The sequence below is a fragment of the Setaria viridis genome, chromosome 1 (genome assembly GCF_005286985.2).
Source record: "Setaria viridis chromosome 1, Setaria_viridis_v4.0, whole genome shotgun sequence".
Classification (NCBI taxonomy): Eukaryota; Viridiplantae; Streptophyta; class Magnoliopsida; order Poales; family Poaceae; genus Setaria; species Setaria viridis.
In genome coordinates, this window is record NC_048263.2 from 24,887,450 (window position 1) to 24,959,538 (window position 72,089).

Here is a 72,089-nt window from a genome sequence, read left to right on the forward strand (position 1 = left end):
ATGTGTTGTCACTTTATTGTAATTAATGGTCTGCGTACCAATCTGTGATGATCCAAGCAACTATGTAATCTTCATTACTAGATTCTTTACTAGCTATTAGGCGTAATAGCATGGTCTAGTTATTGGAGGACTCATCACCAGGAGGATGGCGCACATGGAACATGGAGATGGAGATCACCATGGTGAACAGGTTCAATGGAGATGGAGATCACCATAAGAAAAACGGGCCATACTGTGTCACAACTGTGTGAATGCTATTCTGTTTATGTTTTACTTTCTGCATGCTGTGATGTTAGAAGTAGAACGATCCCTCACAAAGTTTAAGTTAGTATGCCCTCCCAACTAAAACTTGCACCGTCCCATGTCTTGTACAATTAGTGGTGGGTCTATGAAATTAGGGTGCCACTAGTTTTCCTTGACTAGACGGGTCTGTGTCGGACACTTACACGCCTAAGGGTTGGTTTACTTAACGAGGTCATCTTAACGGTTAAGGACCTTGGGGCATAAAGGTTGGGCGCCGAGACATAGAGATGTCACCCAACAACAGGAGTCATATGTGATATGATTGCAAAAGTTGCTTACCGATCTACCTCGTTTGCTAGCGGTGATGCTAAAGCTCACTAGTGGACTTGTTAGTTGTGGATCCTGAATCACTAAGTTTCAATAGAGGGATATTGATTTTAGTGGGAGTAGATTCTTTTAAAATAGTTTAATGTAATTTGCTCTATCATGGATACGTTTGTCTTAGTGTATTTTGCATTACTTTTGTTGTAGATTAAATGGCACCTAGCAACACCACCACATCGTTTGCTTTGCGTTCGGTCCTTGAGAAGGACAAGTTAAATGGAACAAACTACTCGGATTGGATCCGTAACCTGAGAATTGTTCTCAGGGCTGAGAAAAAGGAAGATGTTCTAGACAACCCACTACCAGAAGAACCTGCTGAGGATGCACCCGCTGCTGCTAAGAATGCTTACAAGAAAGCATGTGATGCTAACCTCGAAGTAAGCTGCCTTATGCTTGCTTGCATGGAACCCGAGCTGCAGATGCAGTTCGAAACAAACCATGAGGCGCACGATATGATCGTGGCGCTTAGAGACATGTTCCAAACACAGGCCAGGACTGAAAGGTTCAATGTATCTAAGGCCTTTGTTGAGAGCAAGCTAGCAGAAGGCGCAGCAGTAGGACCACACGTAATCAAGATGGTTGGTTACACTCAACGGTTGGAGAAGCTAGGCTTCCCACTGGGCCAAGAGTTGGCCACTGATTTCATTCTTTCGTCTCTTCCTCCTAGCTATGGGAACTTCATCTCGAACTACCATATGCATGGGACGGAGAAGGGTCTGAATGAGCTGTGTGGCATGCTTAAAACAGCAGAGGCTGACATAAAGAAAAGCGCTAGTACCAGCCATGTGATGGCGATACAGAACAAGCCCAGCTTTAAGAAGAAGGGCAATTCTTGGAAGAAGAAGGGCAAGGCTGGAACGTCCAAGCCAAACCCACCGCCCAAGGTTAAAGCTGGACCTGGACCTGCTCCAGATAAAGAGTGCTTTTACTGTCATGAACTTGGTCACTGGAAGAGAAACTGCAAGCAGTACCTAGCTTCGTTGAAGAACGGCGGAAGTAAGAGTACTTCTACCTCAGGTACGCTTGTTGTTTATGTTATAGACAACATATTTCTCGCTGATACAGTTATTAATTCTTGGGTATTTGATACCGGATCGGTTGCTCATATTTGCAATTCGATGCAGGGAATGATAAGAAGTAGAAGCGTGGAAAGAGGAGAAGTTGATTTCCGCGTGGGCAATAATGCAAGAGTTGCTGCTTTGACCGTCGGGACGATGCAACTCCACCTCCCGTCAGGATTTATTATGGAGTTGAATAATTGTTATTTTGTTCCTAGTTTAAGTCGAAACATTTTATCTCCTTCATGTTTGATGAAGGATGGTTATTCATTTGCGAGTGAAAACAATGGTTGTGTGATCTCTAAGAATAATATGTTTATGGCTTTTGCACCCATTGTGAATGGATTATTTGTTTTAAATCTTGATGGTTCACCTATCTGTAATGTAAGTGCTAAAAGGCCTCGGCCTAATGATTTGAGTCCTACCTACTTGTGGCATTGTCGTTTGGGTCATATAAGTGAAAAGCGCATGAAGAAGCTCCATTCTGATGGACTTCTAACTTCGTTTGATTTTGAATCATACGAGACATGCGAGGCTTGCTTGCTAGGCAAGATGACCAAGACGCCTTTCACAGGATTTCCTGAGAGAGCAGTAGACTTGTTGGAACTCGTACATAGTGATGTATGCGGACCAATGAGCACGACGGCTAGAGGAGGATTCCAATACTTCATAACTTTCACTGATGATTTTAGTAGATATGGCTATGTCTACTTGATGAGGCACAAGTCTGAAACCTTTGAAAAGTTCAAGGAATTTCAGAATGAAGTTGAAAATCAGCGTGGCAAGAAAATTAAGGCCTTACGATCTGATCGTGGAGGCGAGTATTTGAGCCACGAGTTTAGCAATCATCTAAAGAGTTGCGGAATTGTTCCACAACTTACGCCGCCTGGAACACCTCAGAGAAACGGTGTGTCCGAGCGACGTAATCGAACTTTGTTAGACATGGTTCGATCAATGATGAGCCAGTCGGACCTACCGTTGTCATTTTGGGGATACGCTCTAGAAACAGCAACTTTCACACTAAATAGGGTACCATCTAAATCCGTAGTTAAGACACCATATGAGATATGGACTGGAAAGGTTCCTAGTCTGTCTTTTCTAAAGATTTGGGGATGTGAAGTGTTTGTCAAGCGACTTCAGTCGGACAAGATCACACCCAAGTCGGATAAGTGCATTTTCGTGGGATATCCAAAGGAAACTTTGGGATATTATTTCTACAACCGATCAGAAGGCAAAGTGTTTGTCGCTCGGAACGGGGTTTTCCTAGAGAAAGAGTTTCTCAAAGGAGAAAAGAGTGGAAAGACAGTGCATCTTGAAGAAGTTCAAGATGAGCCAATCGGGCAAGAATCAATGAGTGATGCTAACGTAGCAGAACAAGTTGAGATACCCATGGCAAGAGAAGCACCGCCACAACCACGAAGGTCAGCAAGGCTCCGCGAAATGCGAGAAATATTATTGTTGGACAATGATGAGCCTGCGACATATGCAGAAGCAATGATGGACCCAGACTCCGAAAAATGGCAGAGTGCCATGCAATCCGAAATAGAGTCCATGGGAGACAATCAAGTTTGGAACTTGGTTGACCCGCCTGATGGTGTTAAAGCCATAGAGTGCAAGTGGATCTATAAGAAGAAAAAGGACATGGATGGAAATGTTCACATCTATAAAGCACGACTTGTCGCAAAAGGTTTTCGACAAGTTCAAGGAGTTGACTACGACGAGACCTTCTCGCCCGTAGTGATGCTTAAGTCCATTCGGATTATTCTAGCTATAGCTGCATATTTCGATTATGAGATATGGCAGATGGATGTCAAGACAGCTTTCCTGAATGGAAACCTAGCTGAGGACGTGTATATGATACAGCCCGAGGGTTTTGTCGATCCGAAAAATGCTGGAAAGGTATGCAAGCTTCAGAGATCCATTTATGGATTGAAGCAAGCATCTAGGAGTTGGAACATTCGTTTTGATGAAGTAGTCAAAGGGTTTGACTTCACCAAGAACGAAGAAGAGTCTTGTGTTTACAAGAAGGTTAGTGGGAGCTCTGTAGTATTTCTAATCTTATATGTGGATGACATATTACTGATTGGAAATAACATTCCTATGCTTGAGTCCGTAAAGACTTCACTGAAAAATAGTTTTTCGATGAAGGACTTAGGGGAAGCGGCATATATTCTGGGCATTAAGATCTATAGAGATAGATCGAGAAGGCTTATAGGTTTGAGCCAAGATACTTATATTGACAAAGTGTTGAAGCGGTTCAGCATGGAAGAGGCAAAGAAAGGGTTCTTGCCTATGTCACATGGCATACATCTCAGCAAGACTCAGTGTCCTTCGACTGCTGATGAGCGGGATCGCATGAGTAGAGTGCCATATGCCTCGGCTATTGGATCTATCATGTATGCAATGATAAGTACTCGCCCAGATGTTTCATATGCGCTAAGCATGACAAGCAGACACCAATCTGATCCAGGTGAGAGTCACTGGACAGCGGTGAAAAACATTCTTAAGTACTTGAGAAGGACTAAAGATATGTTCCTCGTCTATGGAGGTCAGGAGGAGCTCGTTGTAACAGGTTACACCGATGCTAGTTTCCAAACCGACAGAGATGATTCAAAGTCACAATCAGGATTTGTGTTCACGCTAAATGGTGGTGCTGTTAGTTGGAAGAGTTCCAAGCAGGAGACGGTGGCCGATTCTACGACAGAAGCCGAGTACATCGCGGCTTCGGAAGCCGCGAAGGAAGGTGTTTGGATAAGGAATTTCCTCATTGAGCTTGGTGTGTTCCCGGATGCGTCCAGCCCATTGAATCTCTACTGTGATAATAATGGGGCAATTGCGCAAGCAAAGGAGCCAAGGAACCACCAGAAGAACAAACACGTAATGCGGCGATTTCATCTCATTCGAGACTTTGTTAACCGGGGTGAGATCAAGATATGCAAAATACACACGGATCTGAACATTTCTGATCCGTTGACAAAACCACTCCCGCAGGCTAAGCATGATGCGCATGTAAGAGCTATGGGTATTAGGTACCTTCTAGATTGACTCTAGTGCAAGTGGGAGACTGTTGGAGGTATGCCCTAGAGGCAATCATAGAGATGATGATATTCCACTTGTATCCATGATTTGTATATTGTGTTCATTGAATATCCATTAAAGGCTACTTGAATTGATTTGCAATTATGTGAATTGTCTGTGAAACTCTTTACTTGTATGGTTATTCTAAAGTTGTCCCTAGTCGGAGTTCATGTGAGGACACACATGAATATTAGACTAGCACATATATTAGTTGATGACTATGTTTCACAAGTCATGGACATGGAGATGTTGAACTAATAATGTGGACACATGTGGAGACATGTGTTAGGACTGACCCAACACGAGAAGTAGTCCTCTCTTTAAACAACATATACGCTTTGTCCTTAGACCTGAGATTGTCGCATGTATTCTAGATGTGGATCGACCTACTTAGGGGCTATCAAACGCTACGCCGTAACAGGGTAGTTATAAAGGTAGCTTTCGGGTTTGTCAAGAAGCATGCTATGAGACATGGTCAATCAAGAAGGGATTTGCCCCTCTCTGATTGAGAGTGATATCTCTGGGCCCCTCGAGTGATCGGATCCGGAAATGCATGGCCATGCTACGTACGGTTAAGAGTTAACCTACAAAGGGATTCCGAATCACAGGATCGAGAAAGAGCGGTCGGCTTGAAGCTAGACCAAATATCGTGAGGCAAAGGGAATGGCATGTATATTATGTTGTGATGGTTCGTCTGATATGATCTTCGTGTGCGTATAGGAGTTGGCACGTCTTGCTAGAGGCCGCTACCGACTATTGGGCCGAGTAGGAGTACTCGAGCCATGTCTATACGTATCCGAACCCATAGGGTCACACACTTAAGGGGCTGGAAGCCCAATTCGGATCTGATCCGAGTTGGATTAGGTTTAGGAGTACTAATGGGCCTCGGATCCAGAGGCCCATCAGGAACCTCTATAAATAGAGGGGTGGGGGCGCCCTAGGGTTGACACCTTTTGGCTGAACACACTTGCCGTGCCTCCCACGCCCTCGCCTGTTGCAACTCGCGGATCTAGCAATCCGGCTTGCGACGCTTCCTCCCTGCACGTGTGGATACCTTGGAGGTGTTGCGCCTGCAGCACTTGGACGAGCCGCCGACGAGCCACGACGAGCCGACGACGAGCCGCGGTACCGGAGGCGATCTTGCTGTGCACGTGGACGAGCTGCTCAGGAGCTGCTGCACGTGATCGACTACGTACGACTACGTGATTGTCTTCACTGCACCGACGCATATCTACATCTTCCGCACCAGTAGTGCGTCGAGTGGTAATCCCGTGATCCTTATACGGCAGTTCTTCCTGGTTATACGCGGTAGAAAATTTTGATTTGCGCTAGTGTAGCCTACCTCGTATCCCAACAGACTGTGCCATGTCACATGACGTCTTATAAAAATAAACGGAGCGAGTATAATACAAAGATTCAACCCAAATCTTGGTTCAACCCTGTACATAAATATCCACAGAAACATCACGTTCATTTGACGTGTTACACACGAAATATGTGTACCTTTAACAACCTCCTTCAATCTTAACTAGGTTTCTAACTCTAAGGTTGAGATTACTTTTGAACTTTTCAAACTCTCGAACTAGTAAGAGATTTTGTAAAGCCATCTGCCAGCTGATCCTTAGTTGATATAAACTGAATTAGCAATTGCTTTCCTACTATCCTTTTCTCTTATAAAGTGAAAATCAATCTCTTATAAAGTGAAAATCAATCTTGATATATTTAGCTTTTGCATGAAAGAATATGCAGGTTGTTGAATACAATATGTGGCGGTCATGGTCACGTATAGGATGACTACCGGTGATGGTAGGCGGCTAAGCAGGTGAGGGGGAGCACGTTGGCTCTTCTTATTCAATCGGCCCTGCTAGCATGTGTTTGAATCCGACATATATATTATATCTTCTTGTTTGGATCTAGTGTTGCATCTTCTCCAAACCGTTGTAACCTAAGATTGGCAGGCCTTCTATCCCTAGAACGCATGAAAAATATGATATTTAATCCGGTTAATCTCGATTATATATATAGCTAGAGCCGACACTTGCATGCATCGAGTCTATTTCGGAGATGACCCGTGGCATGGCATGGTAAACTTTAGGTTATGTAGCATGACATGAATGCGAGGCGAGGATCGTGTTTCATGTGCCTAGGATCTCAGCATGGATGGCGGCATGGCACAGCCCATATATCTTGAGCCGGCGTGGTACGCAAATGATCCATCAGCATGTAGCATCCTACTGTTGAAAATATATCTCATACATGATGCTTTTCATATGGCCACAACTGCGATAAAGAAACACATGAAATCTCCTTCCATTAGACCACAAGAACAAAAAAATAGCATTCACCTACATGCTACTATGCCTATATAACCACATCGTTGCTGCCTTACGTTATCATCATCAAAGTCACAAAATAATGTTCCACAGTAGTGGTAGTAAGAAAAACCAATAAGTGGGGAGTCAATACATGGATGCTCTTCTCCGTGCAGTTCCTGTTGACGGCTGTTAGCGTGCCAGTTTGAACCGCAAGTGCACTGATCAGTTGTAACATTTCCCACAAGGTTTATCGATCCGTGGAAACAAGGTCACACGATCTACACTAACCAAGCTTCAGGAAACATGATTCTAGTTGCAAGATGATTGTGAATAGATATGGGTAGATAAGAAGCATGAGCATATATGAACAAGAGGTAACTCATCTAGAGCAAAACCTAGACTAAGCATATATTGTAGTTCTAGCTAGATGGCAAGCAAACACATGGTTCTCATACAAAGCATCTTTAAACCACCACCACCGGTCTGACTCCCGAAACCCCCCACCTTACATGGTATTAGACCCTATCACGATCCTACCTATCAACACAGGAAGTCTAAGGGTATGAACATAAAGCACACGTCTAGCTGTTATGATAGATCAGGCATGCACTTCTAGTCACCATGACTACAAGAACACCCTATGCAATCTACTACGTAAATAGATTGGAATAAACAAACTCATAACATGAGAAATCACAAAATTAAAGGAGGCATATGGATCACTATTGAATCAAAACCGATCTATTACTTCACCATGAATGATTATTCATCACAAGATCTCAACCGAGGCCACACCTGTGAGTTGTTAATCCTAGCTCCAGAACTCCGGCATAGATCTTCCTTGCAGGGTGATCACGCTGGCCAGAGCCTAGCCTAAGCTAGCCTCCAGACAACTGCATGGTCCTCAGCTCTCTATAGATGGTTGTCCCTCGAGTCCCTCGGCTCCTTCTGCTTTGAATCTGAATTCCACCCCTCGTGCCGATGGAGAAAGGGGGTATTTATACCCTGGAGAGGTTGTCGTCCAAAAGGGAAGCTGAACGGGAGAAGGAAAGGCCTAGGCCGATCGGCCTAGGTGGAGTCCAAGTTGATCGGCCTGGCCCTTCCTTTTGCCCCCTCACGTCCAACTTCGTCTCCAAGTCTCAAGATAAGGATTGGTATTGATATCTTTCCAAAGTGCTGCTTGCTTTCATCTTGATCCCAAAGTCAACTAGCCATATCTTGTGAAACCTAGCCCCTAAGTATTCTTGGAGGAGTCCTTGCTGAAGATGAGCATGAATGGGTCCTGGGGACCCTAGGCCGATCAGCCTGAGCTCCATAGGTCGACTGGCCTAGGCCCTTTTCGAGGCCTCTGGCCATCATTTTTCTCTGGATCGTCGTTTGTCCCGAGCGTCATCCAATTATTCTCCAATTTAGTCCAATTTCCGGCAAAAATAGAATGTCCTCCAAAATACAATGCCTATGCGAAAATGGCCCGATTATTGAGTATGATCGATAGTTATGATATCATTTATATGCCAATATTGAAGATAAATAGGGGTAAAAAGGTGTCAATAACGAGCGTCAACAATCCCCCCATGCTTAAACCTTGCTCGTCCTCGAGCAAGTCTTCAATAGAAATTAGCATTGCCCTTCAGTGTTAACTCTGCACTTAATCATACATAGCAAGACATGGCACTCCATTTAGATGTTCAATTAATATTCAAGTTGCAGGTAGCTTATCATTTTGGAGGACAGACATTTTTCAATGATGAACAAGCCACAAAGAATTTAGAATAGTGCTATCAAATTTAAATCAACTCCAGAACTTTTCTTCAATGGAGCACAATTTTCAAAAAGGAGCTAGATCAACATCAGCAACAAAATTCTTGCAATAACTCAATGGAAACTCTCAGCTCATCAAGTCTCTCAAAGCATGTGCTAGAACATTATCAACCTATTCTACTCATATAAATAAGTCGAAGGCTTATATCGAGCTTGGTAGGTACACTACAAGAAATGTGTTAATCTATGATGAAAATTTTATGACACATTTGTTCTCATCATAGATCTATGACATTTCTGGATGAAAACATCATAAAGTTTGACATCCGAGCAAATTTAGTGATAAAGTTACGGAACGTCACAAAATGTGTCACTGTAGCTAAAAAGAAATCGTCACTCGCTATTAAATGGTGGTTTTCTGACGATATAAGGTCCGCGAATATGTCATAAACCAACCAGGATCCCACATGTAAGTTTAAGCTGATAAATAGGGTAGTAAAATAAAAAGGAAAATGTCCTCCTCCCGTGGGTCAAACCTGTTACCGATCAAATGGGAAGTCTTTACCACAACCGGGTCCCACATGTAAGTTTCAGGTGAGTTGGTGGCAGAAGTTGTGGTAAGTTATGTTAGTCTGAGATGAAAAAAGGAAAGGAAAATAAAAAAGGAAATAGTGTCGATACCAAGGCTCGAACCTTTGACCTCTTGAATGTGCTGAGACAGCATTATCACTAAGACATGAACTATGTATGTTTTTTTCGAAAGGACACATTTTATATATTTTGGTTCTAATAAGTGTGGTCCACATGCTAGTTGTAGGCCCAAGCCTGGGGTATATTTCTCATTTATCAACACGGCGTACACTACTGCAAGAGATTCGCTGGCACTGTGCTTCTGTTGGCTATGGCAAAGACTAGAACTAGCGTCGGTGCGCAGATCTGCAACTACCCACGGTAGGAATGGTGAATCCTAGCAGGCCTAGCAGTGAAGGGAGGACGACGAGGAGCTCCGATCAGGTCAGTCCCCTGTTTTGTGTCGCTACTTTCCCCTATCGTCCTAGGGAAGGGGATTTCAAGATTTGGAGATCTTGGTTGATGATACTAGATTCTAATTTCGTTGTACCCTTAGATTTGCATTCCAATTGGTGTTAGAAGTTGATAGGCTATAGTTTATGAAGTGATTCTCCATCCTGATTTTAAGAGTTTATGCTAGAGAATCAAAGAGAATCACTTTTAGTCAATTCTAAGTGGACTGGATGTGCTGGTTCAGCAACTCCTCCATGTCGCTAGTACGCACGGTGAGCTCACTCAGCTGCTGAGCAAGACCAGAGTTGAAACGGACCCGAATCCCCATTTATGAGAATTCAAGCCTACACACCTTGGTGACAGTCCCAGGAAGGCTATCACGTGCGAATCTCTATCTCAGATAGTACAAATCCATACCAACACAAAAACAGAGAGAGAAATAGAGTACAAATACCATAGATAACATGAGTACGAGTACATCTCAGCAGCACATGCTGGTACAAGTCCATCAGGACTGAATTAAGAAAGGTAAAATATCTACACAGCGGAAATAGAAGCTATGGAGAACTCCATCTTCATAGGCAACTCGAGCGAAGAACGGTCCCTTGTCCTCCCATCCATCGTTGTCGAAGTCGTAGTCGGGCTCTGACCCTGAAAAGCCACCATCTACCCAGGAAGCGGGTAGGCCATGTCAACTCCCAAAAGCAGCAAAGCCAAGGAAACGGGAGAATTATACTATATGCATGGGTAAAACCTATATATGGCTGTAGAGGTTTATGCAGTGGTAGCGGCGGCAATCAAGGAAGCAACATTGCAACATCATCTTCAAGGTCAATGCCTCAAACAAGGAAGTCTACACAAATCACCGGATCCTTCACCCAAGGGTCCAGCACCCAAACCCACTAGGTGATGTGAGGGCTCCCTCCCCTCACATCTCAACGACAAGTGTTGGCCTATCTCAAAAAGAGGGAAGGTAGATGAGAGACCAAGTTGGGATGTGCCTTGGTCTATTTGTGATGAGTGATTGACTAGATGATTTGAGGCTTTACCGGTTGATTCAATATTTCATATGTGCGGGATTATGCTAACGGCTAACCGGATGTGTTGTGTGCGTTGTGTTGTGGTGTTTGTGTAAACCATATGTTGTGTGTTGTGTATCTTGGCTTGTGATGTGCAGGTGTAGGATGCGACATGGCGGTCGATGGCATGAGGTGAAAGTCAAGCGAAAGGTTCATGCCGATGTACTAGGGCTGTGAAGGGTGGACACGAGTAGGCTTGGACTGAGGGGGGCGAGTCCGGTGTGGTCGGACGGCATCGAGTCGGAGGACGTATGGCACCATTGCGAAGCTTGCGCGAGGCGAAGCTAAGCCGTGAAGGCACCGGGTCCGTCCGATATACAAGGAAAAAGTTGGACGATTTTACCCCTAGGGGGTATTTGAGTTGTCTGCTTCATGTAAAGGCATTCTGGTGTTTTTTCGAATGCATATATATTTGTGGGAGGGCTGTTGGGGCAGCCATCTCTTTGGGGGTTTTTGGTGGTAGGCTTCTCATTTTGGTTTTGTGAGAGCTTTTGGAGAGAGAGGGGAGAGAGGTGAGGGATATTTGTGTTGATCTTTTTATCATCCTAGCTTTGTTTGTGCTTAGGATTGGCTTGTAACCGAAAATGGTGAAGTAATCCAAAGATCTATTTCGTGCCATCTTGTTCCATCCTCTTTGAATCTGAAATTTATCTTTTTTGTTATTTTTGGAGGTATTTTTAGGGATTTTTTATTCTTCACGAATGGCAGCGATTTGGGTGTTTTCCTTGGAGCAAATCAGTGCTAGGACATGTGCAAGAACATTTAGGATGATCCCCTAGCAAATCCATGCACGAGCACCTCGGATTTTGAGATTTCCCGAAAATCCCCTCTTGTGTTCTTGGACAAATCTGCAAAATCAAGGGTGAAATCGTATCTTCTTGGGAAGATCTTTTGGGTAAAGATTCCCCACATGTATTTGCAGCTATGGCTACGATCTTGTTGGATTTGGACCACGTCTGATTGGTATTTCAAGATTGGATCTTTGAGCTTATTCTTAAGTTCTTCTCTTTTCCTAGCTTCTTCAAAAATCATGAATCTGGTGGTAAATCCATGGGATTTTTGAAGTGATCCTTTGGGAATAGTCTTGGTATGTTGTTGTAAATCTATGGTTTAAATTTCGTAATTTTTGGAGGTCGTTTGATTGAGTTTCGGATTTTTCCGACTGCTTCACGCAGGCTGTGTTTTTGGAGTTGCGGAATATTCTTATTCCAAGAATATTCCAGAAAATTCCGAAGGTGTGGAATTTTCCGAAGAATTTTCCGAAAAATTCCATAGGTGCGGAATATTTCGAAGAATTTTCCAGAAATTCTGTAGGTGCGGTTTCTCCGATGGTTTCTACGGATTTTCCGGAAGTTGCGGAATATTCCGAAGAGTTTTGTGGAGTTTCTGTACTTTTGTGTTGGTTTTTGAATCTCTTCTTCCGATGCTTGTTTGGGTTCTTTCTTACTTCTGCTAGTCTCAAATTTGGTTCCTAGCATCATTTCTAGATCCATTAGCTCTTGCATAGCTAAGGGGACTTGATATTGCTAGAAGAGAGGTTTGTGGATTGGTTGGGACTTTAGCTGAGGTTCATTGAAGAAATTTGAATCGGCTCCCATTCACCCCCCTCTGGTCACCCGTCCCAGTACTTCGGTAGAAGCACAAGAAAAGTCTAGTTAGAAGTAGTGGTAGTCAACAGCACTGTCCATAACCAGTGGACATGGACTATAGCTATAGCTTTATATACTCTGTAGAGGTTGTACAACTGTACCCGCATAGATGGATTGGAGTTGCGGAATATTCCAAGAATATTCTAGAAAATTCCGAAGGTGCGGAATTTTCCGAAGAATTTTCCGGAAAATTCCGTAGGTGCGGAATATTTCGAAGAATTTTCTAGAAATTCTGTAGGTGCGGTTTCTCCGATGGTTTCTGTGGATTTTCCGGAAGTTGCGGAATATTCTGAAGAGTTTTGTGGAGTTTCTGTACTTTTGTGTTGGTTTTTGAATCTCTTCTTCCGATGCTTGTTTGGGTTCTTTCTTACTTCTGCTAGTCTCAAATTTGGTTCCTAGCATCATTTCTAGATCCATTAGCTCTTGCATAGCTAAGGGGACTTGATATTGCTAAAAGAGAGGTTTGTGGATTGGTTGGGACTTTAGCTGAGGTTCATTAAAGAAATTTGAATCGGCTCCCATTCACCCCCCTCTCTGGTCGCCCGTCCCAGTACTTCAGTAGAAGCACAAGAAAAGTCTAGTTAGAAGTAGTGGTAGTCAACAGCACTGTCCATAACCAGTGGACACGGACTATAGCTATAGCTTTATATACTCTGTAGAGGTTGTACAACTGTACCCGCACAGATGGAGCCTGAACGATAGCCAGCCGTCCAACCCCCACCTAACAGTCGGAGCCCTAGTAAGTGCAAAGCTCTCTCCTGTTTCCTCAAGTTTGGAACCATCCTCAGCTGTTGGGCATGCCATCACCAGTGAGGACCTCAAAGCTATGAAAGCTACCCACGCCGGGGTGCAGTCTGGTCAGAGCAGGCCGACGCCTCAAACTCCTTATACGATCCTCCAATCCGCCTACAGGCAGAGCACTATCCACTACTAGTCTCGAACTGAACCCCGCCCATAACATAAGTGAGCGGTAAGTACGAAAAGTAGCTGTTGTGAGTGGTGGTAAACTGACTCGATCCTTAAGTGGCTGAGAGCGAGCAATCTACCAACTAGTATGAGCCAAAGCACCTGCAACGTAGTGTACGCCACCTGCTCCTCAATAACAAACAAGGTACCTGCCACAGGTACGGGGTATAGAGAGGGAGTCCAGAAAGCTCTCTCCCAGCAACTCCACAAAACTATCGTTGCAACGATTATAACACGTTGTGATAAGTACTATTGTGCGTTGCAAAAGAGTCTTAGATATAGCAACAAACACGGTGTTGTTGCAAAAGAAATCTTAGTTATTACAATGAAAATGGTGTTGTTGCAAAAGAAATCTTGGTTATAGCAACGAAAATAGAAAATGTTGCAATTGAGTCTTAGATAGTGCAACGCTAATATGAATTGTTGCAACTAGTATTAGATATAGCAATGAAAATGGTATTGTTGCAAAAGAAATCTTGGTTATAACAACAAACACTCGAATCGTTGCTAGACAGAAGGTGCTATTGCAATAATATATAGTCATTGCAATATAGGGGAACGTATAGTTGCAATAGATGAGTTTGTGGGTGACGCCAGCTTAGTTATGTTGGTGGGCCTTTATTTTGGCCCACACATATGGTAGGCCTTTCTTTCACAAGCTGAGAGGCCTAATCCTGATCTATCTTCTAGCATCGCATCCCCTCCTCCTTCGCACGACTCCTCCCCTTCTTCACGTGATGCTGCCTTCGTCGCGCGATCGTCACTTGTCGTCATCTTCATTCCCTAGCGCGCGAGTTGCCTAGTACCAAGGAAGAGTCCCCTTGTTAGTCCTCCACAATCTCGTCGTATCCCCTCCTTCTTCGCACGACTCCTCACCTTTTTCGCGTGATGCTGCCTTCGTCGTGCAATTGCCTGCCTGCCGTCGTCTTCCCTAGCGCGCGAGTTGCCGAGTGCCAAGGAAGAGTCCCCTTGTTAGTCCTCCACGATCTCTCGACGCGGGACGACACGGGCGTTGTCTGATTCCATCCTCTCAATGCAAGGTATAAAATTGATCCAGACCTATCGCAATTAATGTGCATGCTGATAAATTTGAGTTCTTCAATTAGTATATATAGTCATTCAATTTTTATAATACTTGTTGATAGTAATAATACCGATGGAGGAACCTATATTTTATGCAGGTTATTCAGGAGTTGTATAGTAGTACAAACATGTGCTTAAATTATTAGTTGGGTTTTTTGCAATATGGCACATGATCATGAGGATCATAGTTGGATGGAATTATCACATACAGATGCTGCGTGGCAAAACAGAGTTGCTAAATTCATTGAAGATACCTTTGATGGCACCTTTCCAGGACAGACTGCGCCCTATCCATGTAGAGGATGTCGTCGCATGGCATATCAAAATAAAGAAGTTGTTGAGTTGCACTTGAATACTAGAGGGTTTGATCCGTATTACAAAAAACAACATCATACTGGCAGATCTGCTAAACGTATTGTTGTGATGATCGGGACGTTTGTGAAGGTGAAGAAGGTGATCATGATGATGGCGTCTCATCCACTAAACTGCTTTCATTGCTAATTAGTGGTGCCATACATGGTGAAATTAGAGGTGGTAATATTGAGGAGCCAAATGAGTCAGCAAGAAAAATTTTCAACTTAATGGAAGAAGCTAGGAAAGAACTATACCCAGGTTGCAAGGAGGCTACCCAAATATCTTTTATTGTGAGGCTATATCAGATTAAGTGCATGTTCAGTATTAGCAACAATGCTCTAGAGCAAGTACTGTTATTATTCTGCCATGTGCTTTCCAAGGACCATTGTGTCCCAGATACCCTGGACAAAGTTTGAAAGGTAGTTCGAGACCTTCGCTTGGACTACCAAAAGATTCATGCTTGTGTTAATGACTGTGTGTTATTCCGTGGAGAAGAGTACGAGAAGCTGAACGCATGTCCAAAATGTGGGGAGAGTAGGTGGAAAGATACATATTTAGAGTGTGGTGGTGATGGCACTGGTGGAGTAAAGAAGAAGCTCTTACCTCATAAGATATTGATGTATTTTCCACTTATTCCTCGACTGCAGAGATTATATATGAATGAGACCACATCGGCGCATTTGCGTTGGCACAAGGAAGAATTGGTTGAAGATGGGAAAGTGCGACACCCAGCTAACTCAAAGGCATGGAGGCACGTAGATGCCAAGTATAGTGCATTTGCAAGTGATCCACGTAATGTTAGGGTGGGACTTGCATCGGATGGCTTCAATTCTTTATAACCAGCCTCCTTGATTGTGCTTCAAACAATCCTATTGGATGATGTCGATGCTAATTCCTGGACCTAAATCTCCAGGAATTAACATTGATGTATATTTGCAGCCTCTGATCGATGAGCTTAAAGAGCTATGGGGCAATGGAATTGATACTTGGGATGCGGATAAAAAGGAAAATTTTACTCTGTGTGCAATGCTACTTTGGACAATTAATGATTTTCCTGCATATGCGATGTTGTCTGGTTGCAGCACAAAAGGCAGGTTTGCATGTCCTTATTGTCACAAGGATACTGATTACTTATGGTTAAAATATGGTTCAAAGCATTGCTACATGGGCCATCGTCGTTTCTTGCCTACGAACCACAGGTGGCAGAGGAACAAGGTCAGCTTCAATAACAAGGTAGAAATGAGGGAGACTCCAGTGCCCCTCAGTGGTGCACAAGTAGTGGAGCAGTACAAGAGTTTCGAGCAAGTCACTTTTGGAGCGACTACTTCGAGGAAGAGGAAGCAGCGCGATGAAGATAATAGATGGCACAATTGGAGGAAGAAGAGTATTTTCTTTGACCTTCCTTACTGGGATTATCTGCTTATACGCCATAATCTTGATGTGATGCATATTGAGAAGAATATATGTGAGAGCTTGCTAGGGACTATGCTTCATTTGGCTGGTAAAAGTAAGGACGGTGAGAAGGCTAGACTCAATATACAAGAATTGGGTATAAGGCAGGATCAACATCTATTGTTCGACAATAAAGGAAAATACACTTTGCCACCAGCGTTGTACAAGTTAGGTGATGATCAGAAGGAAATTCTGTGCAATTTTCTTCAAGGTATTAAGATGCCCGATGCTTGTGCCTCAAATATCAATATTTGTGTTGATGTCAATGGTTTTAAGGTTGCTGGACTTAAAAGTCATGACTACCATGTTATATTACAAAAACTTTTACCCTTGGTGGTGCGCCAAATATTGCCTGAAGAAGTAGTGATCCCATTGATCGAGCTCAGCAGGTTTTTTAGTTCGGTATGTTCAAAGAAGCTTGAGGAAACTGAGAGAAAAGAACTTACCAAATCGATTGGAGAGACCCTTTGTCAGCTTGAGATGATATTCCCTCTAGCATTTTTTGATATTATGATGCACTTACCAGTTCATATTGTTTGGGAGGCTGAACTCGGGGGACCTGTTTCCTATAGATGGATCATCTAGTTGAGAGGTACCTACGTACCCTCAAAGGCTATGTGAGGAACAAAGCGTGCCCAGAGGGTTCAATAGCAGAGGGGTACATCTCGGAGGAGTACCTTACATTCTGTTCTCGGTTCTTTGAAGGTGTTAGTACAAAGCTGAATCGGCCAGAGCGTCAAGAAAGGAGCACTGTTAGTGAACCACCTGCTGGTCTAAGTGTATTTGCGAGCATGGACTTCACTAGAAAAAAAAAGTAGTCATAGGCACAATATGGAGATACCTTCTCCTGATGAGTTGCGCAGGATGAGGCACTACATAATATCCAACTGTGATGAGGCTACTCCATGGATAAAGTAAGCTACATGTAATTCTATGTATTTTTTTATTTTGTGTTCACTATCTAACTGACATAAGTTTATTGTTTCATTAGTGAGCACATGGACGAATTGAGGAACACCAACTCGCATAATGTTGATAGAAGGCACAAGGCTGAATTTGTACATTGATTCGAGCGTAAAGTGAATCATATATATTTCTGTTCAATATTATTCATCACACTTGAATATATTTGTTCGTAACATATTTTCCAAACATTTCTAAGTGTAGATTAGGAACCTACATGCAGAGGGAAAAGCAGATGAAATGATTTATTCTCTGTCTCATGGTCTAGAACAAATAGTTAGTGTGAGGAACAAGTGTTCCATCAATGGGTTTTTCTTTCGGACATCAGATGTAGAGAAAAATCTATCAACACAGAATAGTGGTGTTGTCGTCAAGGGAAATGATGGCATGGAATGGTATGGAGTGATTAAAAAAATCATCATCCTTGATTTTCCTAACCACCATGAAGTCACATTGTTCGAGTGTGACTGGTATGATGTTCCTGCACCAACTAAGAGCAAATCCAAAGGGTACAGTAAAGATAAATTTGGGATTATCGATATTAATACCACTCAGTTTTGCTACTCAGATGATCCATACATCCTGGCAACACAAGTGGAGCAAGTGTGTTATGTGAAAGGCGGGAAGAAAGGTACTAAATGGTGTAGTGTCCTCAAAATGAAACCTAGGACCCTGTTTGCCATGCTGGAAGTTGAGGACAGTGTTGGTGATACCAATGTGGACTCGGTTATCACAGGAGTGGAACAAATTAATGTTGAGGACCAGCAGGAGGCTTTGACAAACTGGATTAGGCCAGACGTGCAAGGGTTAACTGGTGATGCATCTGTACTTCAAAAGGTGGTACCCACGCCTGAACCGGATCGTGCGGACATATCAGAAGACGAAGATGATTCTGATGACACCTACATTGGTGATGGAGTTGTTGCTCCAGTCAATATACCTGGAGAAGCCGAAGATATTTTCTTTGTGTAATTTGGAGTTGCAAAGTTTACTTTGTGAACTAATGTGCATTTGATTTCTGAAAAACATTAAGATATTATATATACCATGAACCATGAACTTTTTCAAATGCTAAACCAGACAAGATAGAGCTCCCATACATAAAATTACTTAATTCATACGAACTGCATCTAGTTTGATATAGTAGGTGCATGCCTCTCTTGTTACCAAAATAAAGCAGAGGCATCCATTACCATATTCTGTTTTCCATTCATAGGTGTTCTACATACTTTATTATTGGGAGTCATGTGGATGAATGGACAAGAGTATTTTCATATGTCGAATATTCTATTTTATCATGAATGGTGTGCGTGAATGATGGATTGATTCAATTAATGATATATGTGTGGCATCAATTTTTGTTTTGGATCTTCCGTTGTATTAAAAAATATGGCGATGACATATTTTACGTTGCGATATCCATTGTGCATATAACCACGACCTGTATTGTGTTGCACTACCCTATACGCATATAACCACAACATATTTCGTTGCGATATGGTTGATGCATATAATGACGGCACGTACCTCATTGTGATACCTTGTAAGCATATTACAACGCTTTCTCGTCGTTGCGATATCCATTGAGCGTATAACCATGACCCGTATTGTGTTGCAATATCCTGTACGCATATAACCACGACATATTTCGTTGTGATATGGTTGAAGCATATAACGACGGCACGTACCTTGTTGTGATACCTTGTAAGCATATTACAATGCTTTCTCGTCGTTGCGATATCTGTTGAGCATATAACGATGACCCATATTTCATTGCAATACCCTTTAAGCATGTTGCAACGCCATATTTCGTTGGGATATGGTTGACGCATATAGCCACGACTAGTATTTCGTTGAGACATCATGTTAGCATATTGCAACAGCATAAGTCTCGTATTGCAACAACGTTCTTGCGTTGCATTAACGCTTGTTTCCAATAGCGCAATGTCGTTGCAATAGCCACTATAGCCACGACGCTTGTCGTTGCAATTAATAAAATTGTAACGACAATGGGCGTTGTAATATCCACTTATTACTACGACACACATCGTTGCAACAACTCACCCTTATGCCCATGGCTTCTTGTGTCGTTGTAATACCCTATTACAATGCAAGTTTACGCAACGACATGATTTTTAAGGCAACAACACAAAATCATCGCAATAGCTCGCTATTGCAAAGAAACGACCCCTATTGCAATGATTTCGTGCCGTGACGCTAGTGACAAAACCTTGTAGTGCAACCAACTTCTTGTTGAAATATTGCATCAAGAATTGGTTGATAGAGATGTGGCAAAATCTCTTAGTATGAGGATGAACAAGAGTTTAGCCCTCAATGCTAGCTCTAGTGCCATGATTGAGTCAAGTCCCAAAGCTCTCAAATCAAAGAAGGAAGACTCAAAGGAAGAAGGAAGCACCGATGAGGAGACCGCATTTGCCATAAGAAACTACAAGAAATTTTTGAAGAAGAAGGCGTTCAAGAAAAATGGTGATGATAGAAAGAAGACATCACAAAGAAGATGCTATAAGTGCAAGGAAGTTGGTCACTTCATTGCTGATTGCCCTCACAAGAAAAAGAAAGAAATGAAGGAGAAGAGGTTCAAGGACATGAGCAAGGACTACAAGAAGAAATACCAAGGTCAAGCTTATGTTGGTCAAGAGTGAAATTCTAGTGATAAAGAATCCAACAAGGAGTGTATGGCAACTCTAGCCATACTCAAGCCTGCTACACCAACTAGGCTCTTCAACAACACCTCCGATGATGAAGATGACACTCCTTTTTGCCTCATGGTAAAGGGGACCAAGGTACCAAACATAACATCCTCCTCATCCATCTCCTCCTCTATATCTAGTAATGCCCAAAATGAATTATATGACGAGGAAGAAAAGCTTAAAGCAAATATGATAAAAGAATTTGGTAAGAAAGGCTATAAAGAAATTAAAAAGCTTTTGGAGAAATTGGAGAAAAATAAGGAGTCTCTTAATAGGCAAGAGGTTTGCTCATCCTTGAAAATGAGAGAAACCTTGCCTTAGAGAAGGCTCTAGCTGAAGAAAAAGCTACGGGTGAAAAACTAGCTATTAACTTATCTCTAGCTAATGGTTCACATGAGAGGATGTCAAAGGAGCTTATTTTGGCAAATGAATCTCTAGCTTCTCTAAAGGCCACTCATAGTGAATTTCGAGAAAACTTCTCATGCTTGATAGTCAAATACAAAGACCTTAAAGTTAACTATAGTGTTCTTTGGGAAAGCTCCAAGGCCAATTCCAAGGCAAAGCTTGACTCCAATGCCTCCACTAGTGAAGGTTGCTCAAGATGCTATAAAATTGATGTAAATGCTTGTGTCACTAACATTGCTAAGTTAGAGGAATCAATCAAAGCAAGGGATGCTCAAATAAAGAGATTGAACATGTTAGTGACACAAGGGTATGAAGGCAACACCAAACCCGAGCCTAAGATCAAGTATAAGGACAGGAAGCATCCTAGGTACATGGACGGGCTTGGACACTACAAGGGGAGCAAGGTAAGTGATCGGAAGGTGGTGAATGGTAATAAAGTCATCAAGTTCAATAAGGGTGCAAACCTTGATGACTTGATGGACATGCCACATGGCAAGACAAAGACCAACTCAACTCAAGTCAAGCCAATGACCTATGCAACCACCAAGGTAAATGTCATGGAGAAATCTATGACTAGGTCAAAAGACAAGGTGGTTGCACATGAGCCCTCATCAAACTACACCACTGACTACATAGTTATAATGGACCACAATGGTAAAATAGTAGTCAAATATGTTGGTGCCTACACAAAAAAGGCTATCTTTACGAATGTGTGGGTTCCAAAGGTTTATCCGTCTAACCAACAAGGACCCAAATCTTTTTGGGTACCTACTTCTCCGGTGGAACCTCATGGTTACTCGATAGTGGATGTTCAAATCATATGACTGGGGAGAAGGACATGTTTTCATCCCTAGAGCACTATGACACACCTAAAGAAAGCATTGTCTATGGTGACAATAGCAAAGGGGATCTGATCTTTGGTGACAATAGCATTGTCTATGGTGACAATAGAATGGGTAACATTGCTATCTCAAATGACAACTCTCTCTCTAATGTCTATTTAGTTGAATCTTTGAGATACAATTTGTTATCCGTCTCACAACTTTGTGAGAAGTGCTACAATTGTCTCTTTAATAATGAGGGTGTGACCGTCTTTAAAAGGGAGGATTCCTTTATTGTTTTTATGGGTCGCTTGAAAGGCAAACTCTATCTTGTTGATTTCACAACTAATAGAGTTGAGCCCAAGACTTATTTGTGGCAAAAACTAACTTGGGTTGGCTTTGGCATCGCCGGCTAGCCCATGTTGGGATAAGAAACTTGGCCAAACTTCAAAAAGGCGATCACATCCTAGGACTAACAAATATTGTTTTTTTGAGAAAGATAGGATATGTAGCACATGTTAAGCTGGAAAACAAGTTGGTGCTCCACACCCCGCCAAGAACACCATGACTACGTCAAGACCATTGAAGCTTCTACACATAGATTTATTTGGACCCATTGCTTACGTTAGCATTGGCGGTAACAAATACGGTCTTGTTATTATTGATGATTTTTTCCCTTTCACTTGGGTATTCTTTTTGCAAGATAAAAGTGAAGCCCAAGGAATAGTCAAGAAATTTATTAGAAGAGCTCAAAATGAATATGAGTTGAAGATCAAGAAAATAAGAAGTGACAATGGCTCGAAATTCAACAACACCAATGTAGAAGAGTTTTCTGATGAAGAGGGGATCAAGCATGCATGAGTTCTCTGCTCCATATACACCTCAACAAAATGGCATTGTGGAGAGGAAGAATCAAACTTTGATTGAAGCCGCAAGAACCATGCTTAACGAGTACAAGACCCCGGATATCTTTTGGGTCGAAGCAATCAACACCGCTTGTCATGCCATCAACCGCCTCTACCTCCACAAGTACTTGGGCAAGGCACCCTATGAGATAATCATTGGTAACAAGCCTAAGGTGTGCAACTTTAGAGCTTTTGGGAGCAAATATTTTATTCTAAACAAGAAACCCAAAAGCTCAAAGTTTGCACCAAAGATTGATGAAGGTTTTCTACTTGGTTATGGTACTAACGAACATGCCTATCGTGTTTTCAACAAAACCACCAGTTGTGTTGAGATCACGGTAGATGTAACTTTTGATGAATCCAACGACTCTCAAGTAGAGCAAGTTGATAAAGACCTTGTCGATGATAAAGAACCACCAAGCCAATCAATCATGAGGATGAGTTTGGGTGAAGTGAAACCGCGTGAAGTTGAAGCTCAACCTCCGGAAGAAAATGACAATAATGATCCATCATCATCAACAAGAGTTGAACCGCCAAGCTCTCAACAAAGCCAAGATCAAAGTCAAGATCATGGTGACGACCAAGGTCATAGCATTGATCAAGGGGGAGAACAAGGTGGTCAAACTCAAGAAGATGATCCACAAGTTGAAGATGATGATGATGTTGGACCTATTCAACGACAATCACAAATTCTTTTTCCTAGTGTTCATCAAAGTGTTCAACGTGATCATCCCGTCGACAACATCATTGGAAGTATCCAAAGAGGGGTAACTAATCGTTCACGTTTAGCAACCTTTTGTGGATGTTACTCGTTTGTTTCCTCTTTGGAGCCCTTTAAGGTAGAAGAAGCACTTAATGATCCAGATTGGGTGATGGCCATGCAAGAAGAACTAAACAACTTCACAAGAAATAAGGTATGGGAGTTGATTGAGAGACCAAAACAAAATGTGATCGGCACCAACTGGGTCTTCCGCAACAAGCAAGATGAACATGGTGTGGTTACAAGGAACAAGGCAAGGTTAGTTGCAAAAGGTTTCATCCAAATTGAAGGTTTGGATTTTGGTGAAACCTATGCACCCGTAGCTAGGCTTGAGTCAATTCGTATTTTACTTGCCTATGCTCCTCATCATGGTTTCAAGCTTTATCAAATGGATGTGAAGAGTGCATTTTTGAATGGCCCCCTATCCGAGTTGGTGTATGTTGAACAACCGTCGGGCTTTGAAGACCCAAAGTATCCAAACCATGTGTGCAAGCTCCATAAGGCGCTCTATGGGCTTAAGCAAGCACCTAGAGAATGGTATGAATGCCTTAAGGATTTTCTTCTCAAAAATGACTTTGTGATGGGCACAGCCGATTCTACTCTCTTTATTCACAAAGTTGACAAGGATATATTTGTTTGCCAAATATATGTCAATGACATTATATTTGGTTCGACTAATGAAAAGTTTTGTGAATAATGTCGTAACCTCACCAAGAGGTTTGAAATGTCCATGATGAGTGAATTGAAATTCTTCCTTGGATTTCAAATCAAGCAAATGAAGGAAGGGACGTTCATATCTCAAACACACAAGAGACATGCTTAAGAAGTTTGATATGGCTGACGCCAAACCTATCAAGACACCCACGGCGTTAAATGGACACCTTGATCTCAATGAAGAAGGAAAGCTGGTCGATCAAAAGGTATATCGCTCCATGATTGGCTCTCTACTTTACCTTTGTGCATCTAGGCCCGATATAATGCTTAGTGTGTGCATGTGTGCAAGATTTCAAACCAATTCTAAGGAATGTCATTTAATGCATGTTAAGAGAATCTTTAGATATTTAGTATACACTCTTAACCTTGGCTTGTGGTATCCCAAAGGCTCCACTTTTGATTTACTTGGCTACTCCGATTCGTATTATGCTGGTTGCAAAGTAGATCGAAAGAGTACCACCGGGACTTGCCAATTTCTTGGTAGATCCTTGGTGTCATGGAGTTCTAAGAAGAAAAATTCGATTACTTTATCCACCGCCGAAGCCGAATATGTGGCAGCCAGTGCGTGTTGTGCCCAACTTTTGTGGATGAAGCAAACGTTGAGTGACTTTGGTTGTGAGTTTAGTAAGATCCCACTCTTGTGTGACAACAAGAGTGCCATCAAGCTAGCTAACAATCCGGTGCAACACTCAAGAACAAAGCACATAGATATTAGACATCACTTCTTGAGGGATCATAAGGCTAAGGGAGATATTGCTTTACGTCATGTAAGCACCGAGAGGCAACTTGCCGATATCTTTACTAAGCCTCTAGATGAGCAAAGGTTTTGTGCTTTGAGGAATGAGCTAAATATCTTGGATTCTCGTAACTTGGCTAACTTATTGCATATATTTGTATGTTGCTTAGATAGGAAAAATGGATTTACTTGTGTTGAGTATTATTTCAAAACTTGGATTTTGATCCTCGGATCAAATCTTGACTCAAGTGATCCTTGTTATGTAATGTTGTTTGTTGACTGATCACTTTAGGGTCAAGATATCTTATATGTCCATAAGCCATCTATCTAGAATCTCAATCAATATCCATCTCAAAATCTATCTTTCTGGAGCTGTTTTGCATCTGTCGGAACTTCCAACACAGTATCGGAACTTCCGACACCCACCGGAAGTTTCTGAGAAGTCTCGACAAGGGTTCTCTGGAGGATCTCATCTCCCATCGGAACTTTCGACGGGTACCCTGGGGTTTAAATACCCCGGAGCGATGGCCCCTCAAACCCTAACATCTACTTCTTCAAACCGGCACCCCTCTCTCTCTTTCTCTCCACCACTCGCGGAGATCTCGAGTTTGGACCGTGGAAAGTTGAAGGGATTGCTATATTTGGATTCTCCACTCCTCAGAACCTCCATCCACCCTTTGAATCCTCTGATCCGCGCATGAAATCATCAAGGTAAATCATTTAAAAATCCCATCGTCCGATCTCTCAATACCCTAGGAGTTAGAGGTTTTCCTTTTAGGGATAGACTCTAGGTTCATCTTAGAACTCTTTCCTGTGATATCTTGTGACTTGTGATATCTTGTGAATTGGATGGATAAATCTCAGGTTCCGAGATTTTGGACGAACTCAGGCTTTGTTGGAACTTCCGACGATCGGAAGTTCCAACACGGTGTCGGAAGTTCCGATAAGCTTCTGCAGTTCCTGTCTCTTAATCCGTGTGTGTCATCTCTGATCCATCTCTCATTTTCTTTGCTTATCCTGTCAGATGGTTCATGAGAGGAGGAGCAAGATGTAGGAGGATACACCAGAGATTCAGTCTGACCCCTCCACTTAGTCAGATGATATGCCTATTTCATAGAGGAGGGTCTAAAGGAAAGCTGTCCCCAAAGTGCCTACCCATGCTAGAGGAAGGGGGAAGCCTAGTGCAGCAAGAGCTTCTAGCCAAGCTCGTCGTCCTCGTATGAAGAGTGCATCCACTCCAGGAGCTCATTTGGAAGACAGTGAACCAATCAACTTGGATGCTCTCAAAACCGTCATTCTAAGGATGAAAAAGCCAACTTGTCGAGAGAGACCTGGCTTTACTCAGTGCGTCCAGTGGATTACATGAAGGGGAGATATGATGTTCGTGTGTTGAGATATGATGATCCATCACAATATGAGAAGGAATTCTACGGGGATGTCCGTTTTTAGTTGCGCTTCCATGCGAATTGGTATAAGTCAGTTATCCTCTCCAAGTATCATCTTACTACGGACATGAAGTCCATTGACTGGCCATACTTCAATGAGATTGCTTTGCCAGTCATTGAGCAAGTGTACACAGCCTACAACAACGAACACCTTCTTTCTATCATGGAGTACAATCACGATTGGAATGAAGAGGTGGTGGCCCAATTTTATGCCACACTCTATATTGATAGGGCCACCAAGGTCATGCATTGGTCACTCCAAGGAAGCCATTATCAGTCACATATACAGATTTTGCTGGTATCCTTAGATATGCTGGGGATGATCTTCATAGGCATAAGATTCATGATGAGAATGTTATTGAGGATGGGGAGATGGCCTTCTTGTATGATGCAGCTTATGGACCAATTAAGCATGGCACCACCAAGGGCATGATTCCGTACTATAGATTGATTAATCAATTATTTCGTTATACTCTTTACCCTAAAGGTGAAGATTCCGCCAGAGTGCTCTATCCTGGCCGCCTTCTCTTTATTCTTTTTTCCCAATCGCGGGAGCGAGGCAGCAGGTAAACTATTTTTTAGCTGTAGCGCGGGCTTTTCTACCGCCAAATACCACACTCACCTGAAACTTACCTTACATGTGGGACCCTGTCGCGGTAAAAACTTCCCATTTGATCGGTAACAGGTTCGACCCACGGGAGGAGTACGTTTTCTATTTTATTTTCCTACCCTATTTATCAGCTTAAAGTTACATGTGGGACCCTCGTTGGTTTATGATATTTTTGCGGAGCTTATATCATCACAAAACCACCATGTAACAGCGAGTGATGATTTTTTTTTACTACAGTGGCAACTTTTATGACGTTATGTAGCTTTGTCACTAAATTTGCTCGGATGTCAAACTTTATGATGTTTTCAGCTAGAAACATTATAGATCTATAACAAGAACAAATGTGTCATAAAATTTTTATCATAGATCAACATATTTCTTGTAGTGTAGTGTCAAATTCTCGGAGAAGTTTGCAATAATGTAAAAGCTTGGTGCTTTACTAATCACCCGTAGATGATGTGTGTCGTTACAATTTGTGTAACGCTTAAAAGCCCTAGTTACTTGCATTGCACAAATCATCTATAAATTATAGGTATGCATGATACAATAAACCAAATTACTCCCAATATTCTCTACTGGACACGTTCTAGAAGAACGATAAGACAAATGTCATTAAGACTAAATGTTGTGAGAATTCTGTAGTCTCACATTAAACTATCCTTGCCAATATTTATTGGAAGTTATCATCAGGCGAGTAGACATTGATCACCATTACACCCGGGATTCTAATTGTTATTTGACACCTACAATTGAATATGGGCTTAAATAATTATGGTACTCCATATCCTTACATCATGAGTTCCAGGAGAAAGATATGGTCCGCATCATGAAATGATTTGTTATGTCTATATGCATATATATACTTCCCGCAGAAAGTATTCCAGGATACATTTTGCATGGCTTAGGGGAGTTCTTTCCAAACGTTAGCCCTTTTCATGATTTTAGAGAACGTTGTTTTGAAGATAAATGTTGTACTTTTTTCCTCAGTGAGTTTTTATGAAGTTTCTCACATAAGATTTTTAACAAGGCAACAATGTGCAAATGCATTAAGCGAGAACAATGTACTCTTTCTCCATTTTTTCCAAATGGGTTTTTGGGAGTTTTAACGAGGCATGCGTTGGTCGTGGTATTCGCCCAAGGGAAAAATTCCCCACTATGGATATGAGTGGGCTCATACTTAATATCATGTAGTGTGTAGGCTACTAGATGTGCCTTGAAGGCTACATCTATATACAGGAGCTATATGTGTAATACCATATGACTAATGAGAAGATGCATAACTCCCTCACATACTTATCTCTCGTGTTCCTTCTATGGTGATCATGTGTATTAGGGAGAGAGAAACAAGATCTACCTACTTCTTCACGTCTTGTTCTTGATGGGAATCGGGTAACTGGATCGGAGATCCGATTTATAACACTAAGTACGCGCACAAAATACCCCTTTTCTTTTTTTTCCCGAAAGATAAAATACTCCCTTTTCTCGTGACCGGAAAAGGAAAAGAAACTAACTGTTCTGCCCGACGTACGCAGCCCAAGGCCCAGAAACTACTACTGGGCCAGCTTCCGTGCGGCGTGCGCCCGCTTCCGTCCTCCCTCTGTCTCGCTTCCTTTTCCTCCTCCCCGGCAACACCACACGCGGCCTCCGCGTCTCCTCCCCCTGCCTCGAATCAATCTCCCCCACCAAACCGGAGCACCCGATCCCCCCGGAGGCCGGAGCCGGCGGCGAGCGAACCCAGCCAGCCCAACCGTCCATCCACCATGCTCAGGGTCGCGGGCAGGCGCCTCTCGTCCGCCCTCTCCAGGCGCCCCGCCGCCGCCGCGGCAGCCGGCACCCGGGGTCCCCAAGCCGGCGCCCTCCCCGGCCGCGACGACGACGACACGCGCGACAGCAGGGCGCGATTCGCCATCGACTCCCCCTTCTTTACCGCCGCAAGAGGTATGTGCTGCGGTCGTCCTTCTCACCCTCGCTCCGATCTGCGCTCCCGTGGATTGACGGCTAGATTCGAGCGGGATCCTATCCGGCCCCCTGCTCCTAGGGTTTCCGAGCTCGCGGCACCTGCGCCTGTTCGATTCATGGTATCTGATCTCGGGGTTGGGTTTGCTTCGGTGCTCTTCGGTGCTCGTTGATCTGTGTATTTCATCCCCGCATGCCTGATGTGATATTAGATCGCGCACTAAAACTCCCTGATTAGGATCGTTGGGCCTATGGATGAGGGTTCTTGCGGTTCGATCATTTAGCGTGAACCAGTTTGCTTTGTTTCTTTTCCTCGTAATGTCTGGTGGGACTGGATTGTACATGGAATGGAGGACATGGTGTTTGGATTGCTCAGTCTGGATTATGAAACGTGACTGTTAGGTAATATGTGCCAGAATTTTGCAATTGGTTTCTGCAAGCCAATTGTTGTTCTCTAGTTACTCTTAATTCTAGTAATGATGTTAGTGCTCTTATCTTTATACCTTGACATGCAAATCCTCATTTTGTCCGAACTACTCTTAGATTTTTTCATGTGGATAGAGGATACACGGCAGCATATTGAAATATTGATGTGGTAGTGGATTCCAAATAATAACAAAACTGTAGCCAATGAGCGTTTTTCTTGTGGTATGACATGGTGATAATTCCAATCTTAATTTGGATCTCTTAAGCTAATCTCTAATGCTACTGTTTTATTTGGTTATATCTGTCATGCAAACTGAGGTTCCCTGGCATCTCAAAAATAGTTGAAGAAAATTTATGTTTGTTAAATGTTCTTTGAGTGCTTTAGTTTCTTCTACTGAAATGTTCAGTATAATTTTTAGCTAACATTTTCAGATGAATTCTGTCTGAAAAGTTGCTAGTGATATCTAGTATTCTAATTTAGTATGAATAATACCTAGTTGTCATGTCAGAATTGTGTTATGAAGTAACTGTTTTAAGGCCAGAAGTACCATGACGCTCAAATCTGCCATCAAGGCAAACATGTTCTTTCTTTATTAACTGGTTAATTTCTGTAAATTAATTAAAATTTCATACTTACTCATGTACGATTATCTACTTGGATTATTACTGCTATATCATGGCTGATTTGTTGGTAAACACGTGTGCACTTAAATTTTCCCAGTGTTGTTTCAAATTATCCCATTGCTATACTACTGCATGTTAGATGGTTCTTGTTTGCTGTTATTTGATTCTCTCCACTAGCTGGTATAGATCTTTAACCATCAAAAACATGTTAGCTTTCTTATAAATTGTTGTTTTTGGTTTAGATACTTAAATATTCTTTTGTCTATATGATGGAATTGATAGTTCCAACCTGAGTAGAGTTCTATTAGTTGTGTGATCTGGACAATGGTCCTGAGTAGCCTAACTTGTGAGTTGTGACTTACTGCAAAGAGACGATATTGTCTTTGGATGCTAACGGTAACCTAGGTAGAAGGCATGGCACATTGTTCCTTGTTTGGAATGCTAGATTGACCTGAGGTACAACAAAAAGAAACTGAAGTCAGTCCCATACTTATAAGCATATAGCATGTAGCTAGTGAGTAGTGATAAGAATACAGAATTGGCAACAATAAACATTGAATACTTGCCACTAGAAGACATAGTTAACCCCGCAATGGCTCCATATTCTTTTGTATTTTGCTGTTGTACTGTTCAAATGCATCATCTAGCAGTGGCCTACTCTGCTGCTATGCATAAGTGGCCTGCTGACTAGTGACTAGTTCAATCTCCCATTTATAGTTTTTCATGTTCGACTTTCTAATGTTGTTAAGATGCCATCTTATTCTGACATTATAGCGCTAATGCTATCTTGGCGGTGCTTCTGTTATTCTATTTCTATGCGAGCTAATGGCTCTTATTTACAGGGTTTTCGGCTGAAACTCTTGTTCCAAGAAACCAGGATGTAGGCTTAGCTGAGCTCCCAGCAACTGTGGCAGCTGTGAAGAATCCCAGTGCAAAAATTGTCTATGATGAGTATAACCATGAGCGCTATCCCCCTGGGGACCCCAGCAAGCGTGCATTTGCATACTTTGTGCTGAGTGGTGGGAGATTCATTTATGCTTCCCTGTTGCGTCTGCTCATCTTGAAATTCGTCCTGAGCATGTCAGCAAGTAAGGACGTCCTCGCGCTTGCCTCCCTTGAGGTTGACCTCTCAAGCATTGAGCCAGGCACCACAGTGACTGTTAAGTGGCGAGGCAAGCCAGTCTTCATCAGGCGAAGGACAGAGGATGACATCAAGCTGGCCAACAGTGTCGATGTTGCGTCCCTTCGCCACCCGCAGCAGGATGCGGAGCGTGTCAAGAACCCCGAGTGGCTGGTCGTCATCGGTGTCTGCACCCACCTGGGTTGCATCCCACTCCCCAATGCAGGAGACTTTGGTGGCTGGTTCTGCCCATGCCATGGCTCGCACTATGACATCTCTGGTAGGATCCGCAAGGGCCCAGCACCCTTCAACCTGGAGGTGCCGACGTACAGCTTCTTGGAAGAGAACAAGCTCCTCATCGGCTGAGACTACTGGGCTGTAGTGTTGGCCCTATGGCGCTGTCATTTTGTGTTTGATCGACAATTACCTTTTTTGTTGCCTGGGGTATACCTTTGGTGGACTGTTGTCTATCGGAGTGCAGTGTTGTTGCTAGCACCTGACAGTAATGAATAACCTGCTGCTACTTAAAGGATGCTGTTAATTGTTAAGTTTTTGGGCGCTGTTTCCTGATCTCAAGAGGAAGGGTCTTGATCATGTAATACCTTTAGCTGTTGTAGTCTATTTTATTGGGTTTCGCCTATGTTAGTAACTCTTGCGGTATTACTTGGGGTCCAAAAGGAACGTCTTGTAGCTATCATGGTTTCTGGAATTATGGTGAATAATCATGTGAAAATATGTTATAATGGCTGTAAATCCTTGAAGCTTTGCGATGGAGCTGCTTGATGTTATGTTTCAACTTCTAGAGTAGTACAAGTCTTCACAGCTCTCTTTTTTATCCGCTTTCAAACATCTCCACAGATTATTGAAGCTTTACCAGGCGTTAGATATGTGACGATGCAAATGCTACTTGCACGCCCCCGAAATAACAACTTATCTGAGTGATCCAATGCGAGATCAGAGTGCTCCCTGACTATGAAAGCACATTTGTGGAGCTCTGCAACTTATCTGACCATGAAGTCCTGTTAGCTTGCTTTGTTGTTTATAGTGATGTGTTAAGAGGCACTCACAGATGGTAGCATCGTTTTATAAATAGTGGGTGTTGTACTGTACTTAGGCCAGTAGCCATGGTCCTTTTCTCCTTTGCCCCTGTTGTGGACTAGCGAAACACTCCGGACGTGCGCGCCACACGCACACATCGTTGTGCCCATGCGCGCGCACGACTCACCTGACTGCACCGGTAGGCATTTGCCAAAGAGACCGAGTGCGCATGTCGTTTGGTCTCTGAAGCTCTGCAAGATTGCAACCATGACTTGCCATTTCGTTCTAGAATTTTACCAGTATAACCGGTGCAATTCCCGCAAGAGTTGTACTGAATTCGTGCGTTACAGATGGAGGCATGGAGCATAGAGGGCCACGAGTGGGGCGCATACCTTGATCCTCTATAATCTACCATATCCTTTATTGCCAACGGAGAGTGAAGTTGCCACCACTGCTACACTAGTGAGAGCCGATATCCGCCCACCGCCCACGCGGGACAAGTCTCTTTCGTGTGTTGCCTTTATTTGGACTTTGTTGAGCGACTGCGACTGCGAGAGGGCGACGCTAACCAAGAACCAATGTACGGTACTTGTATATCGAAGTACATGCTGGAAGCAGATTGATGGGCGCTTGCTGACAGGACAGGACACGACACGAACGCATCTGTTGGTACTTGGTAGGTTCCCTGATAGTTGATCAGCTTGGTTGGGAATTGGGATCATGTTGTGCACTCACCTAACACTGCTGATTTAGTTTTTTTTTTCTGATCAATGAAAGGTTTATATGAACCTGATCATTGAGAGCTTATCAGTTATCTCAGAATGCCATTGGGATAGGTAGTGAGGCTAAGAAGGCTTAAGCCACACAATATGGCAAAAGCCCTTCACTGGAACTTCCAGGACCAACCACCAGAAACAAACTCATCACAAATCAAGGTGCTCACCTACCAAAGTACAGTACCAATTGTTTTTACCTTCTCCACACCAAGACTCAAAAATATAAAATATGTTCATATCAAAAAACAGAGCCTTGATTACTACTCATCCTGGTCAATGGTGTTTCCCTGCTTTCTTGCCCTTGAGTGACCCATTCCCGATTTCCAAATTCCCCTCCCTCCTCTCTGCAAGCTTGTCCTCACAAGCAACAAAACCCCTCCCTGTTTGGCTCCTTGTCCCCTTGTCACATACAGCAGCAGATTAATCTCTCACTTCTCCTTCAAACTCCTCTCTGATCACACACTCATTTCTTCAGGTAGCTTCCGCGCGATCCCGCTCTCACTCTTACCTCCCACCATCTCGGCTGAATCTCGTCGCCTAGTTCGTTGGTGGAGGTGGTGACTGGTGACTATGACGGCGGCGAGGGCGAAGGTCCTCCTTGCCGTCTCTTCCCTCTCCTGTCTCCTCCTCTCGTCGCCGGCGGCCTCCGCAGCCGCGGGAGCAGAGGTGGCCGGCGGGGTGGCTCATCGGAACATCGAGCGCATCGCAGGTGATCCCCTTTCTTGCCCTGTCTGATGCTCCTGTCTTCCTCGTTTTCTTGGAGGAATTTCTGGTTATTTGTCTCATCGATTGCTTGCGATTGTGATTAGTGGTAGTACTAATTCAGGTTTGTCTATTGGAATCGTGAGCGATGCCAGCTTTGTGATTTGATGCATTGACTGTTTGAATTCAGTAGCAGTGGATTCATATAAAAGTTTTCTTCTTAATATAATTATTGATACGCTATGTGTTCGAGAAAAAATATAAAAGTTCAAACCTTTTGCGTCCTTCCTTCGAGTCGAGATTGGTGTTTTTATTAGGTTAGGATTTTGATACGATAATATTATTAATGACTCTTTGCTCAACTATTGCCATCGTTCTGTAATTGCTTAGTTGAAATCATCCTCTGTAGCATCTCATAGATCCATCATCGACTGGTGGTTTATTTGACCTGCTTCCTAGAACCTTATTACAGATACTCACTTGCTAGAGGTTCCTGATAGTGTGCAAAATTCGATCTTTGAACTGCATTGACCCCCTTTTTAACGAAGGGATGCTCCGATCAAAGTTTGTGTCCATGGATCAAGTCTGGTATATTTTTTTTAGGCATATAGTCTTGAATAAATCATTGGTGAAAAATATGGAGTTACCATCAGAAAGCTTTTTGCTTCTCCTTTTCCAAGTGCTACAAGGTTGATGGTTGGTAGTTTAGCCAACCATACCGTCCTGCGCGGCTGTGCAGAGTAATGCCATTGACAATGTCTGCTGCAACTACCATGACTTGAGACATTGAAACTAAGCCTAGTGATGCCTGTGCTATTATGTGCCTGCAATTAAGGAGCAGTTGTAGGACAGACAGTTAGCCTATACATTCTGAATGTATCTAAAAGAAATGACCGGATCAGCCAAGGCAAAACATTTTAAAAAAGATGCACGGCACCATGAATTTGGGATAAATCAGTCATGCTCCAGTGACTTGTCAGAAATTTGGACTTTCTAAACCTATGTTGTGCTGATACTTTTCCCCATCTTTAACATGCTAGATATACTTGAGTACCATGTTCGGCTTAGCATAGCTGTATGATTGGCTTACTTTAGGATTTGTTCGTTAGCTTTATGTGTACTTGGTTCATATGGAGAATATTCTTCTATTCATTAGCTGTTACTAAGCCAAGAGTATTAACCTGCAGGAAGTGCTGGTGATGTTCTAGAAGACAACCCTGTTGGAAGGTTGAAGGTTTTCGTCTATGACTTGCCAAGCAAGTACAACAAGAGGATTGTCACCAAGGATCCACGATGCCTCAATCACATGTTTGCAGCTGAGATATTCATGCATCGTTTCTTGCTCTCTAGTGCGGTGCGAACACTCAAACCAGAAGAGGCTGATTGGTTCTACGCACCAGTTTACACTACTTGTGATCTTACTCCAGCTTGACTTCCACTGCCATTCAAGTCCCCAAGAATGATGAGAAGTGCAATCCAATTTATTTCACACAAGTGGCCTTTCTGGAATAAAACTGATGGAGCTGACCACTTCTTTGTTGTTCCGCATGATTTTGGTGCATGCTTTCACTATCAGGTGAGGACATGATATTTTCACTTCTACTTGCTGTACCTCATCACTGCCCACTGCCCCACTACTTCATCCGTTCATTTTTTTTGTAGGTGTATTAGGATTTAACAAGGTCTTTAGATGTATACTTTGACTATCAATTTCTATTACAGTATTCATCAATTGCAATCAATCCAATGTTGTATCAAAGGGTCTTTGAAACACAAATCTATTCATATAACTTCTATACAGTAAGCATCATATAGTTTGACTAACTGTCGGTCAAAATTTATGAAGTTTGACTTTTCAAAATCCTTACGCCTACTAATTCCAAACGGAGGGAGTATTTCAGTTCTCCATGAACTAGGAGTTCTGTTGGTCGCTTTTCAGGAAAGTTCCTGACTTTAGGGCCGTAACTCTGAGGTTTTATCTGTCTTTATAGGAAGAAAAGGCTATTGAACGTGGAATTCTTCCAATGCTCCGTCGTGCTACATTGGTCCAAACATTTGGACAGAAGAACCATGTCTGCCTAAAGGAGGGTTCCATCATTATACCACCATATGCACCTCCGCAGAAAATGCAGGCTCACTTGATTACACCTGACACTCCCCGTTCAATCTTTGTTTACTTCAGGGGACTGTTCTATGACAACGGCAATGACCCTGAGGGTGGGTACTACGCTAGGTAAGAGTGTGTGTAGAATTTTCTATGCTATACACTCAAAACATGATGTATGGATCCCAATTACTCATTTTGTTGTGATGTTATGCAGAGGTACCCGAGCTTCACTGTGGGAGAACTTTAAGAACAATCCTCTCTTTGATATCTCCACTGATCACCCTGCCACTTACTATGAAGATATGCAACGCGCTGTCTTCTGCTTGTGCCCATTGGGATGGGCACCATGGAGCCCAAGGTTGGTGGAGGCCGTGGTTTTCGGCTGCATTCCAGTCATCATAGCTGATGACATCGTTTTACCATTTGCTGATGCGATCCCATGGGAGGAGATTGGTGTTTTTGTCGATGAGGAGGATGTTCCAAAGCTAGATTCAATCCTCACCTCCATTCCAGTAGAAGACATTCTGAGGAAGCAAAGATTGCTTGCCAATCCATCTATGAAGAAGGCCATGTTATTCCCACAGCCAGCCCAACCTAGGGACGCGTTCCATCAGATCCTAAATGGCCTTGCTCGCAAGCTGCCACACACGCAGAGAGTATACTTGCAACCAGGAGAGAAGCACCTCAACTGGACCGCTGGGCCTGTCGGAGATCTGAAGTCTTGGTAGCAGGGAAGCTCCACTGCAAGACTAAGTCCTTCCCTGCTAATTATACTGTGAAATTCTGACTTCTACGTGGAGCGGCGGCGGAGTTCCATAGAATCAGTTGGTATATATTTACCAATTACCAAGTGTGTTATAGTCCTTTCGTGCCACTGAAATCTGAATGCTGATTCTGTGGACCGGATTGTAACTGTGTAATTGTACAAATGAAATGATTAAAGAAATGGAATGCGTGTGTTCTTGTGTGAAGGTTGGTTCGCCTGAGATGTTGGCAAATTTGTGTATGTTACAGATTCCAGATTGTGTATACTCTGTAGTAGATACCTCTGCAAGTGATTGGAGCTTGTATGTTCGGTATGAACAACAGATTGCTGTTTAATTAAGTTACAGTTCGGTATGTTGTTCCGGTCAGGACGGTTGTGCCATGACGGAAGTGCCTGACCCTGACCCTTGCTCCTGCAGCTTAAAGTTCAGGGAGAGCAAATGCAATGTGAGGTTCCATTAATCCATTTCTTGCTGAAGAATCGCTTCACCTCTGAAGTTTCTGCTGTTCTCTACACTGAAATGCAGCCTTGACTCATTGACTGGTCACGGCACATTCACCCTTCGACGAGGTAATCTGGGCATTTGGAAAACTGTTGGCATGGCTTTGTACCGGCGACGACATAGGTGCAAGATGACGGCAATGGCCGCTGAAAATGGAACTAACTATTTTCCTTGGCCTGATTTTGTGCAGTAAGCCTTCTTAACAGAAGGTCAACTTCCAAGTTTGGAGAGATGGATCGGAGAGCGATGTGCGTTCATGATTGCAGATAACAAGTTAACAACATACATTCTTGCATAAATTTTCATACTTACAGATAGGGTGTTACATTTGAATATTGAAAGATCAAAGTACATTGATCATGTTTTTGTATATAATAATCTACTCATTTTACATACGGATCATTAGTCCTGACCCTTCAATAACGCCTGCACTCTGGGATTACTAACACTGTAGCACATTCCAGCTGCATAAACGATCGAGTTAATAATAAGCTAGATCTCTTGTTAGCATGAGATCAGTATTCTTTTCCCTTAATGCTTATTATAATATATATATATATATATATATATATATATATATATAATGCCATGGAGTGAATTTACTTGTACGATGAATCGGTTGTGACTTGGTAGGGCGTCGGCATATTTAGCTAGGCAGATGCCGCGGTCTTGCGTCCGGTGACGGCGTACGGCGGGGTGTAGGGCGGGCCGGGGGGCGTGGGCGTGGGCGTGGGCGTCGGTGGCTTGGGCGTGGGCGGCTTGGGTGGCTTGGGCGACGGGGGCTTGGGCCCCGGCGGCGAGGGCTTGGGCGGCGACGGCGACGGCGTCGGCGAGAGGCCGCAGCGGATCATGCAGACGACGCTCTTCTGGTCGCAGCTGATGATACAGAGCGGCAGGTCTGGGCCCTTGCCCATGCACCCGAACGAGCAGCCGAACACCTGCGTGAAGCACCCCATAAGGCACTGCATGAAGCCGTTCAGCTCCCCCGGGGACGGCGGCCTCGGCGTCAGAAGCGCCGCCGCGTCGTTCTTGTTGCTGCTGCCGTCGTCGCTGGTGGTGGTGGCGCTCGCCCCGCCGGCGGCGGCGGACGCGAGGTCAGCGGCGCCGGCTAGCGCCACGAAGAGGAGCACGAGGAGGGAACCGGCGCTGGCACGAGTAGTGCCGCTGGCCATCGCTGTGACCATGATCGCCGTGTGCCTGCGTCGTCGAGTGACGATGAGCTTGATCGGTGTGGGTTTGTGTGGGCTGTTACGTGTTGTTCGGAGGGTTTATATAGCAGGAGAGGAGAGGGGCTTAGCTTGGCGGTGTGGCGTGTCATGGTGGGATCGCGTTTTTGGTGTGGGCTGGCGTTGCTTTTCTGCGCACGCGCACACACGATACGGGTGATGGACGGGCTAGGAAATCACGAGGGGCGTGTGACCTCTAGATTGAAATTAAAATAAATAAAATGTTTTAGCACCATGTACATAGCGACGAGATGGCCGAGTTGGTCTAAGGCGCCAGATTAAGGTTCTGGTCCGAAAGGGCGTGGGTTCAAATCCCACTCTCGTCAGCTTTATTTTTTTTATGTTTTCCTTTTACTTTGTTATTTGTATTCTTTTTTATATGGAATAACTCGTGGCATTATCGTTATAATGTCAAGCTGAAATACATGTGCGTCTTTTTTTTACCAGATTGCATCTTCTTAGTTCAGCATGGACACTAGGACAAACTTGGTAGCATGCATTGTCCCAAAATCCAGATCGAGATGCTGTTGTTGTTCGCTATTGTTTGCAGTGCCTTTTCTAAAAAAATTCGAGACACATAAAGTGCATGTTGGTACTGGTTGTCATTGTTTGATATTAATGAAGTGTCTTTTCTAAAAATGTTCGAGATGTATTAATAAACATAGTGACGGGGAATTTTTAGAAAAAACAATGGAACAATCCCGATTGTTTACAGAAAAGTCACTCAACCCTTTTTTAGATAATGGATAAAGTTCTGGCTTCAGCTTGAGGATCAGTTCAAAATTATTACATGTAATAACATATTGCTGCACCCTATTTTGATCAAAAGCAAATGACTCAAAAACCAATTCTTAATCTAAAGGACCATCCATTTGAACTGGAAACGTAGCGATGCCATATCTATGGACCTACATGTCGAAATGAAGATTTCCTAGTCGCTTTCATTTCGCTGCAACTTGGCCCAAAATCGAAGCCAGTACGTCTCCCTAAATAGTACCTGCAAAAAAAATTTTGATCTACATTTGTCAAAAACCACCTCATTCCTAGTCAACCATATCGCCCAACATATAGTTGCAGTCCCTGTCAATAATATAGATTTGGTTTATACCCCATGTTTAACCTAATGTAAACCTGTGGGGTTGAATCCCGATCTTTCGATAAGAGAAGGGGGATAACTCGATTTGGGGATGGAGATGATGTTCACGGCTCGACTACAATCATCCAAGGACGTTGCGCCTTAGCAACCAATACACCACCTCCAATGGTCGTCGCGATCTTGTGTAGCACGATCAACCAAACCACTACGGTAGTTCCTGCAAGCAATCGAGGAACAAGTAGAATAAGCAACTCAATTGCAAATATGAAGATAAAAACCAATCTAAAATCACAAGTTGGGGTTCTGAATCGAGTAGAATGGATGGTTCAACACATGCGTCTACAAGGAATAGCAATGGCTAAACTTTCAACAAAACAAAACCAGAACTGTTTGTGGCAGCTATGGTGGTATATGAGAGGGTAGAGAACGACCAGGACGTGGTGGGGGTTGTCCCATAATCCTAGGACGCACCCCTATTAGGTCCCACTTGCTCCACGGCCCATCAGGCCAAAATCAGGTAACGCAACACTATGGACAGAAAAAGGTCTCTGTAGTAAATCAACGATTGCGGCCGCCTCATAGTAGATATGGATGAGTCAAAATCCATATGAAAGTAGACTTGATAAAGTTTTTATCAAGTACTTGAATGTCCAAAACGGAGTCCAGATGAAGTCGTGGTGGCCGTCACAAGTTGATGTAGTGCTGCAGTCCGAATCCAGTCCAAAACATGTTGGATTTGATCTCTTTCTTTCCTTGGGCCAAAAGTGACGTGGTGACCTGTTGGAGGACGTTGGGAATATTTGCACTTGGTCCCCAATCAACTTCTTTGGTCCTCTATGCCTTCCATGTGTGTTTAATACTCTTTTTGATACATGTATGTATTTCTGAAAATGACAATGAACATACATCATGGTGCAGCATCAATTCATCAAATGTATCAAATACAATCATGATAAAGAATTATTTCACCTTTGAATTAAAAGTTGCTAATGTGATTGTATCCGAGCAGGTGATGTCCTCATCATTCTCCCATTCTTGACTGCAAGTCGTCCTCGACTTGCTCCAATGGCATTCAAAGGTGTGTGCTTTGATGTTGAAACACACAACGACGGCTATGCTGCACGGCTACAACCAGCAATGCTTCCCTTCTCCGGGCTTACCCTGTTGCATATGGGAAAAACTAGGAAAACTTTGTAAGATATTATTAGTGTTAATGCAGCTCCTTATTTGATCATGGTATTGTAGTCCAAAATGATATTTCAGATTAGAGCAAATATAAACTTTATGCACCAAATATTCTCCTTTGCTATCATATTTGCCAATTGCATGAAGCGAACAGTGATTAAAACTTGACAAACCAGAATCGAATTTAAGTTTCTCTTTTAGACAATTTAGATTACAAAGAATTTCAAATTCAATATAACCTGTGTTAAAACAGGACATGAGTTTCAGCTCTTCATTCTTGCTAGCAAGACAATGAACATGTCTAGAAACGACACGTACATCATTCAAAACAGATTTAACATGTTCATGCTTGAGTTGTGTTTGTGATATACAAGAAATATTTTCAAACAACTCCTTGTCATTACGAGAAAAGTGTTCTGTTTGTGGCAAGGCATACTCACAAGGAGTGTGTTCTGCATCGAATGTGTTGCTTTGCTCAGTCTCCTCAGACGTGGTAGGTGTTGCACAATCATTCTTTTGCAGCTTAGCAATGGGTGTAGTTGCTCAATTTGCTCAATGCACTTAATGGAATTATTCCCATCCTCCTGCAAAATGTCACAGACAACAAGAGGAACAAGAGATTGCTCTATCTCTTGTTGTGGTGATGAAATCAGAGAAGACATATCACACAACTCTTCGTTGTCACAAGGTACAGCAAGCAAATTACGTTGCAACATAGGCAAATCAGCAGCAAATTCCACTATTTTGTGCTCTTGATTAGGATGTGTAGTGGAGGAAAAATGATTACCATGGGTCACATTGTTCTGGCAAGTATTCCTAGATAATAAAATCTGATTTTCAGCTTTAAGACCAAACAAAAATAAGATAGAGAGGTGATTATCAGTTTTAGAAATCAGCATGGTTTAAAATTCAGAATTGAGCCCCCTCATAAACCTACTCATTGTATCTTTCTTGCACTCATCTAAACCACCAAACATGGCACAAATCTTAAAGACATGATGGTATTCTTTCACAGTCCTACTACCTTGCTTCAAGTTGTCTAATTTTGCAAACAGATAATCAGCATAATATGCAGGAATGAATCATATCTAAAAAGAAATTTGAAGTCTTCCCAAGATTCTAGAACTTTGTTATGCCTACAAATGTATTTCCATTCTAGCAAAGCATATTCAGTCAAAAAATTAGAGGCAATATAAATCTTTTGATTCTCGAACAGGTCATGCTCATCAAATTCATTATCTACTTTTAGCTCCCAATCAATGTAAGCTTTAGGATCAAACTTAACATCATATAATGGCAAGTGTTGAATGACATCCTGAATATGAGGGTCTAGTTTCAACAGCTCAAAAATGTCCGTATCACCTACCATGATTAGTAGAAAATAAGAAACACAATCTCCGTATCATCCTGAATGTTGTCTTGTCTTGGTTGGCAGGATCAAGGGCGATCTGGTGATAGCCCGAGTAGCAGTCGAGGAAGCAGAGCAGGATGCTCCCCGCCGTAGAGTCTATGACTTGGTCGATGCGCAGAAGAGGGAAGGGGTCCTTAGGGCAGTGTGTGTTCACGTCTATGTAATCGATACGCATTCTCCATTCACCGGTTTTCTTTCTTACAAGGACTGGATTTGCTAACCAGTTGGGATGCTTACATTCACAGATGAATCCGATGGCTAAGAGCTTATTTATTCTACCCTAATGGCCTCCTTGCGATCTTGGGCAAAGCGGCGGAGTTTTTGCTTGATCGGCCATGCAACCTTGCTCAAGTCCAAGGAGTGCTCAGCCAGCTCCCTGGGGACACCGGGCATATCAGATGGCTTCCACATGAATATGTTCGAGTTTTTCTAGAGGAAACTGATGAGCGTGGGTTCCTATTTCTTCGAGAGGTCGGCCCATATGAGGGCCGTCTTGGTCGGGTCTTCTAGACCGAGGCAGATCTTCTTGACCTTGGGGTCGGGCTGCAGCGCCATGGGCATCGGCTCCATCTCAGGGATTGTGAGCTGGTTCTTGTCCATCTTCTAGGCCTCCGCCACCATGGCGATGGCCTTGGCCGAGTACTCTAGAGCTTTCGCAAGCTGAACTGCCTCGGTGTCGCACTTGTATGACATCTCAACGTCACCGTAGATGGAGAGAACTCCGTTTGGCACTGGCATCTTGAGGACGAGGTAGGTGTGGTGCAGGATCACCATAAACCTTGCCAGCATGGGCCTACCAAGGATGGCATGGTAGGAAGTCTTGAAGTTTGCCACCTCAAATGTGAGGTACTCCGTGCGGTAGTTGGCCTGTGTGCCAAAGGTGATCGGTAGAACAACTCGGCCAATCGGGTAGGACCCTTTGCCGGGAACGATGCCGTACAAGGGTTTTTCGCAGGTGTAACAACTCTACTTAAGCTAAACTTAGTTAAGCTGAAATTGGAAGCTTAGACACTAATCTAGCTCGTGAAAAGTCCTTTTTGCCCTTAAGAGCTTAAGTTTGGAGTTAATTCAAAACTTGAAATTTTGTATAAAAACTTAAAGTTTTGCCAAACTAAAAGTTGTAGAGTTTTACATTTCTAACAACTTTCCTTATTAGCACTTTTGCTAGTTTGGAGTGGAAAAGGTTCAAAAATTAGAATTAAAATCAATAACTTTTGAAACTCACTTCAAAAACTCGAAGTGTTGAAAACAGTGAATTTCCCCAACTTTGCAGCCCCTTTTCTCAAATTTTATAATGTGAGATCAAGTCAAACCTTATCTAAAATTTTTAGTGCTACAAGTCTTTGACAACTTTGATTACTAGAGTTTGGCCAAAATCTGCACAAAAACCCTTCAAAAGTCAGGTCAAAGTCGACCAAAATGGTCAACCCAGCCAAAACCTCAAAACTTATGCCAAGTCTGAGAGCAGTTCAAAGTTTGTATCTTGGCAAGCAAATTACTCACAAAACTTACAGTAAACTTAAGAAAAACCCTTTATAAGAGTTTTAGTACCCAATCTGTAAAAACACTTTGTCAATAACACCTTGGCCTAATTCAATCGGAAAACTATTCAAATTTTGGGTCAAAAACAGCCAAAACTTTGAAAATCAGCAAACTTGGAAATCTGCCTAGTCTGGATGACCAGCGTTCTAACAAATTTTGGAACCTCATAACTTCAAATCTGTTCTGTTTTGGAAGTAACACCTTTTGTAAGTTTTAAACTTTGGTTTAAGGGCTACAAATCCTAGAAAGGCACAAGTTGAAATTTAGTTCAAAAATCTAGCTTAAGCTCGTCCTAAACTTCAGCCCTTTGGCCTGCCTCATGTCGCCCCCGCGCCAGAGCGCGCACGATGCGTGCCTGCCTAGCTCGCTGCCGCCGCATGGACATCCCCCACCGGCGAGCCGCCGTGGCCTATCCACGCCAGGATGAGACGGATCGACGCGCCGCCTTGCCCAATGACCGTGCGACCCTATCCTCTCCCCGCCCAAGCATCTCCTTTTCCCAATGCCGTGCCACGCCTTTGCCGCTTCCCTCCGCAACGCCTTTGCCACACGTTGGCCAAGCTCTGCCTCCCCAATCCGCTACTCAACGGCTACAGGATGACACCCAGCTTGCCCAATCGCTCCGCCAGACAAAGAGGATCTCGCATACCTTCTATCTCTCCTGTCCAATCGCCGGAAGATCTTTACACGCGCCCGCATCTTCCCTTCGCCAGTGAGCGCCGCTAGGCAATCTCCCCCGCTCGCCTCCAGCCATGTCCGCCTCCAGCATTGGCTCCGCCCTCGACCTTCGCACCTCCCCGGCCCTATAAAAGGAGTCAATGCGCCGCCTGCGCAGCTCCCCGCTCTCACAAAGTTCCGCCGCCCCCGTTGCTCTAAGTGCCGCTGCACCACCCCTCCGTGGAGCCCCCTGCTCTGTGCAAGCTCCACCACCACCACGCACAGCTCACAGCCCCCTCCGTTGGCCGCCCGAAGCACCACCGGCGCCGAAACACCAGAGAATCCTCCACCGCCACCCGTGTTTCGTCCCCACCGCCGTTCACCATCCACACGCCTTCTCTGCCACCCCAACCTTCACTGAATCCCCTCACGGTGAGCACCCACACGTTTCCTACCCGTTGTTCGCATCGTTTAGCCCCTAGGCTCGCCGGAATTTCATTCCCGCCGCCGCACCCGCCATGAGGGCACGGGTGTGATTGGGAAAACACCACAGGGATCTTTTTGTTAGAACCAAGGGCATATGTGTGATGTTTTGAAAACTCCAGGGCCTGGCTGTAAAGTCATTTTGGTTTTGTTGTTCTAATTCGGCAGAAAAATAAATGAACTTTGGAAATGCACTGAAAAATGTAGGAAGCTCAGAAAAATGTCAAATAAATTTTGTTGGACTCACTGAAGTACATAGTTTCATGGAAAAATAACCTTGCCCATGTTACTATCGGAAATAATACTCTATAGTTTTATTTCTTGCTTAGGCCTTTTAAATCATGGTAAATCACAGCAAAATGTAAATATGACAAATCCACCTCTAAAGTGTTTGTTTTATTGAACAAAATCTTAGAAAAATAGTTAACACCCTGGTGTCGAACTTTAAATCCCTGTTTTAACTTTATCTTTGAAATCTAAGGTTAAATCTTTCTTTTTGCATAAGTTTTAATCCAGAGTAGAGAAAAATGTGAAACCACTTGGAGTACCATGGTTTTGAAGAGTAGTTCCTAGGAAAAATATGAAACACTAAATGTAACTTGTTGAGACATGCCCTTCTATTGGAAGAAAGATAAATAGAAGATAAATAAGGGAAATGGTTGTCCTTCACTAAAAATCATGAACAATTCACAAAAGTCTCTGCAACATGCCTTCAACCCGCAGTTAAAGTTTGACCCTTAGAATCGCTATATGTTTTGAGATAAAAATAGTGAAGTACGTGCTACCTTTGGGTAATAAAATAATTTTAATTATTTTTGTACTGATCCAATGGATCCCAAATTTTTACAGCAACTCATTGATGACATGAGTGAGATACTGCTAAATTCTCAATGTCATATGTTACTGCTTGAATATGGAAAGAAATTTTGGAAGATGAACCGGTTTAAATGAATAAAGAAAACGTAAGTCCTAGTATGCTTAATTGGTAATTTTTGGAAGAGGTACATAAAAATATTTAGAAATAAATGACTTTCCAAATGAACCCCGAACAATCCTAAAAGTGACCCCCACCTTCCTTGTGAAGCTCTAAGTTGTAAGAACCTTATATATACACAATCACCATCAAAATCAACCCCGAGTTTTGAACCACAACACACCTTACTTCATGAAGATAATGAAAGTTTAGAACCTTGTTTAGGTGAATCTGGTCAAAATGCAACTTACACTTCAACAAAAATTCATGTCTTGCATCCTTCATATGAAAGCATAGAAAATTTGAACTTTCTGCATATAATGTCGTGGAGAAGCTAATATTGCCATCGGGATCTACGAGCTCCATCCTACGCCGGAAGAGGAACCCTCCGCAGAGCTACATCACGCGGAAGCTGAGCTCGAGTCAGATCAAGACTCCAAAGACCAACTAGCTTTTTCTAAACCTGAAGGCAAGCCCCGGTGCATGCTTCCCTATTTTTAAATTATGCAATATGTTGATGCTTATGATTGTGCATTTACGTTTATAAGAGTTGATTGAAACCATAGATGCATGAACTTAGTACCATTGATCTGAACACTAGTTGCTAAAGTCGAGTAGTTGCTGTGCTAAATAGGACTCGGTAAAAGTCGAGTGATTGCATGTCACTCGTGAGTTATAGGAGTTGTTTGTTTACTCATACTACAACTATAAGGATGATGGACAGGATTGGGAATGGTTCCAATGTGGTGGTTTGCCCCATTTGTCTAGTAATGAACTTGCTAAGGTTGAAACGTGTCGGTGTTCATGATTAAGTGTTTAAAAGTACTAATCTCATACCTAGTATGGGATGGGGAAGCCTAATACCTGATTGAACTGGGGTGTGGCTTATATTCCTGCTGTCCTTGGAACATCATTCCCATGGTGCATCATATGGGTGCAAGTGTGGTCATAGTACGGCAGAGGCTGGGACTATGGAGTATTGCATGCCAAAGGAAGTTTGGACCTGACATATGCCTAGGGATCGATGGGGATGGCTGACAAGTGAAGCGACCCTTAATGGTGCGCGGATGTCGTGGGATTAGGTTCGCCATGCATGGTTAATAAACTCGAATCGATTCGTCTGCCTCTCACAGTAAAGATGGAACATGATGATGATATTAATCTTGATGCCTGTTCTTTAATTGTTTGGAAACTATGCTTGCTTAGTATAAGTTGCTAATTTAGACCAGTTAATGAACTTAGAATCTGAGCTAAAATATTGAAAGTAAGGACCAACTTTAGTCGCTTTTGGCAAAAACAAACCCACCGCCAAAAAGCCTTGCATGTCTAGGAGTCGGTGAAGTAGTTATCACCTGTCGGGTTAGTCTTGCTGAGTATTAGTTGCTCAGCCTTGCTTGTGGCATAACTTTTCAGGTAATGTCGATAGTTTGGCTGCTAGCGCCACTTGGCCTACCCAGCTCCCTCCGAGTTGGACAATCGAGTGGGATCCCTCCTCGGACGGCGGGGATAGGGATCATTGATATCATGGTCGGCTTCGCCATGGTATTATGTATCAACTTTTAGCTTCCGTCTGTTTTACTTCTTCGTTGTTTACAACCTTGCAAAACTCTGTCTGAATTTCGAAAACTCTGATGTAATAAATTGTTGAACTATGTTAATGTGATGAGAATGTTGTAACCTCTGTGCCCACTCATCTTCGTGTGAGCAATGCTTCTCGATCCTGAGTAAGTGGTTTATCGGATGAAATCCGACGGACGACTAAGTTGACTTGTTTAAAATGCATGATCACGTGTCAGGCGACTTAAGTGCATTTTAGTCAGGTTAATTTGGGCGGTTCCGCCACAGCAGGGGTAGAGCCGCTTGAAGTCGAAGTCCATGCACTTCAAGGTCTTGATGAAAATGATGTTGAGGCCGCTGCCACCATCAATCAGCACCTTGGGGAGTAGGGCCCGATCTATAGTGGGGCAGACCACCAATGGGTAAGACCTGGGATCTGGGATATGGATCCAATGATCTTGCCTGGAGAAAGTTATGGTTTGCTTCTACCAGCGCAGATACTGGACTGGTTGTATGGAAACGAAGTGCACCTCTCGCTCACGCAGCTTCTGCTTGCGGTTGCTGCAGAAAGCTCTGGGCCGCACACGATGATGTTGACCTGCCGCTCTGGTCACTGGAACTCCCCATTCTGGTCAACACCGGGCTGCTGGGCATCTTGGTGTGGCGGGTCGCGGCGTTCCTCTCGGTTTTGGCTGTCACGGTTGTCACGATCGTCGCAGCCGTCACGACCGTCACGGTGGCGGTCGTGGTCGTCGTTGCAGCGGGCGCCGCGGTGGCGATCGTCGCGGTCATTGTGGTCATCACGACAGCAGTAGTCGCGCCTGTTGTTGTCTCGACGGTAGTCGCGCCTATTGTTATCTCGACAGTAGTTGTTGCGGCGGGGTCACTTGTACTCCACCGGGGCGCCGAGCTCTTTTTTGAGGACTATGCAGTCCCGAAGATTATGACGTGCATCCTTGTGGAAGGGGAACAGAGCGTTGAGGGTTTCGTCAAACTCTTCCCGGAGGAAGGAGGTCAGCCGAGCAGGATCGGCCTCAGCAGCAAGGACCTCGGGGGCCCTTTTTTAAAGTCGGGACTCCGGTTGTGCTTGGGGTTCGTCATGGATCGGCTCGTAGTCATCGCCCGGCCGGTGCTTAACGTTCTGGATCTATACTTTTGCCACCTCCTATATGTCTGCTTGCTTGTTGACAACTTCCATCATCTGCCCGACCGTCTTGGGGGTAGCCTCATACATCTTGCTAAACATGGTGCGATTCATCAGGTTGGAGCGGAAGAACATAATGATGTCACGGTCTTGAACGCCAGCCAGCCTGTTGCGGTTCTCGAAGAAGTGATCGGCTTACTCCAGGATAGTTTTGCCCGACCTCTAGCAGACTTGGCTGAGTTTCTCCATGTTGCCAGGTCTATTATAGGTAGCCTCGTAATTCTAAGTGAAAGTTCTAGCGAGCTGACCCAGCTGTCGATGCTGTTCAGAGGGAGATTCTGCAGCCACAGGAGCGGAGCGAGACCCATCACCACTGGGAAATAGGCGGCCATCTGGTCGTAGGTGCCATTGGCGGCTTTCACCGTGGTGCTATACGTCTTGAGCTAGATGGTGGGGTCGAAGCGACCATCATACTTTTCATTGATGGCCGGCTTGAATGTGGTCGGCCAATCGACAGCCTTGAGGCATGGAGTGAAGGCGACGAAGCCATCGATCGCCATGTCATCGTCGTTGTTGAGGTAGTACTCGACGGGTGGAGTCCTGGGGCGTCTGCTATTGTCGTGCCTAGGCGGGTTGTAAGCATCTTCAGGGGCGCTGTACACGCGATCGTAGTCGGCGCGGCGGTGCATGTCATCCTTCTGGGAATGACGATCCTAGCATTCAGTGTCATGATTAAGTCCAGGAGCATCGTAGTCACGATCGTACTCAGCACGGTGGCGGAGCTCATTCTCGTCACGTTCGTTGTGGTGGTTGTTGAGATCGGGGTGGAGGTCGCGGCGATTACGGAGGTCACGCAGCTCATCACGGAGATCACGTTGCTGACCTAGTCAGCTGCGGTCCTCATCATCGCCTCTCCTCCCGGGACGGCGATTGTCGTTGTTGTCGCACTAACGGTTGTTGTTGATGTTGTCATTGGCGGGTGGGTTGGCATTCTGCTCCACCTCTTGTTTGCGAATTGGCTCCATCCGACCTCCTACACAGTCGCCTCGGTGGTGCTCGGATCTACTATGCTCTGATCGGCTTCGGGAGTGTCGGGTGGCTGTGGACTGAGAGTGTGCAGGTCGGTTGTTGGCCTGTTCCTCGATCTGGGCATTGGTGACTTGGAGTTGCGCCCGAATCCGCCAGACTTGGTCTGAGTCTGGGAGATTCTCCAGGTCGGCGTACACAACCCCCATGTTGGCCTGGGGTGCAGTGAAGACGCTGTGGCTAGCCTCCTTGAGGTCGGCTAGTAGATTGTGGGTGCATGCAGGGCGCCTACGTCTGTCCCAGGCACCGCCCTTGGTCGGCGTTGTCACGATTGTTGCACGGCGGTTGGCGCTGGTCGCCTGCTGCCTCCACATTGGCAGCAGGTTGCTGCTGGGCGTTGGCTTGCTCCTGTTGGCTTTGTGCTGCGCGGTTCTGGTTTCTAGCGTTTTGGCCACCTTCTTGAGAAGAAGTTTTGCCATCCTAGGGTGGCTCATCGACGGAGACTAGGAAGGCTTCACGATCTAGCGTGGAGGAGTTGCTCTCATCATCGCTTACATAGGGATTTGGCATCAGAACGATGCGGGGCACATGAAATTCACCACAATTCGGAAATTGGGCGAGTTCGGTGGATCTCCAAATTGGATCTGGAAAGCCTGGTCGAGTTTGGCGGAGTACACGGCAACCGAGTTCCGTAGACCAAAGGGGACGCGGGACGGACCCTACACCGACCTTGTTGAACATAGCACCACCTCAGACATATCTATGCACTCAACAATAGTGCTGTTGATGCGGTCTAGCCCCGCGATCAGGTCGGAGGGCATGGGTGGGCGGGCGACAGCAAGTAGATCTGGGACCCTCTCAGAGAGAGAGAGAGATCGCCGACCTGCTGGGCAAGCGGCGTGACGATCCTTAGATGGAGAACTTGTTCCATCAGAGCAAATCCGATGGAAGCTGAGCTAGTGCTGGATGCCGAGTCAACGAAAGAAGCGGTCAAATCGAAATCTGCCGGCATGGTCCCAAAGCGAATCTGGATCGGGTTGGAGATGTAGTCCTTCATGCTCTCAGGAAAAACAACGCTGGGATGGGATGCCATTGAGGTCATTAAAAGGATCTCACAACCACCCCTACCTGGCGCTCCAACTATCGGATTTATAAGTCCGACAGTCCACCAGGGGGTTACCCTAGTGATTGATTTGTAGGTGAGGGCGATTGTGAAACCAAGAACTCAAAGGTGATTGTGAGAACACAAGGGACATGAAGGTTTTAGACAGGTTCGGACCTCCGGAGAGTAATACCCTACGTCGTGTATTTTGGTGGATTGTATTGCTCAAATGCTCAGATGCCCTCGGGAGGCTCCCTTGGCCGCCTTATATGGGCTGACGACCTAGGGTTACAAGTCGGTTTGAATCTGATCTACTCAGTAGTTACATGGAAGGTAATCTAAGTCGGACTACAATACGCGTTCCACGATATCCGGTTAGATTTGAACTGTTTTGTTGCCTTGACGTATACTCCAAGTATCTTCGTGTCCTTAGCTCGCACACCCTGGTCGGGTGGGCCCACTTGTCAAGTCCGACAGTATCCTAGTCGGTAGGGACCCATGGGGTACCCATATCCCTCAATCCTCCTGTCAACTACAAGGATGTGTTGGTTGTAATTCTCTCAAACTTAACTTTTTTAAAACAAGCCCTTACAAGTTCTTACCAAGCCAAACAGGAGGTGACGCCAACCAACAAGTCTGCAACCGTGGAAAAAAGTGTACTAGTGTTGAAGCAACAATCCCTATCAAGCTGTTGTTGAATATGTGGAGCTGTAGGTGGGCTGAAAATAATTTATAAGGAAGTACTAGAACCACATTAGTTGCAAGCAAATTGAACAAATGCTCAACGACGTTATTGTGCAAGTCCTAGGCTAGAACATACTAGAGATGAGAGCCTGGACACAAACGAAGTCACTGAACTGCAGCAATGAAGGATCACCAGGAGAGGAATAGCACCAAAAGAAAAACCATGCTCTTCTGCTTTCTCTTTCTTTTCTTTCTTTCTTTCTTTCTTTCTATCTTTCTTTTCTTTCTTTTTTTTCTTTTCTTTTTTTCTTTCAAGTAGCACAAAACTGAAATTTTGCAACAAGAGATAACAAGGTAGTTACAACAATTAAATATTTCCATGGGAAGGGTGATTCAGCAGAAAAGTCAAACAAGTGGTTGTTATGCAAAACCAGCACATGTGCAAATCTCCCACGGCAATCGCTCTCAATGAATTTGGGACCAAGATCAGATCCATTGGAAAGAGCACAAGTTAAGGTTTCCAGATTGTAGTTAAACTCTCTATTCGGACTCCTAACAAAGGAAATATGGTTCTTTTCTTTTTAGGATAAAATATGACTCCGAATCGAATTCTATTTTGAACTTGTTAGATTTCCTTTTTGTAGATGGAAGTATGGACATGGATGAAACCTCCAAGGACGTGGTTAGGGTAATGGTGGTAAACAAAACAAAGGAATTTAGAAATCCACTCTAATTCGTGGAGAGAAATAAATAAACTCAAACCTGCGATGGTGACACAAACGTGACTAGAACTCAAAACCCTAAACGACTAGACGCTAAGACCAGCAACTTGACACGACGATGCAACCATTAATTCAATAACCCTAACTAAGCAGTAATAGTACCATGTTCCAAGGGTTTTTAGGATTATAGAGAATTAATCTACTATTTTTTTAGCTTTTTCTGGACTATAGGGGATTAAAAACAACAAAGAATTGGAAGTCTCTCACCGATCAACCTTGCTCTGATTACCAACTGATGTGAACCCGCGGGGTTGAATCCTGATCTTTCAACAAGAGAAGGGGGATAACTTGATGGGAATGGAGACGACGTTCACGGTTTGACTACAACCATCCAGGGATGCTGCGACTTAGCAACCGATACACCACCTCCAATGGTCGCTGCGATCTTGTGAAGCACGATCCACCAAACCACTAGGGTAATTCCTACAAGAAATCGAGGAATAAGAAAGAACAAGTAGAACAAGCAACTCAATTGCAATTATGGAGATAAAAACCAATCTGAAATCACAAAGTTTGGGTTCTGAATCAAGTAGAATGGATGGTCTAGTCGACACACGCGTCTACAAGGAAGTAGCAATGGCTAAACTTTCAACAAAACAAAATCTAAACTGTTTGTGGTAGCTATGGTGGTATATGAGAGGGTAGAGGATAACCAGGATGTGATGGGGGTCGTCCCACAACCCTAGGAGGCGCCTCTATTAGGCCCCACTTGATACACGGTCCATCGGGCCAAAATCAGGTGACGCAGCACTATGGATAGAAAAAGATCTTTGTAGTAAATAAACGATTACGGCCGCCTCAAAATAGATATGGACATGAGTTTGAATCCTTATGAAAGTAGACTTTATAAGGTTTCCATCAAGTACTTGAATGTCCAAAATGGAGTCCAGATGAAGTCGTGGCGGTCGTCACAAGTTGGCGCAGTGCTGCAGTCCAACTCCTGCCCCAAAACGTGTTAGATTTGATCTCTTTCTTTCCTTGGACCAAAAGTGACGTGGTGGCCTAGTGGAGGACATTGAGAATACTTGGACTTGGCCCCAATCAATTTCTTTTATCCTCCATGCTTTCCATGTGTGTTTAACACTATTTTTTATCCATGTATGTATTTCTGAAAATGACAATGAACACACATCATGGTGCAGCATCAATTCACAAATGTATCAAATACAATCATGATAAAGAATTATTTCACCTTTGAATCAAAAGTTGCTAATGTGGTTGTATCCGAGCAGGTGATGTCCTCATCATAACCTATTGAGAGAACAAGTCATTGATACTTGTTGGTGGAGAAATATCAAATACTATATGTATGACACGCTATAGAAATTTGGCATAGTGACAATGAAAGAAGAGATGTTTAATGGATTCCCAAGAACTACCGAAACTGTAGTATTTGTCTCCATTCCAATTTCTCCTAGCTAGGTTATCTTTTGTTAAAATAACCCCTTTCTTTAAGTACCACATGAAGATCTTAGGGTGTGTTTGGTTGCATGCACCACATGATGCATGCATGGATGATCCTGGATGGGATGGTTCAACCAATTTACTTGTACCATATGGTTCACTCTAATTAGTAGAATAATGTATTAAGTGGGATGGCCTCATCCTGGATGAGTTGGTCCAATTCACCCAACCAAATAAAAGGATCATTATTATTTTTAATCATCTCATACATGAATCAAATGATACAACCAACCAAACACACCCTTAATCTTTAGTGGTAATCTCATTTGCCAAATTTCCTACGTGAATCTAACTATAGTACTGATGAGACGCTTGTACATAGAATGCACCGAAAAAGAACCATTTTTATGAAGGGACCAAACAAAAGCATCTCTCCCATCAATAAGGTTGACATCCACAATTCTACCCACCAGGTTGTACCATTCTAATAGCTTAGTGCCCACTAACGATCTCCTGAAAGATATATTGAGTGGTGTTGCATTGAAGACCTCAGCCATAGTGGCGTGTTTCTTTCAAACTATATTGTACAAATTAGGCGACTAGGATTTTAACGTCCAGTTTCCGAACCACGTATCTTTCCAAAATCTAGTTTGAGCTCCTACCTGCACTACAAACCTCCCAATTTAAGAAAATCCTCTTTCACTCCCATCAGACCCATCCAAAACTTTGTTCCCTAGGTTTCTTATACACTTGGCCGAGTGGTTTATTCCTGAGGTATTTATTCCTTAGGAGTTCTTGCCAAATTCCATCCTCATTGCACAGTTTAAAAAGCCACTTGCTCAATAAACATTTATTTTGAATATCTAGGTTCATGATCCCCAATCCTCCCTGGTCCTTTGGTTGGCATAATACATCCCAGTTTAATAGTCTGTAGTTTTTCCTATGTTGGTCATATTGCCAAAAAAAACCTCAACCTGAAATGCTCAATTTTTTTGAGGACTCCCCTCGGGACCTCGAAAAATGAAGGCATAAACATCTGTAAGCTTGATAAAATAGAATTAATCAGCACTAATCTCCCCTCGGCCGATAGCATTTTGCCTTTCAATCCACTCTATCTTTTTTCAATTCTATCTTCAATTATCCTCCGGTCCTTATTACTCAATTTTCTAAAGTGCATTGGTATACCCAGATATCGAAAAGGATAGGAGCCAAGTTTACAACCAAACAAGTGTGAGTATGTAGACTCATGCTCTCTTGCTTGTCCAAAGCAGAAGATTTCGCTCTTATGAAAGTTTATTTTAAGACGAGATAACTATTCAAACATGCATAATAACAGATTAATGTTCTTTGCTTGTTCAATATCATGGTCTATAAAAATCACAGTATCATCTGCATACTGCAAGATTGAGATACCATCTTCTACTAAGTGTGGATCTACCCCTTTTATCTGTCCTTCACTTTTAGCCCTCGCAATGATTATCGCAAACATGTTTGCCACTATATTAAATAGTAAGGGAGACAATGGATCACCTTGTCTGAGTCCCTTCTTTGTTTGAAAGAAAGAACCCATCTGGTCATTAATTTTAATTCCAACAATTCCACCTTTGATGAATGCTTGAATCCAATTACACCATGTTGGTGAGAAACCTTTCATTCTAAGGGTTTTTTGTAGAAAATCCCATTTCACCTTATCTTAAGCTTTCTCAAAATCTATTTTGAACACAATTCCATTTTGTTTCTTCGTATGCAACTGATGCAAAGTTTCATGAAAGATAATATCCCTCTCCATAATATTTCTCCCCAGCAAGAAGGTTGTTTGTGAGGGTCTAATGATCCTTTGGGCTACTTTAGAAATTCGGTTTGTGGCTACTTTCGTTAAAATTTTAAAGCTAACATTTAGTAGACAGATTGGTCTATACTACTGAATTTGTTTCGCTTCACTACTCTTTGGTAGTAGAATTATTGTCCCGAAATTTAGGCTGTGTAATGGTAATGAGCCCTTGTGAAATTCCTCGAATCGAGCCATCAAGTCCGTCTTAATTATATCTCAGAAAACTTAATAAAATTTTGGAGGAAATCCATCGGGACCTGGTGCTTTGTTTTGCTCCATCTGGAAAACTGCCTCTCTTACCTCAGCCTCTATAAACCTTTCAATCAATAAAGCATTTTCCTCCTCGGTAACTTGGGGGATATCACTAATAAGTGATTCATCCATAGACATGTGGTTTGAATATGGTGGGCCAAAAAGAGTTTTATAGAATTTTGTAATAAACTTTTTGAGCTCTTTGTCACCGCATATCTTTGCCCCATCTTGTTGGAGTTGGTAAATACACATTTACCTATGTTTTCTGTTAGCCACTAATTGGAAGTATTTTGTATTTGCATCACCTTCCAATAGATTCTTAACTTTAGCCCTTTGATACTATTTCAGTTCTTCCTCTCTTATAAGTTCAGCTAGCCTCTCATTAAGAACGTGTTTCAAGGTAACCTCATTTGGGTCCAGCTGATTATGTTCTGCTTTTTTTTATCTAACTCATCCAATTTATTCAATAACTGTTTTTCCTTTTTATATACACCACTAGTATTTTTAGCCCACCCCTTAAATATTGTCTTAGCCTTCTAATCTTAGCTTGCCATTTTTGTAGGGGGTGTGGCCCTCATTAACGCCTTGCCAAATGTCTCAGACCATATCAAAGAGTCCATCACGTATCAACCATCCCAGTTCAAATTTGAAACTAGGTGTCATATTTTGCATAGATGGATCTCCCGTGTTTAGGAACAAAGGAGTATGGTCAGATTTTCACGTGTTAATGCTTGCACTGTGGTAAGCGGAAAGGTGGATTCCCAATCAGTACATACTAAAATTCTATCTAACTTCTCATACGTAGGATTTTGTAGATTATTTGCCCATGTATATTGGTGACCTAATAAAGCTAGTTCTCTATAGTTAAACGCATCAATGATAGCGTTAAACAAGAATGGCCATCTGTCATTATAATTGGTATTATTTTTCTCATGTGGTCCTCTAATGATGTTGAAGTCACCACCTATTTGGTTTCCTTCGTGCACATTTGGACCAGCTCAGTAAGAAATGCTTCCTTAAATTCTTGTTGTGCAGCCTCATAAACTGACACTAGATTCCACTTAAAATCATTCTCTTTATTTCTAACTTTAAATTTAACAAAATATTCCCCTTCCTCTATCTTGCCAATGTGAAAGGTCAGAAGGTTCACCCCTACAAGCATGCCACCAGATCCGCCTACAGGAGGTTTAACATGCCACAAGAATCTTTCCCAGCACAAAGGTTCCTAAGAAAAGAATCTGAAAACTTACTCCTCCCAGTCTCTGATAAAGCAATAAAATCTAATCCCTTTTCTTTGGTAAGATCATTTAAGAATTTATGTTTCCTGTGATCACCTAGGCCATTACAATTCCAAAAGACATCTTTCATGTTTATAGAATACACACAAGATCTAAACCGATTTCCTGCCTCTACTAGCTTTAGTTTTTGCTTTTTTGTTCTTTGTAGAGCTTAGATACTTAAAACTTGGTGAGGCCGGTAGATTAAGATCACCGTCCTCATCACTCGTTCCCTCGATTAAATCACCACATAGATTATTTAATGCAAGGAGATCAAGCTCTTCTTCATTTTCAGATTGTATGCCAGTATTACTAGAAAAATCTAAATTAGACACTATAGAACCTTGTAACCTGCCTGACTCTAAGGACTTCAGTAAATTAACAGAACTACTAGCCTGCACACCATCTGAACGCATGCATACCCCAACACTCGAAATATTTTTGGCAATAATATCATTGTGAAATGAATTAAAAGAAATATTTGTGAGGTCAATACCTTTTGTCTGAGGCTCTTCTAGATTTTTCCTTGCATTAAGCTTTGCTGCCCTCTCCACAGAATCTTGATCATTGGCTGTTGCATTTTTCTTGCTGGTTCGAGTTGGTGTAATTTTCACATTGGCATTGACGTGCAACGGTTCAGCTGCATTGGTCGCTTCCTTCTCCATCAAAGTTTGCATAGGTGTGGCTGTCCAAGTATTGCTACCATCAGTACTAGGACTAAGGACCACCACCGGTTTCTGTTTGCCTTTGTTTTGATCTGAATTATTAGCGCTAGGTGTAAGTATTTCGCCATTGGTGCCCTTTCCAGACCCCAAAGCTTCCATGCCACCTTTCTCATCTTTATTGTTTTCTTCATTCAGTTTGTCTTTGTCAGTTTCACCATCACTGTTACCTTCATTTTCAGGGTCTGTGTCCATGTTAATAGGTACTGGGTTGTTGGCCGTACAGTCTTTTTCAACTCTAAACTGTAGCTCATATACATATTCCCCGATTACCACCTCTACAAAGTCTGGGATTAGATCAGGTTTAAGTACTGCTACACGTAATCTCGCGACATCATACTGTTTTGTGAATCGCATGTCCACCATCTTAGTCACTCCCAAAATAGAGCGAACTGCCCAGATGATAGGAACTTCTTCTCTCAATTCCTGAGGTAATCCTCGGAATTGCACCCAACACTTTGGGATCTCATACTTGTACACATCTGTTTCTTTGTTCTCATGTACTTCCATCTTTGCTTTCACTATTTTTGTTTCCACACTACCCCACAACACCATCCGCGTAAGCTCAGAACGCGATGGAAATGTGGTTGTGAAGGTATTCTTTCCTTTTTCCTCTACAACTCATTTACTGCTACCTGGTAGAAGTCTCTCCAGCTCCACTTCTATGTTATGCGCAGTCATGGAACCTTCGATAACCTTCACCACAGCAGCTTTTGATTCCGATTGCACTTTCAATTTTCCATTAAACGGACTGTAATAGAAACCCAAACAATCTACCGCATAACCACACAACATAGCTGTTTGCTTTGCCGCTTTTGCTTGCGGGCAGGCCTTTGTGACATGTGTATCACATAAGTCGCAGCTAATTTGAGTGCTACATTCAGTGTTAATATGACCTTTAGTTAAGCAACGGTAACAGTATGGTTTATTTTTTCCCTCCTGATCTTCTTGCCTTCCCGACGAGTCCGGTCCCCCATGTCGCCCCCTCAGGGCGACACGGGTGGAACCCTAGCCGCCGCTGGTTGGGTCCCTCTCCCCCACCCTCGTGCCCTCGCCGCCGGCAGAAGCCTGCGCGGGCGCGATAAATGCGGTGCAGGGCTCTTCTCTCCACCCGAGATGCCGCCCCTGGTTCCCATGGCCATCTCCAGCATCGGTAGTCCTCAGCGTTGCGTCCCTCGCATCCCCCGTGTCGACCTCTGGGGGCGGCTCGGGTGGAACCCTAGCCACCGATGGCCAGGCCCCCTCTCTCCCACCCTCATGCCCTCGCCGCCGCCTAAGAGCGTCGGTGGAACGGGCGCGATGAAGGCGGTAGCAGGGCTCTTTTCTCCACTCGAGATGCCGCCCCCATCCCATGGCAGCGGCGGCGGCCGGTGATGGCCGTTGGTGTTCTGGAGGGCGGCGGTGGTCTACCGGCGTTAGGGGTGGTGGTGTCGGCCGAATTTGGGCGCCATGGCTACTGGTCAACTTCAACCTGCAGCAGTGACACTTCCTCGTCCTTCTCTGACCGGTTCTCCAGCCTATGGTGGACCTCGTGCTTGGGCTCGTCGTCTCCATCCTGGCGGCCGGGTCCTCACCAGAGGCCGACGCTCCTCTCGCCCCGGCTTCCTATCAGCGAGTGGGGGGCAACGGTCGGCAGCCTTTGCATCTTCGGTCCCTCCTGGTGGTGTCAGCTCCACTATGCGGGGCTGCTCGGCAGGTTTGGCCACAAGAACGCCGTAGATTTCTTGTTGGGGTGATGATGTGGTCGTGCAGGAGCTACGGGCAAAAGCTTTACCCAATTGGTGTCAGTGTCAGCAACGACGGCGTCGATTGGGCATTGTTTTCCTCCATTGAGGCGTTTGTTGTGATGCTCTCTGCAAGGTCAATGGTCTTCTAGGTGAAAACTTTACTTCGCCTTGCCGGATGGGCGGCGACGGCATCTTCGATGTCGTGTCCTTCTTGGAGGCGTCGCCTTGGAAGTCCTTTGGCCCGACCTTCATTACCTAAGATGGAGTCTGTTGTGCGAGCAATAGAAGACAAGTATTCCAAGTCTGGCATCAAGTTTCTAAGTAGATGAAAGATGTGATGGCTTGGCGATGCACGAAGACAACGCAAGGACAAAGAAGAACAATGAAGCTTAGTCTTCTAATTATTTTCTTTGTTTTAGAGTTTTCTTCCTTGTGTTTTGAGCTCCTCATTATTGAGGACTAGAGTCTAAGAACTCTTTGTAATCTTTGGGTGGATATATCCACCATGTGGATATAGTAGGTAGGATTTTATCCTTAATCTAAAAAAAGCTCTTGCAGCCCCTTGGGCTGATGATTCACTCTCCCGTTGCACGTCTTTGCCTTTGTGTACTCCATCCTTGCCATCAGCAGCTTCCTTTGTCAACATATCAGCTTCAGCCCCTGTTGTCGGATGAGCAACAGGTTCATCGGTTTCCATCTTGTCAGAGTTCTCGGCGAAAGCTTGCTGCTCCTGTGCACTGCTATGGTCACCACGGCCCCTTCCTCCATGCGCTGGTCCACGTCCATAGCCGCCTCTAGCATACTCTTGGCCACAACCAGAATAGTAGCTTTCCCGGCCAGAACCCCTCCCATGGTGGAAGAAGTTATCGTAGGTGCCATGGTAATTATAGCCATCATGACCGTAGTTGTAGCCACCACGATCATTGCCGTAGCCACCACGGCCTCTGTTCCCTCCACGGCGGCCGCGGCTACCATGATGTAGATGGCCTCTACCTCCATGGCTGCCTCTAGCTATCTCCATCATAGCCGGGATTGAAACGTGGTTGGAAAAACCAGGGTTGAAGTTGTTGTGGCCCTGTCCTCTCCCACCCAGGTGACCTTGTCCGCCACCGGGGGAGCAGCTTGGGACGCCCCCACACGCGCAGCACCTCCGGTCAGCATCTCCTTCGCCATCACGGTTTTCACGTTGAGTGCGCCGCCACCCGAGCGAACGACCTCTGCGTATGATTGTGATTTGTTTTTCGTTGGAGACTCCTGTCGACCCCAGCTAGGTTCTTCTCGTACCCGTCCTGGAGAACAAAGCCACCAGGCCCGGCGTTGGCCGAAACCAGCGTCCCGGCCCAATGAGCACCTTCCCAGGAGGGCCCACACCTGTCGTTGATGACGGTGATTTTGGATCACGTAGTGCTCCGTCCTTAGATGCCGCATCCGTTACCGGAAAACATGTGGCCGGAATGCCGGATTACTAATTTTGAATTTTGAACATTGGCCACATCTGCTTCCCGGCGATCGACATGCGTTTGGGCATCTCCGGCGATCACCGGCGATAAGCCCTTTGCCGTTTCTCCACGCCAGGGAGATAATTTCTTAGAACGGATAGCCTTGTTCAACTCATCTCCAAGAGTACGTACTGGTGACACCCTTGGAGGAGGCAGCGGTCCTTGCCATGGACGCCCTGCTCTCCTTCGTTGAACCATGGAGTCCAGGATCCTAGTTGCTAAAGGTGTAGATGTCGTACCTTGTGATGTCTTGGTAGATGCGGTCGTCAGCTCGTTCTCTGCCCGCACAAGGTCTTCCATCGAGAACCCGGCCCTTCTCGCCTCAGCGATGAACTCCGGCGTCGATTGGTCCCTAACCTGAACCACATCACTCGCCTCTTCATCTGATGACTCGTAGTCCGAATCACCGGTTGCCCAAAACCTTGATGCCAGTGGTTCCACTCCATGGCGAGTTGCAGGCCGCCCTGAAGCAGCGGCAGCTACTTCCACTGCCGCTGACAGGGCCCTTCTCGCCATCTGACAATCCTCCTCCGTGTACTCTTCCTTCCCTGGCGGCTGGCGCCCCCTCCCGTTCATCCCTTCGAATGGATCGAAGCAGTCCCGGCGCCAGCGTTAGCCGCCGTCGCCGCGGCAGCATCTGCTAGCCGCGACCCGCGCTCAACCTGCTTGTTCTGAGGTATTAATATAGTGCCTGTTGCTCACACGTTTAGAAAAAAAGATCGATTTCCTTGCTAAAGTTTGGGTAGTCATCGAACTCATCAGGGTACATGGAAGTCGCCAAATTTGCTTTGCCGGGGCTACTATGTCACGCTGACATGGCAGCTTCAGGCAAGCAAGAAGTATCAGAGTTATGGTTCATCTAGCAAATAGCAATTAGGAGCATACTGTAACTACTCTGCACAATACAAAATGAAATCGGGACTTTTCAAAAAAAAAATGAAACCGGGAAATATCATCGTTGTGGAGCAGCTCAATAACCCAATATATTGGGCTGCAGGAAACGGCCCAAGTTAAGTATAGCTGGGCCTTAAGTCTCATTCTTTTTTTTAAGGCCTTAACTCTCATTCTCAAAAGATAAGGACAACAACAAAACAAGTACGGGGGGATTTCCTATCTACCAAATGGGCTAGCCAGCTCTTCTCAGTTCTCACTCAGCAGCTCACTTACTCGTCGTTGCTCTTACTGCAAGATTTATACGATTTTCCCGAGTGTTTTTCAAATGACCGGAGATTTTTTAGTCTTCAATATTTTTTTCTCAACTAGCTAAAGTTTTTTAAAAAAAAAGCCAGTTACGGATTGTTTGTTGCAAATTCTTTTTCACTCCCGCGAAATATCGAAAGTAGACTATAAATCCTTTGGCCAGATAAAATTGTAGAAGAACAAGAACACTCGGCTAGCTAGTCTTCAATTTCATGCAGTGTCTGCGCTCGCCCGATCCTCGTGTGCAGTGGAGGAGACCACGTACCGCGTACGATAGGCCAGCGAGGCACCAACGGCCTGCCCGGGTGGCAGCATCGCACGGTGGAGGGGTGTGGACGGCGGCGGTGGAGAAGGACACCGGCGAGAAGGAAATGACGAGCGGAGGCGGGCCGTACGTGGTGAGCCGGCCGGTCGATTTGGCTCCTACCGCTGGTAGCCGGTGGCTACGTCGGCAGGCAGCGTGTCTGGCGGGCACGCCGATCGACGGGTCGCCGTCTCGGCCCATGAACTATCGTTGCATGGATGTGACGTGCATGCGACGGCTGGACGGACACATCATCCATCGTCCTCGGAACGTGTACTGCACGATCGACCGGGACTGGTGTCGTCGTCGTCGGTCGTGAAGCGAAGCACTGGTGGTGTACTGAAATCACACGCTTTTGAACGTCGCGCCGGCTGGCGGCGCGGAAGCTTCCTCCGATCGCCCTGGGCATACGCCGCAGCAGGTCCCAGCGACCTGTACGTGCATACGACGACCAAATCGCGCGCACGGCCCCCCTGCTGGCCTGGGATCGACGCCTCACGTTCTGAATTGGCGATTAAGGGCACCTTGGTTCCCTTGCTTGCTTGGCTGGCCTCGCCTCGCCCAGCAAGGCTAACCTTGCCGGCGGAGGAGAGCTAAAATGGCTCGTTCAGGAAAGCAAGAAAAAAACTTGCTTTTATAGGCTCCGAGGCACATGGCAAGGAATCCAAACTCAATGACGTACTATTCCAACTTCTTGCTCAGCGAGGCTAGGTGAGGTCCTTGCTTTCGCGCGCACGCTCCGTGGGCTACGGGGTCGTATCGATGGGTTTGTCTAGAATTTCCAGATGGAAAGCATGTAGGGAGGCTGAAGAGACTTGTGTGGCGCGATGGAGAACTGAGGAGGCGACGGCGATCGACTGCACGGAATTGACGACGGACTTTTGCCGGCCTTGACGTGTGATGGCGGCATGTCGGCATGAAGATGGGCAGGACCGACGGCCCCCTGCTCGCATTGCAGCAGTGCCTGCTGCCCATCCTCAATTCTAATGCAGTAATGCTTATGCAATCAGTGATCACATCCATAGCTACAAAATTCACATAGCTAGGTGGCCCCCTGCCCGCACTGCTGCAGGACCGTACGGCCTCGTTGTTTTCGGTCCGGATAGGTGGCACACACCACAATTCCCAGGAAATTGATAGGTGGCGACTCCCCGTCTAGTTACAAAATTCACATAGTGCCCGTTATACGGACATTGACAAAATCCAACTATCCCAAGTCTTTTTTTTGCATACTATAAGGATTTCTGGATTTTTCCAAGTTAAACTATCTTAATCAAGTTTATACAAAAGAGCATTAACATCGGTCACATCTAAAGAAGTACACTATAAATATGCATTTCATAGTGAATCCAATATGATCTTTTTTTTTCTACATACGCAAATGCTCACATATATGCACGTACACTTAACATATGAATACAAGCACGCAAATCTACTCATATAAGCGCTAGCAAATCTTGAGATTGTTTAAGTCACCATGTGTGCCTCGCTATCGAAGCATGTCGCCCACCGAAAGAATACATTCGTTAATTTATGAACTAAATCCAAAAAAATATAATAAGAGCACACGTGTTGAGTTAAGGACTCGAACCCAATGAATAAGCCAACTGAGGTACCAATAATGCTAATTTGATGTCATGGGTGTTGTTATTCTTTTCTCTATAAGTTTAGTTAAATCAAAGATGGTTTGACTTAGTCAAAACTAGAAATACTTATAATCTAGGATGGAGAGAGTAATTTGCTTCCCTTCTCTCTCCAGCTCTACATGTTCTCGGCCGTGCAGAAAAAACGCAGTGGTAGGATTGCATTAGCGATTGGGTTGAGAGTTGGGTCGAGATCACGAGAAGTAGCAAAAGTCTTTGCTTTTTAGCAGCAATAGGCAACCCTCTTGCTCGTTTGTTTCAAAAAGGGAAAAGAAGAAGAAAAAAAGAGTAAATCAGCCATTATCGCAATGAATCAATGCACAGCAAACTAATAACCTGATCAAGGATAGCTCGAGCAGATGAAGCCATGAAGGAGCTCTAATTTGTCTAATTGATGTAAGTGCTGACAGGAGCTCCGTCCTAAGGCCATATATATGCCTGTTGATCGGGTATAGTAATTAAGTAATTATGTCTCAATGTGCTTTACTTACTGTAATTTAATTGCAACATCGCTTTCGAAACTATTGCTACATATTTGGCAGTTGAAGGGTAAAAACAAAGAAGAAAACAAGATGATGCAAGTGAGACAGCCAAATAGTTCACTGGTTGTCCATGCATGCTTTGGATCTATTTGCTATATATTTATTGAGTTGTCAAAATCTGTAGTGATGTAGACTGGTTATATTGCACCTCGATTAGGGACTACTTCCTTCCATGCATGTGCCTATGTAATGCCGGGTATACGTTCATGCTGTGTGTTGTGAACCTTTGCTGCTACTCCCGCGGCTGAAATTAAACTGATGCATGCCTTTAAGACTCCTTTCTTGAGAAGTTTCATGAAGAAAGGTTTTTTTCCTTCTTCTGAATCAGGAGCTCATTAGGTGTTGGAGTAATACACTAGTGAAGCCAAGCAATATATATGAAAATCAGAGACTTGATTAAGCTAGATGAAGCATTGCCTACTCCTAGCTATCTTAATTTCTTAATCTTTGTTTGAAACAGAATGGAAAACAGTAGGCTTCATGCATGGAAAGCGTTTATGACTAAAGAATTTTGATTTATTGTGGTGATGGTGGTTTGGCGTCAACATGGGAATTTGAGGAACGATGCATGTGATGAGCCGCTGAAGATTTAATGAATAGCTACCCATGTGACAGTCGGAAGTTCGTCAGAGAAGACTTCTGATTGTGCAGCGCCATGTCAGTGCATACATCTACCTGAAGACATGGGCAATATGGTATCAAATGAAAAGTGCTGGACCACTTGGAGCCAAAACCTAAGATCTCGAACGAACTAATATATAATACATTTAAAGAAAAATCAAAGCCTAGTTAGTGTACTGCAACATATATATTATCTACAGAATCAAGAATGAACTAGTTGAAGGTACAACACTGTTTTTCTTCTCAAGAAATACAATAAAAATGAATAGTGCAGGTAGCTAGGAAATGATAAAAGCACATAACACACTTTCTAGCTAGATCTATTACATGCATTAATCAATACATTATGTGTAATACGGGACAGCAAAAAGATTCTACATATGCCCTTTTTTCAGTGAACTTAAAACAAATTTGAACTACCTTGGTTGGCACCTAAAGCAATCATGACCGCTTCCATTTTTTTTTTCTCAAAATGGATATCAGTTGAATTGAAAAAGGTTGTGCTGGTGCCTACTGATCGACTATAGCACATCATTTATGTTGATTCAGTTATTTTAAAATGAAAAGTGAAGAAGAGTTTGACCTAACATATTGTTTCCTTCTCAGTGAATCATGATTGAACGATTGATCATATTTCTAAGCTGCTATATAAGATTCTTTTTGTTCGATTCTTCATATTTTGGTACGAACTTGCTTTTTAGTGATTTATGTCAATACATTTCAATTGTTTCAATTAGGCCTTACAATGTCATACTTAGTATTAATTGTATAGTAAAATAGCTAGAATACTTGGTTTGCATTGGGCATAGTTTCGGTGTGTTTTTTTCTCAGGATGTACACTTCTTGGAAACCAACTATCACCTACATTTCAATCATGAGAAGATTCCCTCAACTGATCAGGCGAGGATGAGATTCCTGTCAAATTGTGTTGAATAACAAGCTAATAATAAGAATCCAAGTACAAGTTTATTAATTTTTAACTCACCAATTATATTACCAACACGTTCGTGATCCTCAGACGAAGTTTCTTATTACTATTTTAAGAAGCCATAAAATAGAGCATAGGTGTGATTCGCATTTACTCTTATTGTTGCCACTTGTCAATGATGACATGGAAATGTAAAAGCAAAACAGAGTTGTAACTTGTCTCTGATCCCTAAATCTACGTGTATATATATGATATCAAAGTATAAACTTTAAATTACTAAATCTGTCAGCAAAATTTCTCTTTTTGTTCTTATGAGTACCTTCTGCATCATACTACTACATTTTACCAGATTTTACTTATTTATACCTCACAAATTATTCTACCTGCATTTAGTTTAGGAGTAAAGTCTATTTTTTACCATCGATCGCTGGCATTTGGTTTTTACCATGAAACTCAAAAACCAGGAATCTTCTAACAAAACCATTCATATTTAACCATCGGTTAGTTGGTGATTTTAATAACGTGGATGATATGTGGCAGTAGAACCCACGTACCCACCAGATCTCAGCGCCACCTCCTGCCTACCGCCTTTGCCTTCTCCTCTCGTCAAACAAGCAAGCTAGCAGCAGGGAGCGAGCACCAAATCCACAACCTCTCCTTTATCCAATCTCTTTCCCTTCTCCCATCGATCTGAGCAAAGCAACTGGGCAACTGCAGCTAGGTTCCAGGCCAAACTAAGCACCAGCCACTACCCCCCTCTCTCTCTCCCCATCGATTCAAGCTGCACCTTAATCCCCAACACCACCACTTGCTTCACGTGCACATGCTCTCCTTTGCGGCAGCGGCGGTACGGTGACAGTAGCCTTCCGAGGGGGCTGTGGAGGTGCGGCTGGGCGAGCCGGGGTGGGGGCCATCCGCTTCTACGCCGATGGCCATGGTCGTGCAGGGGATGGGCGGCGGCAACTTGTGAGCGCGGGATAATTGAGGGGGGGCGGCGCCGGAGGCAGATTGAGAGAAAGGAAAGGACGATGCAGATAGATGGCCGGCTACTGGCGAATTGGGTGGTCCGGGTGGTGGATTTGGGTGAGGGAGAGAGGGGGAGGAAGGAGGAGGAAGATGGAGCTGACATGTGGGTCCTGGTGCTGCCACGTGCTATCCACGTCATTGAAACCACCAACTAAAATAAAACAACCCGATGGTCAAATATGAATGGTTTTGTTAGTTCCTAATTTTTTAGTTTCATGGTCAAAACCAATGGTGAAAAATGGACTTTACTCTTAGTTTAGTTTAGTCTAGTTTGTGACTAGGAAAGCTTTCCTTATATTTTGAGATAGAGCATGCTTCTGTTTTCCGTTGCCTCTACTGTTCATCCATAAACATCTTTTGTTTTCCGTCAACCTTTTTAAGAGTGTCATTATTTATCTCATGTAGAACCTTCAACTTCAAGAATGCTTAACCTACAATATATGAGGATATTGCTTTAATTTATTTATCACAATCTTGACAATGACAATTAATCTTTTGGAAAACTTGGTATGTACTCCCTCGGTCCCAAATTACTATTCATTTTAGCTTTTCTATATATATATATTGTATATAGAAAAGTCAAAATGAATAGTAATTTGGGCAGGAGAGAATAGCTATGAACTATGTGCTCCTTTATCCATTGGGACATAATAAAATATGTAGTAATTAAATCAAAATGGATGTGTGCCTTGGAAAAGGCCGGAATGATATCCTTTATCTAAAAATAAGCTTCAAGACTTACGTTTGATAAGGAAAACTGATTATTGTTCTGAGTACAACCAATCCTAACCGGTCGATTATTGTTCTGAGTACAACCAATCCTAACCTGTATCTTAGGCTGATTTTGGTCCTTGGGAGGTATCAGGAGGAACCACAAAATTATGTACCTTTTTTGTGGTATGTACCTCCTAGGAGGCTAGAGCCGTTAAAAGACTTATTATAGTCTTAATTGATTTTATTGGAAAGGTGAGTGGATAAAACTGAACAGGTTTGCAGCAGCGGAGTAAAATTAGTATTTTTACCATTATTAGGTCCGGCTCAAATAAAAATAGCATCAATCAAAGGACTCATTTCATATTGCCGTTCACCAATAATTTGATAAATTCTGCTGCTATCCTATCCTATCCTATATTCCTATTCCTGCGTAGTGTCTAGACTCTAGAGTATCTATCAGCCGTTCTGTTCAGCTCTCTGAAGCTAGCTGAGTCGGATGGATGCTCCTAGTGGTAATCGGGTAAGCAGGACACACATTTCAACATCAGGTGAGATATAGTAGTATATCCAAGAAATCTAGGTTTGGACTATGCAGTCCAACCCTTTTGGCATTCGTCTCCGCTCCTGAACTCTTCCAATTGTCCGGCCTTCCTCTCGTAAGCAGAAATCAGCTTGGCCAGTCAGCACTCCAGCTTAAAATATGGCCCTTCTCCATATTATTCAGCATTACCATTGCACGCCATTGTATCATCCTGCAATAATGCCCACAAATAACGCATCTAAGTAAGCACGCATGCCACTCGTGTATGGTGCGGGTTTGCAAACTTGTCGAAATCTTGTTAACTTGGTATTGAACCAAATTCGAACCCAATTTGATACAATCTTTTTGAAGTTTAAATAAATTTTGCTTGAGAGATGTAACATCACCTATCTATGTGGCGTGTACATGGTCATCACTAATCACTATCTATCTGTGTCCGATAGGCATATACAAAAGTGACTAGGCAACGGAGAAAAATCATTATGTTTCACAAAAGATTTGATCAGGTCGCAAGCCACCACGTGCCTCGTTGCTGTCTCTATCACGGTGAGTATTTTTCGATGATGTCCATCTTTGTTGCGATTCAGGACAGTCATTGTTTTATGCCTTTTTTTAGAGAGAGAACGATCTGATGATGAAAGCCACAAATTTTGTTTGGAAAAATCGGCATGTAATCCTTCCGTCCCAAATTACTATTTGTTTTAACTTTTCTAAGTACATAACTTTTGCTACGTATCTAAACATAGCATATATTTAGGTGCATAGCAAATTATAATTTGGGATGGAGGCACAAAACTGCAGGTGATCATGTGGCTGAAGAATTGGTGACACTGGTCTCCTCATTGCTTGCCGTGGTCGACATTCTGATATGCCCACGCGCGTAGGTACCCGGGTGGCCAGGCACATGATCTACCTATGTTCAAAATGAAAGTGAACAAGAGATGGAGAACACGCGATGCTGATCACTTCTCAATGCACATGAGCTGTTACGAAAGATACAGCAAACTCTATCTCACTATCTAAGCTAAGATGTACATTATTAATCTAGCCAAGTTAGCCAATGTACATATATAACATATATATTTCACATGATATAAAAGAACATATGCATGTACACAACTTAAGGCAACTCAGAGACTTGAGGGCCTGCGTATAAGTTGTGTACATATCTCTGTTCACATGTACAAAAACATAACTATATTTTTTTTTTCTCAAACCCCTTTATTCTTTCCTTTCCCCCAAAGAAAGCCAGACTCCATGTCAATCGTGCACCGCACACCAACGGCTCGTCCATAAGAGAGTGTTTGAGTACTAGGTGCTAAACTTTAGCAGTATCACATCGGATGTTCAGATGCTAATTAGGAGGACTAAACATGAGCTACTTATAAAACTAATTGCAGAACCTCTGTGCTAATTCACGAGATGAATCTATTAAACCTAATTAATCCATCATTAGCAAATGGTTACTGTAGCACTACATTGTCAAATCATGGACTAATTAGGCTTAATAGATTCGTCTCGCTAATTAGACTCCATCTGTGCAATTAGGTTTGTAATTAGTTTATGTTTAATACTCCTAATTTGCATCCAAATATCCAATGTGACAAGTGCTAAACTTTAGCATGGGTATCCAAACACCCCCTCGGTGACACTGCTTGACCGCTCCACCAATCGGAAGCACAGCACTGCTTGACATTTTGGAACAGCGAGTAGAAGGGATGAAAGGACAGGAGAAATGGGATTTGGTGCGGCACTCATCTCCTATATCTGATTTTGTCAGAGAGGATTCCCCTATAATAATTAGGGAAAAAAAGGAAAGGGAAAGAGATATCTGGACTTGATATGTCTGTTCCCATTTCATGTACTCTTTGCATAAAATCATTCTCTATGGATATGGATTGGAGTGGAAAATACTTCATCTGGAAATACAAGGGATTATGAGTTTGCTTTAAGTCAAATTGTTTTACGTTTTAACCGAGTTTATCATCTATCATATTAAAGAAGGAAACTATAAACATATATTTCATATTATATATAATTATTATGTTCACTCATATCATGTATATTATTGCTCAACCTATAAATTTGGTTCACATTTAGAATAGTTTGACTTTAGTACAAATCTGGAATCCCTTATATTATAGAATGAACAAGAGTAAGTTCTCTCTTGATTTTTGGCAACACGTGAAGATTGAACTGGATTATTGTGTTCCCAAATAAAACCTGAATCTGTACACAGAGAACAAAAAAAGGTGAAAAACGGTGCGCAATTTCGGCTGCCCCATTTACGGTGTCGGGCTGGGAGACGGTCGCGGGCGGTCGGTGGTGGCGAAGGCAATGACAGCGGCGACGGCGAAGGCAGCCGGCTCACGCTGACCCCCCCCCCCCCCGCCTCCTCCTGGCGCCCATAAATCGGGCGCGAACCCGGAGCGCGCCATTTATAGGCGCGCATCGCCACAGCCCCTCCTCCTCTTCTTCAAGCCTGGCCAGCCAATCGCCTCGCACCCCCTGTGCACCTTGTCTCTTCCCCCTCGCGTCAGCAGCTTGCGCCTCGCGGCTTTTCCCTTTTCTCGGGTGGGGATAAGATCGTGGCGTCATTGCCGCCATCACCACCCGCCCCCGCCCCCGCCCGGCCTCGCGTCGCGGGCTTGCTGCCACCGGCAACAGCGTCGCCTTCCTCCTCCCCGCTTGTCCTGTCCCTGTTGATCGCTCGCTATTTATAAGGCAAAGGTGAGTGGTGGCTCCCTTTCCTTCCTGTCGCTGCGGCCTTTGTCCTCTTCTTCTCCTGCCGTGCTCTGGTCCTCCCTTTCTCGTGGGCTTTCTGGCGTGCGCCAACAATCTCTGACATGTCCGGCGTTGCCTGCGACTGCGCAGCGGCCATGTCGTCCGACGCGGTGGCGGCGGCGAGGAAGGGCCGCCTCAAGCAGCGCTACGACAACGAGTTCCGCCTCGTCGCCGGGTCAGTGCCTCTGCCTTTCTACGATTATTCAGGATTGTCACTGAATTTGAATTCCAACATGCTGGGGGAATGCAACGAACTCGTCCTTTGATCTGTTTCGCGCGCCCATCATTTCTTTCTTGCTCTGTTGTCGCTGAATTACCATTTTGGCATCGGTGGCATCGGTCAGGTGCGTGCCGTACCGGGTGAAGAAGGGCGACGAGGGCAACCCGTGCAGCAGCCCCGGCGGCGACCCGGCGGAGGTGGAGGTGCTCATGATCTCCACGCCTAACCGGGCCGACATGGTCTTCCCCAAGGTACGTGGCCGCCGCCGCCCGCAGCCAGCGCCCACAACCATTGATCGATTCGCTTCAGGCCAAGGCGCCCGGCCGCTCACAACTTGCTCTGTTCTTGGCAGGGCGGGTGGGAGGACGACGAGGACGTGTACCAGGCGGCGTCTCGCGAGGCCATGGAGGAGGCCGGCGTCAAGGGCGTCATCAACGTACGCCACCAATGCCTCCCCTTATTCACCTTCCCTAATTCACCTGTCATGCAGTGTCATTATTTGCAGTTCCTGCCTCTGAACTCCAACGTTCTCACGGCCAGTAGATTATAATCCTTTAGCGTCCCATTAAACAAATGATCCTGACCTATCTAGCGAGTAGCGACAGCGTCCCCTGCAGTTTTTTTTTTGAACGTGCGTGGCTAAGTTGTTTTCAAAATTAAATGCGGTCTTAATCCCGAAAAGTATGCGGCTGATGCTCGCGGCAACGCCACTATTTGCTGTCGTTTCCGGGGGGAAATTCCGATCCCCGCAGTAATTTAACGCCGCAATTTGGAGCTATTGCCCGGTTGATTTGCCACCTCGAAAGCTCTTCAATGGTAGTAATTTGGGGTGAGGTTAACATCCCCAAGGTCCAATCAGACAAGGTCATTTAGCCCCTAGCACACAGCCTCACGGACAGCTCCATAGGCACGACAGGGAAAGGGACAGGGAAGTTTCTCTTCAGACTTCAGACATTAGCAGTTTAGCAGTAGCAGCAGCATCACCTCACTTGCTTGGTGGTTTGCAACCAAAACTATAATATTGTAAGTAGCGCGCGACGAGTTGGGGGGTGATGATATCCCCTAAATCATTGTGATTTTCTAGTTGACAAGATCTCGGCGTAAAGTGTATTATTGTCCGCCCCCCCTATTTCTTGCGTACTTCGTCCGTTGGCCGACTCGTCGTTGGGAATTGATTTCGTCCCGGATCCGAGTCAATATGCTGCTATTTTTATCCTCGGTCCATGCATTGCTCCCAACCACTATGCATGTGGTGTGTTTCCTGTATGCCCTACAGTGACCCCTGCACCCATCGCTTCAGTCCTGCATTTGGTTTGTGCATTTATACCATTATGGTTCTGTTCCTCGATTCAACTAGGAAATCCTTTTCATAATAACCGATAAATGCTTATGGGTCATGCTCATGCAACTTGCAATGTTCAGATGACTGATGATCATTTCCATCTGCTTGTTGT

At 44.0% G+C, this 72,089-nt stretch overlaps 3 protein-coding genes, 1 non-coding gene and 1 pseudogene across 5 annotated transcripts in view; 4 read left to right on the forward strand and 1 right to left on the reverse strand.

Annotated features, from left to right (window-relative positions):
- The first annotated feature begins 28,140 nt into the window (after positions 1 to 28,140).
- Positions 28,141 to 31,394, forward strand: LOC117857553 (cytochrome b-c1 complex subunit Rieske, mitochondrial). Its single transcript, XM_034740279.2, has 2 exons — positions 28,141 to 28,453; positions 30,364 to 31,394. The coding sequence occupies exons 1-2, from the start codon at positions 28,276 to 28,278 to the stop codon at positions 31,005 to 31,007; spliced, it is 822 nt and encodes a 273-aa protein (XP_034596170.1). The 5' UTR covers positions 28,141 to 28,275; the 3' UTR covers positions 31,008 to 31,394.
- A 1,119-nt stretch (positions 31,395 to 32,513) lies between these two features.
- LOC117843367 (probable glucuronosyltransferase Os02g0520750) lies at positions 32,514 to 36,383 on the forward strand (annotated as a pseudogene).
- Positions 36,384 to 36,806: 423 nt separating this feature from the next.
- LOC117843376 (uncharacterized) lies at positions 36,807 to 37,766 on the reverse strand. Its single transcript, XM_034723959.2, has one exon. The coding sequence runs from the start codon at positions 37,714 to 37,716 to the stop codon at positions 37,183 to 37,185; it is 534 nt and encodes a 177-aa protein (XP_034579850.1). The 5' UTR covers positions 37,717 to 37,766; the 3' UTR covers positions 36,807 to 37,182.
- A 237-nt stretch (positions 37,767 to 38,003) lies between these two features.
- On the forward strand, positions 38,004 to 38,084 carry TRNAL-AAG (transfer RNA leucine (anticodon AAG)). Its single transcript has one exon. It is a non-coding gene; the product is annotated as a tRNA-Leu (tRNA).
- Positions 38,085 to 70,062: 31,978 nt separating this feature from the next.
- Positions 70,063 to 72,089, forward strand: part of LOC117843921 (nudix hydrolase 12, mitochondrial) — a 3,015-nt gene continuing 988 nt past the window's right edge. Inside the window, exons 1-4 of one of the 2 annotated variants that reach the window (XM_034724693.2) lie at positions 70,063 to 70,361; positions 70,506 to 70,590; positions 70,760 to 70,886; positions 70,988 to 71,071. In XM_034724693.2, coding sequence (XP_034580584.1) covers positions 70,511 to 70,590; positions 70,760 to 70,886; positions 70,988 to 71,071 — 291 coding nt within the window. In that variant the 5' untranslated portion in view covers positions 70,063 to 70,361; positions 70,506 to 70,510. The other variant, XM_034724686.2, reaches the window with a different exon arrangement.

What these genes read in the sequence shown, in the direction of transcription:
- LOC117857553 (XM_034740279.2), top strand. Translation starts at nt 28,276, where the DNA reads ATGCTCAGGGTCGCGGGCAGGCGCCTCTCGTCCGCCCTCTCCAGGCGC. An exon ending in CTTCTTTACCGCCGCAAGAG is followed by an intron (nt 28,454 to 30,363) that starts GTATGTGCTGCG and finishes TCTTATTTACAG; the next exon opens with GGTTTTCGGCTGAAACTCTT.
- LOC117843376 (XM_034723959.2), bottom strand. Translation starts at nt 37,716, where the DNA reads ATGGTCACAGCGATGGCCAGCGGCACTACTCGTGCCAGCGCCGGTTCC.